The sequence below is a fragment of the Amphiura filiformis genome, unplaced genomic scaffold (genome assembly GCF_039555335.1).
Source record: "Amphiura filiformis unplaced genomic scaffold, Afil_fr2py scaffold_44, whole genome shotgun sequence".
Classification (NCBI taxonomy): domain Eukaryota; kingdom Metazoa; phylum Echinodermata; class Ophiuroidea; order Amphilepidida; family Amphiuridae; genus Amphiura; species Amphiura filiformis.
The window spans coordinates 485,418-557,506 of NW_027305508.1; the positions used below are offsets into that span (position 1 = coordinate 485,418).

At 37.3% G+C, this 72,089-nt stretch overlaps 1 protein-coding gene across 1 annotated transcript; it reads right to left on the minus strand.

The window, feature by feature from the left end:
- Window positions 1–1,340: 1,340 nt before the first annotated feature.
- Window positions 1,341–48,700, minus strand: LOC140144182 (N-alpha-acetyltransferase 60-like). The gene is made up of 6 exons (XM_072166007.1): window positions 48,570–48,700; window positions 45,304–45,626; window positions 42,533–42,662; window positions 40,599–40,695; window positions 21,685–21,919; window positions 1,341–4,857 (listed from the first exon to the last, which is right to left on the minus strand). The coding sequence occupies exons 2-6, from the start codon at window positions 45,492–45,494 to the stop codon at window positions 4,317–4,319; spliced, it is 1,194 nt and encodes a 397-aa protein (XP_072022108.1). The 5' UTR covers window positions 45,495–45,626; window positions 48,570–48,700; the 3' UTR covers window positions 1,341–4,316.
- Between the last annotated feature and the right edge of the window lie 23,389 nt (window positions 48,701–72,089).

The following is a 72,089-nucleotide window of genomic DNA, read 5'->3' on the forward strand; positions in this document are numbered from 1 at the left end:
GCATGCTCGCAACTCGGGGTAGACATACATGCGTATAACACAGTCCAGAAGATTGCATGCATGTGCCTTATACTATGTACACACTTAGTATGCTACATGGATACAACAGGTACGTATGAGCTTGGCCAAGTATTTACCTATAGGTTGATGACCATATATTTTGCCCTTTTGGAATGTGACATTCTATTTTTAATTACTTGGCTTATTACACTATTGAAAATGGGTAAAAACAATGTTCCACTCCTGACTACATTGTAAGTGATAAAATTTTCACCAATGAACTGGGTTCTTCATTCCAAAGCAACAAGAAATAATCCATATCATAAGGTTAAATTCAATCATTCATTGCTAGGACTACATGTACAAATTAAACCACTATTTTCAAACATTCCTGTGTCCAGTGCCACTTCAGTAGATTCTGATCAGTAACAACAATGTAATCTATAATTTATATGTTGCATAATTTTTGACATAATGATATATGATACAGACCGTTATCTCAAGAACAGTTAATATGGTAACAAAATATCAAAAAAAATTCTTCTTCAAATTTCATTGCAAATTCTGCCAATTGTTGAGTATTCCTCCACCAATTAACATAATGTGAAAGGCAGCTATACCCAGCCAGAGTATTGTGTAAGTACAGGAACATCATACATGCACAGATGTACAATAGCTGCCACCTGTATAATAATTATCATTTCTTTTTAATAATATCATACAAATAAGTGTCATTCATAACCCTTCATAAGATGCCATTCCAGGGCCTAGATTTCGTCTTGGTTTGCAAGAATCAAAATCCATCATAGTCACTGCACTTACTGTATGATACAACGAGAGAAGTTGATTCTCGCAACCGAATCTTATGAGAATCATTACGAGAATCGGTTCTGTGATTTTTGTCGAAATCTAGGCCCTGCATCCAATAAGATTGTTTGATTGATGATTAACACACATGCTAGCGTGGTCATAGTGAGACACCATGACATCTGCATAGGCAACTTGTTTCAAATTACGCACATCGATAACTGGCCTGGTGTTTCTTCCCTCAGTGGTGCGCAGTTACTATTGTCTAAATTGCATCTTGATGATGGGATGTTGGTCAGTTGGAACACAACAGAGGAAATCAACAGCTTACAATATATGTTGGCTTGCGCTTCAAGAATGTTTTTGCATGAATCAACTATATGTGACACAATCTGGTCCATGGAGGCCAAAGCAGGCATTTTTGACAATTGATTTACTATAATGTTTACCTTATACAAACATAAAGCTATAATATACCAAAAACACCAAAAGTCTAGCATTCTTGGTTCTAAGTTATGAAGATTTGTGATGTCTATTTTCTTATATATTTCATTAAACTCCATATTTTTTCCTTTATCTCAATTTCAAATTTGCCTCCTTTGGCCTCCATGGACCAGATTGTGTCACGTATTATACCCTATTTCACATATTCTGTTTATGCAGGCACAGCATAGAGTAAATATACCGTACAGGTCGAGTTTTGAGTACATTATTATCATATTAGTCTCATTCCCACCGGCTTGTACCCCTTTGTCATTAAGCATCCAATGATGAAGGAGCACAAGCTGACAGGGACCGAGACTATATGTACTGGTGTTTATAGTGAGGAGTTTGCAGACAATTTGTGGCGCATATAATTTATACGCCAAAATACTGTACATCTGCTTCCACTATAAACATGCTTATAAAGACATGATGGCACAGTCTGTGATACATCTTACTGAATTACTGATTACATATTACTGAAATCTAGCCCTAGGAAAAGACCTACTGCAAAATCACTTATTAACTACCAACCAAATTCATCTGTCAACTACAACCACGTTAAAAGTCAAAACCAGCAATATTAGTTCCTTGGGAACTCAACTAGTCACAAGTGCTGGTTTCATACTTTCCTGCCGCTTGCCACTTTGCCGCTCTGACAACGATTTTGCTTCGCTGCACAGTCGCACTGAATTCAAGTCAACTTGGAGCGGTGCCGCTCTGACGTACATGTATGAGAACAAAATATGATTTTGGAGTGGTGCAGAGTGGCAACATTGACTTTCAGAGTCACACCGCTGCCTCTCAGCGGCATGCCGCTCCATTAGCAGAAAAGTACAAGCGGCATGATGAAGCGTCATGCTGCTCAGCGGCAAGCGGCAGAAAGTATGAAACCAGCATAACGCTACAGCAAAACTTGTTCTATGACAATGTGCCTCATTATATAACATTGTGTACACCTTCGCAATACAAATGTGGATTGTAAACTCAAGTGTAAGATTCTTTGTTCTTGTTCCTTCAAAATACTCCTCTCACAATAAGTTTATCAATGAGTTTATAAGACAGGGTTAGTATTTCATGACACAGTGATTGAATCTTTATTCTTGCAAATGAGTTTGCAGGAATCATTTGATTCTTGAAAATTACTTACTGTGTATACTCTGAACATGGGATCAACAGAATTATTTTTACAAGATTCTGACTCAAATTTAACCCTGTCAATAAATTGCAAGTTTGCTACCATTCTACACATGCTATCAGAAAATTTTGGCCCTTTGTTGCCACTTAAACATTTACATAGCATAAACACAGAAGTGGGCTTCTGATTGGCTGCTTGAATCATGTAATAAAAAGCTACGAACATGGACACTTAGCTCATTCGCTCACCAACCATGATTCTTTTTATGTGGTAAATTGGGCACTCATGTCAGCTAGTGGCAAACGTTTCTGGTAGCAATAATTTATTATAGTCGTACCACATTTGATACTGACCTACACCAGCGTTAAATTTTAACAGAAAATGGCTAGTTGAAATCCATACACCCCTAAATGGAAGACCTATAATAATCTTCCACACTGGGAGTGTGAATTTTGTATGGGGTTATGAGTGACTCCATTTGAAATCTACACCCTCTGTGTGGGAGATAGAGGTCATGTCTTCCATAGGGGGTGTAATGATTTCAACTGGAATAGCCAACTGTATCAGCAACCCTACACCTGCTGCAAAACTCAAAATTCAATATGGTATATAACAAATTCAAGATGGTTTTAGGAGATCTGAAAGTATAAGGTATCTTTGCTCACATACATGAAGATTGGTCTTTGGACCTTGCAACTGGTCATTTAGAGACGTACCTCAGATGTAGTGTTCATAAGCTCATCTACGACCCTTCATAATATTTTTTATACACTCATTACCAATCTCTGAATTCATCATCACTTGCTTTGAAGACTGTGCTTGGTTTAGGCACTTCCAATACACTGCACTCTGTCCTGTTTTCTTCATGCAGCATCAATGGATTACTTCTTGTTTATATACAAATCTGATTCCACGCATTCCTACACCTCAATGGCAGCCGTTGAAAGGGCCATCTCCCCTGTAATGCGAAATGATGCAGGCTTTGCGGGAATTTTAAACTGTATTCCATCACATGTGTGACAAAAGGATGCTGAAAGTTTACAATGCAATAAAATATAAAATTGATTTTGGAAGTAGCATTTTTCCACCCAATTGGGCAGTTACAACACCAGTTTGGTGCAGATGGCCCTCAGTAATGGCGAAAATAAATTCCGATCATCACTTGGCTTGTCGGATTAGTGTACACCCACAAGTATCACTCATCACACTAAGCTGGCTTTTCCTAAATCACCAGCAGTGATCAGCTCACTGACATATCATCATGATCACAGCATAGTGACGAATCACACATTACTATAAACCATTCCTTTTGTATTATAATAACTAGAGGGCGACATTATAATTTTTTTGTCATTGTCTCTGCCCATGCTCGGTGCATCGCATTCATGTAGGATGCTTCACGAGTTAAATAGGGACCGTTTATAGTAATCTGATAATCATCACTATGCAAAAACCATGATGTTATGTATCTGGCACAAACACAATCAACTGCAATCACCTTCCACTTCCATCATATAAGCATACACATAATTTCCTGAACTGGCTGGCACATCAAATGGCGGAATCCACTGTGAGGAAACATTCCACATCTGGAAATCTTCTTCTGAGATGATGCTACAATTACTTATTGTAGATTACTGCACTTTTTACCGATGCACTGGCATAGCTTCAAACAATAACATGGCACAACTTGCATTCATGAGCTGTTACATCTTCACTTCCTTACTCAATGTAATCTGTAACTGAGGAATATAAAAGTTGTCGCATATATTTTGAGTTGTGTAAAAAAAACTTCACCACTGAATCACAGGAATCAAATTTGTGCTCAATCGACAATATCAAGTTGTCAACGAACAACAAATTTCTACCTCAGTAAATGGCACTTATTTTATAATGTATGGTCGTCCTCTTGCTCTGATATTGTTGGTATACAGCCCCCATCTTTATAGGACGTTGTCCCATTACTATAGATAGTTGTCCCATTACTTGGTTCTCTACTATTATCACCGTTGCCATTTTCGCTTCCTTGATGGCCGCGGAAACGAGCCAACAAATTCAGGTTCATACTAGGCATACTTGGCAACCAGTTTCTAGGACGACCTGTGCAATACACTTCCGACACTGTGTCCCATGATTCGGCATCGTCCCTACATGGTATTGCAACTGAGTTTGACGATGCCCCGATATCGTCGTGTTCGTGTTCGTCGTCTCTCTGCTCGGGATCTTCCTCATCACCCGAGCCTTCACTTGAACTTTGGCCCCTAATGCGTGATAGGATGTTCATATTGACATTGACATTGGGGAGGCTGACACTGGGTAGCCAGTTACGGCGTCCGGCAAATAAGTTCCTGGTGTGTCTTGCCATTGCTTGGGGTAATGTACATGGCTGTATTCTGGAAATGTAAGAGCCCATGTGCTTCATATAATCTGTGGACATAGCTGTTAAGGTAAATAACAAGATGAAGTATTGAATAGATTCTTAAATTGTAATATGCAATAAAGTTTTTAAGCAAAAATGGAACCAATTTTGCACACTAAAAACCCTCTTCCTTGCCCCTGGTAATAGACTACTCGGATTAAATTAGTATGATAATTTGATACTATGCTGAAATGAATGAATGCATGAACAAACAGATAAATGGATGGACAAACAAATAAATAACAAATACAACACACATCACATGCACACCTGGGCAAATTAAGTTCAAATCAAACTTTGTGTCTTCAATTTTCAGGAAATCATTCCAATATAGAATGAACACTTGATTTAACAAGATCTCTCAGGCTATTCAAATAAATGGAAGGGGAAAACCCTTCATTAAGATTTCTGTGAATCCTATAAATAAAGTCTCAAATTGAATTTCTTTGTAAAATACTAGCCATACAGCACCTGCGTTTATTCAGAAAATAATTTAACAATTTTGACCAATCTTGTCTTTCGCTTTTTGAAACATATCATAAAAAATTAAATTCTTGTCCCCTCCCACTTCAATTTCTGGGATTTATCAGATTTTTCAAAAATTTTAAGAATTGAGAATTCTTTAGGTACTTTTACACAGCTGAATGAATTTATCAGAGAAAAAGGATCACTTCCAAATCTTTTTGTGGTACTCAAGGGGTTTATCCCTCAGAATCTCACATTTGAAAACAAAAAGAAAAGCACTATTGGAAAAGACCAAAGACTACTAACAATGTTAATTTTACATTGAAGAAAAAAAAACACCCTGCGATCCTCCCATCATCAAGTCATGAAAATCCTCTGGACAAGAATAGAAAATGAATTATTATATATTGAACAGAAAATAAAACTGCTTTCAATTTACAGTGTTTTACAGATCAAACTGGACTGCAGTCCCTGATTCAAGTAAACTATATGCCTTGTTACATGTACTAGCATGTTTGCATTTAGCTCTTTCAATTTCCCCTTTTTTTAACAAGGAGAGCCAGTGTTGCTAAATAAAAGCATCTTACAGTCTTACGGTCAATTTGCCATAACAGCCTCACTAAAAATGGGTGGCGAGGATGTGCGGCCACTTTGACTCCTATGTTTTTAACTCCCTCTTACCCAATGACCCTTTTTTTGTTTTACTGAACTCCCTCTCACCCAATAACCGCTTTTTTGGTTTTTTGTCACCTAAAATCCCCTCTTTTCAAGAATTTGAGACAAAATGAAATTTCTCATTGAATGACCCTTTTTTCATTATTTTTGTTTACTTTTTTGTTCAAATTTTGATGACATTTTTCAACAAAAAAATTTCAAATGTTGATGAATTTTGTATCAACTTTTATATTTTGACCCAAGATTTTTCCCAGTCTCATGGAAAGGTTTGTCTCACCAAAAGACCCCCTTTTAGGGCCTTCTCACCAAAAGACCCCCTTTTTATTGTTTAGACTCTCACCAAAAGACCCCTAGTTTTGGACTGCTGTCCTCACATCCCTCCACTTCCAAAGTCGTGCCCCCCCAAAAAAAAATTAAATTCCCAATTAAATTGGACAAAGAAGCATAAAGTTTTGAATTTATTGTGTCATGCCACATCAGTTGTCTTTTGCTACATGCTACATGTATTTTCCTTTGTCAGGGCTTATATTACCCCAAATATTTATATTAAAATCATAATTCTGCAATAGAAAAGAGCAATTTATTAGCTTGATCTTAAGGCCAGAGTAATGGAAGACACATTCGTCCACGACCGAATTTGAGATTTTTTGATATTTATCAACACTAAGATGTATTCTTTCACTTGAAACTGATAAAATACAACTTGCTTATATTTATTCGTATTTTTGCTTGATTTATTTCACTCTTTTCAACTCTAAAAAGTCACATGGTTCAAGACAGCTTAGTAAATTGGCGGGAAATAATGAGTCAGAAATGCGTGAATGCGAAATATTGTGATTCACACATGATTCGCTCGCGTGACGCCAACGCAACTCTGCGCCGTATGTCCAACGTAGTCAAGGCGCATTCGGTATGTTGTTAACGCCAGCAAATGTGGTGTAAACAAAACAAAAAATTGCAGTCAAAATGCCACTTAGATTTTTTAATTATTTTGAATTTTGGCGCACTGAAAGCAGAGATTATAGATTCATTGGTGCAAAAAGATGCATATTTAGACCATGCACCAGATACAGCTTTTACAAGTGTGAAAGTCTTACCGCTTTAAAATTTAAGGACGCTTTTGTGCATAATTTTGACATTTTTTTACTAAAACGGCGATTTCTCAGAGTTCACTTTTGACAATATTGCGCGATTTTTGTGACAAGATAACTCGAAAAATATGCAAGCAAAGGGTAAACTTTTTGCACTATCCTTTAGAGTACATCAAAGTCTAGGGAAGGTTTTTTCATTTTTTTTAAATATTTGTTTTAAACAAAAATATACACCATTATGTGCAATTTTTAGCTTAATAGAGTGACAAAATGGCTTTTTTCACATGTTTTTTTCAATATTTCAAAAAAGAGACGAATTTCAAAAAATAAAAAACCTTCCCTAAGTTCATGTCTCTTCTTCATGAAAAGCTAACTGATTTTTTTTTACTCGAACGGATTTTTTTCTAAGTTGTCACAAAAAAATGAGGTAAAAGTGAATTTTTGTGATTTTTTCAAAAACTTGAGATTTTTGAACAAATCTGACGTCACCATGGGATTCCTTGACTCATTTCCTTTCCAAAAATGTATAGTTTTATATACTTTGGACATACAATTCAGAAAATAATGAAGCTTGAAAAGGTCCACGTTCTCTCCCATTACTCTGCCCTTAAGGGCTGGGGTATGAAACGTTTGGACAGTATTTATTGTGGGACATTAGAGCACATCAGACATATCGATTGCATTCTGAATACGAAGAATGTCATTCTGATATCAAATAATTTTGATTTTTTGAAATTGCAATTTAATACACATTTTATGGCAAATCATTAAAATTGATATTTTTGATATTTAACAGTACTTGAAGTAAACTTTATAAATCTGATGATTTATACTTAAAGTGTATGTTGGTGGGATGAAAAGTCGACGATCAATTGAAATTTTGACCTTTCGTATTGAAGATATGGATTTTTTTCCCAAAACACCCAAAAAATTAGGTCTTTTTGGGAAAAAATCCATATCTTCAATATGAAAGGTCAAAATTTTCAATTGACCGTCGGCTTTTCCTCCTGCTACATACACTTTAAGAATATGTCATTAGATTTATATAATTTACTTGAGGACTGTTATATATCAAAATTTGAAAAATATCAAATTTTTATAATTTGTCATAACATTTGTATTATATTGTGATTTTCAAAAAATGAAAATTATTTGATATCAGAAAGACATGCTTCGTATTCAGAATGCAATTCGATAGGTCTGAGATGCTCTCATGTCCCACAAAAAATACTGTCGAAACGCAATAAACGCTCATTTTAGATCCCTTAAATAATGCAAAATTCTTTGCTCAAAATCACCCAATTGGGCACATCAGTGTTGACATTGGCAACACTGTTGTGTAATGCAGTGTCAACACAGGCACGAAGCCAGCACACCATAATACAGGTTATATCCCTGATTGCATGTGTGACTGAGTGAGTGTGTACGTGAACCGACTGCCCCTAAGTTCCTGTGGACAAGCAGGTCACATCTTCCATGCTCATCAGCATACAGGTTATTTCAAATTCTTAAAACAAACTGGACTTGCAACCAGGGTTAGCGGTGACCAGCTGAGTCCAGGGGTCCAAATTGGCAAATAAAGGGGTCCAGGCATCCAATTCTACACAGACGTACAAAATTAAGGGGTCCAAATCACAGGGACCTGCCAAATCAAGGAGTCCTGGACCCCAAGACCCTTTAAAACGCTACCCCTGCTTGCAACATTATCATGTGGTTGAGATCCACCACACTTTAATAGCTTTTGATGAACAAGCTGCCCTATTAAAAGCAATATTGTAGCATTGTCATAAAATTGTTAGTTGCACTATGTCCCTTTTTAATTTTGTGCCGAGCAAATGGGGTAAAACAAAAAAATTGCTATTTCATTGCAGCGCCTACATCGCCAATGCATCGGTCGTTCATGAGGTCGATGTAATAAATAAGCATTCCATAGATTCATGCATAAACGTCTAAATAAAGAATGGGCATCCATTTATACATCAATGATTTATACAAGACATTCAGCGATACACAAGTTCAACTAAATCGATCGTATGGATTTAACAACATGTTCCGTCTTATTAAAAATCTCAGGTTTTGTCACAAATAATTGGAGAGCCTTGACATTTGCAGAGTATGTTAAGGACCGTTCAATATGGATGCCGGGGTGGGAGTTGAGGTTGTAAGGCGGAAATCCAAATTTTAGGGTCTTGGGAAGAATCTGGTTTTTTTACTTAAATGAAGAAAACAGGGTAAACAAGGTAGGAATCTAAAATTTTGAGCAGACGCACGGGGGAATGCAGCATTTTTGTCAATTTTTTTTGTCAAAAATCCCACTCCCCAGGCGTAAACATTGAACAGTCCCTGAAAGTCCCATAAAGTACACATTGTCATGATTGTGTAAATATCAGAATTTTGAAAAAAAATTTTTTGAATTTTGAAAAAACTTGAAGGTATCCTCCTCAGGGAATGTTACTATCTTGCTTTAAGCGCTTACTTACAAATAGTCTGTGCTACAGACCGTGTACCTATATTACTCATAGGGAGATAAACAACTGGGAAACACACACTCTTGAAACCATAGTCGCCGCTTTCGCTATTCGTGGGGCTTTGCGGTTTGTGTCTCACGGCTTGTGTCCCCCTAAATCGCGAGTAGTCTTTGACAAAAGGGATAAGTTTTGCATTTCCAAACAAACCTTATTTGCTTTATTATTTGCTGCATTATTGTGGTAGAGATCTACTCTTTAATAGATTTTGATGAGACCTGGTGCCAAGTTTCTGACTATTCACATTAGTATGTTATCATGGTTATATGGATTGGATTCTTTCCAATGGGCAAAACAAACAGCTGCATTGTGATAACCCCTGTGTGCCACTAGAACACAATTTACATGTAATTTTCAAGTTTTTGCTCTGTTTACACTGGGTTGAAGTCGCCATGGAAATCACTTAATAGTCATAATACCGTCATTTCTGTTATCTATGTCAAACATCGGTTGAGTCCTAATTTATTCGTATGAATTTCACACTCAATCACTTTGCGCTACTAAGGGATGTATATGTATGATGATGTATTGCACAGTGATAATTTTTTCATAAAAGATGATATAGAGGTTGGGTTCGCACAGTTTCCAAAGCAACAGCGACTTTTAATATGATGCTGGGGTGGTTTTTTTCAGACTTGTTACCGAGATATGTCAGTTCGAAATACACACTATTTTTTCGTCCAAATAATCTTTGATCAACTTTTTTTTTTGCAGTTATCCGGTTAGAGCTCTACAAACTGGGGCATGCATATCATGAGCAAATTGGTAATATTTTTAAAATCAGCACCTTACCCGGGGTAGGACCGGCTATCAAAATGACCAGGGGTTGGTGAGAGCCACCATTGGTTTCTACAGTAAAATCCATGATTTTCATTTCACTCTTGTAAAATTATTCCAAGAGCTACTGAATTTTTACTTGCCTCTTCGTAGACTTTTTACTTGCCTCTTCGTACAATATTATTGTACATAGGCATTTAGGCATATTTCACTTTCACACAGCATGTTGTTCCATCAACCTAATACAACCAGGGTCTTAGCTAGCCACCCATCTGGCCGTCATTTTAGACGCCCAGTTTGCTCCTGGGACGGGCAAAATTAATGCCTTTGACAGATGCTATATTATAAATTGTATGTTTTGAGAAGCTAATTGACCTTTTTAGTAGACCCAATTTGTAGAACAAGGCCATATCAGCATACATTTGAACTCTTTGAACCCCCAATGGGCTATAGATGTCTGGTAAATGTTTTAAAGGTCAAATTAGGACAGGCAATTTTATTCAAATGAAGGGCAACCCTCAATTTCTAGCTAAGACCCTGTTTACAACTAACTGAACAGACAATAGCTCTGTGCAAAATATTCCATCTCCACAAAATACATTTAAATATTTTTTCTTTCTTTTTTTTCTTTTTCTTTTTTTTTCTTTTTTGGAATTGGCACTACCAATTCCAATTCATACATTTCAATGTTGGCACTGGTAATGGCATGAATTATTTTAGTTTTGCAAACTGATAAATTATGAATTATAAATAAATTTTCAAATAAAAGGTTCAGTCAGATGGTAGTGATTGGTAAATGATCGATGCACACAAGGCGCTAATTAGGTTGAAAACCATAGACTAAATATAGAATACAAAAAATGGAAAATGATGAAGCGGGAGAGAAACCCTACATTATTAGCCGTATTTCTTTGGAACTAATGGGAAGTATAACCCATGTCATTAGCTTGAAAGCAATATTATTATTCATTACTTTACTCATATCCATCTATAGGGATGTAAGTAGGTAACCATCCTGAACATCAACCCGACCCTTTGAACAGCCATGTGCTTGTCATGGCATTCAGCACTGAATTATTACCCAATTCCAGATTTGTTTCTAAATTCCACATTTTTCTTTTATTGCCCCTTTTCTGGAATACTCTAGTATAGGGCCTTTTGACTGTAGTGGTCCATAACCATGCTATATCATAAAACCTGGTTATATCCAGAGAACTGCTAAACCCAGACTGCTAATTCCCCAGAATGGAGCGGTTAGTTGGTTTTAGCGGTTCTCGGATATAGTGTGTTTAAAAGGCCCTATAGTAGGGCTAGACTTGCATCCACCCATAGATTCCCCAGCTGCAGCTAAGCATTTAAGTGGTTACAAGAAAGGTCAGATCAATGTGACACCTTATTGCATCCTCTGAACGTGCATACAAATCAAAATATATTTCGATTAGGAAATGATATCCTATAATCAGCTTTGATAGTAAGCCACTCTAATATTAAATCATACTTAAACAACAGAGAACAAACTGTTAATGTTAACTCAACTCTTTCTGACTTTAGGCCAATTGATATTGGTATTCCTCAGGGCTCAATTTTAGGTCCTTTACTGTTTATCATTTTTGTTAACTGTTTACCTAATGCTGTGTCTGAATGTAAAACTGTAATGTATGCTGATGATACCTCTTTAATGTGTAAAGCTAAATGAATCTGATCTTAAAATTCAAATGGAGTCATGTCTAAGTAGGGTAGCTGAATGGTTCAAAGTAAACAAACTCACTTTAAATGTTGAAAAGACTAAGTTTATGATCTTTGGTACAAACAAAATGCTTGAAAAGTTCAACAATGTACATTTATTATATAACAACAATGATATTGAAAGAGTAGATGAGTTTAAATATCTAGGTGTAAAATTTGATAGCAAGATGTCTTGGTCAGCTCACGTTGATAATGTTAGTAAAACTATTTCCAAAAGAACTGGTATAATAAAACGATAAAATATTTCCTTCCATATAAAACCACTGTAATGTTATCAAATGCTCTTGTTATTCCCCACTTTGATTATGGCAGCATGGTCTGGTCAAATTTTAGTGTAGAGTACCATAATAGGCTTCAGGTACTTCATAATAATTTAGCTAGAATAATTCTCTCAGCAGATATAAGGACACCAACTAATGATTTAATGAATACATTGCAGTGGGTTAAACTTGATCAAAGATGGCATAATACTCTATTAATGACTGTTTTCAAATGTTTAAAGAACGAATATCCATCATACTTATCTTCTCAATTTGATTTTGTTCATGATAACCATAATCATATAACTAGAAATCATACTTCTAATACATTGATTGTTCCAAAATTTAAATCAAATTCAGGTCAACGTACTTTTCACGTCAGGGCAGCCTATGCATGGAATTCTTTTGCCACCGACAGTAAGAGCGCAGATGGAAAATATGACTTTAGGCCAATTTCAGTCAAAAATTAAAGAAATTTAGGCCTGTCTTTATCTACATTTTGTTCATTTGCTTGCTTATTTTTTGTATAAATATAATTATTGTATTTCTGTATTTTGAATCATGGTATTTATAATTTTCTTGTATTTGATGATACCATTGTACTTATTTGTAATACTAGTATATTATGTATGCTATTTGTGTAAATATTGTGTATTGTAATATATTTTGTTGCTATAACATGTATACAATGAGGGCCTGCTTGAAAAGCAGTGCTTGTCACTGAAGCAGTATTACCCTCAATAAAGAAAGAATAAATAATAATAATAATAATAATAATGTAAGGCTCTGTCTATCTGTCGAGCTCTGCATATGAATCACGGTTTTACAAAGCAACTTTATTTCATGAGTCTTTAGTAGACTTGTTAAGGGGTGAAAATGGGGCGAACGCTGCATTTTTTAGTACAAAGGTCCCACTTGGCATGAATGTTCCTTGGGGCAAAAGGAAAAGATTCATCCAAAGAGACACTCTGTATCTATGCATAAAACCCCCTAATTAGCATAAATTATGCTAATTAGCACCCAAAATATGGTATTTTCTAACTTTTAGCCCATTTCACTTAAAAACATGTGTAAACAGTTGAATTTGGATTAATGTAGGATAAGGAATTAATTTTAGGGACAATTTTGGGAATATGTGTCCAAATGCATTCTGACCCCCAAATCCAAGATGGCCGCTGGCCGCCATCTTTAAAATATGCGTTTTTACAACTTTTGAACCAATTGAGCTATAGACTGTCCCACAGTCTCGGTCCGGCCTGGATAATGGAACGATACATAATTACATAATAGCCTACCAAAATATGCCATAGTCCTTCACCCCCGATTCTAAATACACAGCCCAAAACCAATTCCTCTCTCTACACAAATTAGCTCAAATTGATGCCACTACACTGATCACACCTCCTATATTGAACGCTAAAATTCAGTGACCGCTCCCCACGCCGAGACTGTTCCGAAGTGTTAGAGATTTCACTTCCAAATATTCGTTCAACGAAGCCCGGTGATTCTGATGTCAATTACGAAAGCCCTGCCCCAGTTTCAATTCAAATATGGTAGCACAAAGCTATGCCGCGGGATGTAACGCAAGATCGGATGGGACACTTGTCATTGCTTGTCAACAACTGAGAGGTATTGAGCTCAAGTGGCACGCATCTGATAGACCCATGGTACGCGCAATAATAAAAGGCAACCACTCGACTCAGACTTGGGCCTATTGTCCATAGGCCTATTGCGTATATTATCGCGTGCGGTTTGCAAATGTTTGCACATTATTTAGCTAGGGAAGCCTTTTCAAATATCCCCGCGCTGCCAAGCTGCGTTGATTGGTCGGATACAATATCTTTGTTTTAGTCGCTACACAAACGTTAATGTAGTGAAAACATGGACGTGGTATATAGAAAGATTGCGTGACTCCAAATCCGTAAAAGTGAACTCCCAGCATTTTGTGGGAACTGGAAGTCAAATTGCTTACAGACTGGGAGGGTACATGTATTGGGTTGATTTTTAATGCTATGTAATCTACATTACCAGTCGTTCTCCATGGACCCGAGGGAGGGTCTAATTGAGCTACAGACTTGTGTGGCATATCAATTTATACTAACATGGGGGTGGGAAACTCATTTCTGGTACTGTTTATAAGATAGGAAGTCATTTGAAAAGGGCACAGTGGTTTTTTTAAATGTAAATTCCAATGTACCAGTCTTTGACAATATTGTAGATGGATAATCATCCAACTTATGTTTGAATATATAGTTTGGTTCAGTGCGTCACCAAAATTTTGGTCGTTGGCAATTGTGGGGATTTTCTATATTTTGCTTTTTTTGAAGTCTAGGATTCACTTGTAATGAAAACCAATGTTTACCATTTTTAAATACCAATATGGCGCCATTTTGACAATCCAAAATGGCCGGTTAATCTGCACACACGCAGTCATGTTCAGTTCCTAAAAGTGGACCTTTGAACCTGAAATAGTCACTTTTTATTGGACTATGCAGTCATATTTCTTCTTAGCATGTCCAAGCGCAGGGTCAAATGCGCCCGAGCCAATAGCTGACGCAGTGACGAGCAGAATCGTTGAATTCAGCTAGGTCCTCATGTCCCGGCCTCATGTGTGCAATGTTGCCCCATCTGTGGACAGACCAACAGGTGTTCCATAGTCTGTGGAACCGTTCCACACTCACAGGTAGGGTTTTGTCCTTCTGGTAGGTATCCCCATTTCTGCAAAGCGACATTGCACCTTCCGACCCCTGATCTTAGTCTGTCGAGTCACCGCCACTCAGGCCATGTGGAATCAGCTCCATGTGGTAGCTGCTCACTGGGTTGTAGTCCCATAGCTGGTGAATTGGGAGATCTCTCTTTCCACAGGGTGAGTCTTTCCGCTTCCTTGGAGACTGTCCCAAGAGGATGAACTTTGCTTAGGAAGCTTCCTCTGGATCTAAGGCGTTTGGGTGCAGCAGTCTGGTTAAACATAGGGTGCTTCATATCAGTGGTCTGACGCTCACGCTCTTGCATGCTGGTCATTTGTCGGCGTACATCTGGAGGGGCTATAGCAGCTAAGGTGTAGATACTCTCGGTTGGTGTTGATCGGAGGCAGCCAGTGATAAGTCGACAGCATGAGTTGAGTGCTGGGTCCACCCACACTGGGCAGGCATATTCAGCACTAGAGTAGCATAAAGCCAAGGCTGTTGATCTGAGAGTGTCTGGTCGGGCTCCCCATCTGGATCCTGTGAGCTTGTTCAAAATTTCGTGAACAAACTTTGCTCCTTTTCTTCTCAATGTGGCTCTTGTATCTTGTATGGGAGTGTACGGTCGAGAGTGACTCCCAGATATACGGGTGTTTCACAGTGCTCTAGTGTGGTTCCAGACCAGGTCATCTTCAGTTGACGCTTAGCTTCACGGTTATGGAGGTGGAAAGCACACACCTGTGTCTTGGATGGGTTGGCACGGAGGTAGTTTTCCTCATAGTATGGCGTGAGCTCATCCAGTGACTTTGGAGAGTCTCTGTTCCACAACAGTGAAGTCGGTGTGTTGTGCACTGATGCCAAAATCATCTGCATATATGAAGCGTTGGGTGTCTTCACTTCTCGGTTGATCATTGGTGTATATATTGAACAGGAGAGGTGCGAGAACACTGCCTTGGGGTAGTCCGTTCCTGAGTATTCGCCACCGGCTCTTCTTGTCTCCAAGCTGAACAAAGAACATCCTGTTGTCAAGCATGCATTCGATGAGCTCCGTCAGGTGGATATCTTTGGTTAGCTCCAGGATTTTGCTGAGGAGACATCTATGATTGACGGTATCGCAAGCTGCTGAGAGGTCGACGAAAACAACTCCAGTTACGAATTCATCCTCAAATCCATCCTCAATGTGCTGGGTAAGGTTGAGAACTTGGCTTGTTGTTGATTTGCCAGGACGGAAACCTGCTTGTTCTGGGATGAGGTGCTCGTCTACCACAGGTGCCAGTCTGTTGAGCAGGAGGCGTTCAATAGCTTGTAGGTATGGCTGAGAAGCGATATTGGTCGATAACTCTTTGGGATGGATGGATCTTTCCCTGGCTTCAGCAGACCGATGATGTGAGACTTCTTCCGGATCTTAGGGAGTCTGTGGCTACGACGACAGGTGTTGTAGAGCTGTAAGAGCCATTTCTTTGCCTCTGGACCAAAGTCTACAAAAATGGCACGCAGTTTTTGAACGCATGCAGCATGCAAGCAGCACGCGTGCCGCACCGCATGCAGCACGCGTGCAGTTGGTAGCGTGCGGATGCGTATATTTGATAACATTCACTATAAAAATGTTGAATTTTGTTTTGATTTTTTGCAGTGCCAATTAACTGTTGATTCATGAATGGCATACCAACATCGGACCAATGTTGCAATGCCAAAAAAAAAAAAAGAAATGGCATTCCAACATTGGGCCAATGATGCAATGCCTACTATTGACTTGCGAAACAGGAATGACATTCCAACATCGGCCTAATGTTGCAATGCCAACTATCGAAACAGGAATGGCATTCCAACATTGGGCCAGTGTTTCAATGCCAACTATCAAAACAGGAATGGCATTCCAACATTGGCCCAAAGTTGAAATGCCAACTATCGAAACAAGAATTTGCTTGCCCTCCCTCTAGACCTGCCAAAAATGCTTGCCCCCCCCCTGTTGGCCTGCCAAAATTGCTTGCCCCCCCTCCCCTCTTGGTCTGCCAAAAATCTTGGTCTGAAGGTTAAATACTTAGAAAATTTTGGTCCAAGGCTAACTTATTTATTCATTGTAAACATTTAAATATTTTCACTTCTAGATCATTGCCAAATTGTGACTTGATGTCAGTTGTGTAAAGGTGAATTAGTCATTGAAAATCCTGCATGCATGCAGCATTTTACCTTTACTGCTTCTGGAAACCCTGTATGCGTGCAGCATTCTAACTTTGTGATCTGGAAATCCTGCATGCATGCAGCAATATGCGTGCTGCATGCAAGATGCGTGCAATTTGCATGCAGTCCTACAGTCCGCACACAAGTGTAGTCTGCACGTAATTTGCGTACAGATTGGTAGTCTGCACGCAGGTTCTGCAAGCAAATTGTGTGCGCGGTGGATATTTGTGTGCGGTGCCTGCATGCACTCAGCTGGTTCGCACACATGAACACGCTACCAGCAGGCCTTGCTTGCATGCTGCACACATCTGCACACATCTGCACGTGTGCTGCACACTGCCGCATGCGTGCTGCATGCTTCCGCACACATTTTTCATTGCTTGCATTTTCGTAAGGGGCTGCTCAGTTGCGATGTTGTCAAGGCCAATTGCTTTCCCTGGTTGGAGTTTGGCGAATCTTGCTTCCAGCTCCTGCATAGTAAAGGGCTTGGTGAAGCCTTGGTCTCCGCTGTATTTCTTGCGGTCTAATTTGGTCTTATGTTTCTTGCCTCTTTTTCCATTCAGGAGCAGTTGGTGGGCAACCTGGTTGGGTGTGACTTTGGGCTGCTGTGGGGCTTTTGTAGGGTCACCTTGAAGTTTGAGGATGGTGGACCATGCCTTCTTGCTGTTGCGGGTCATGTCTGCTGACTCTATGATGGTATGCCAGGTCTTATCACGCTCTTTGGAGATGGATTCCATAACTGTCGCACCCTTTGCTGTTGTTTCCTCGGCGAAAGGATCAGCTTCAAACATGGTTACATATTCTGGCCTGGTATGTATTCCACCCTGCAGCCTCTTGGTATATGTCTACGAGCAGTCTTGGAAACTAGTTGGGCAAAGGTGTCATAGTTATCTGGAGTTGGAGTAATTCTCTTCACCTTCTGGTCTAGCTCTTTTGTGAATCCGTTCCAGTCTGCTTTCTTGTAATTGAAGCGTCGCTGAAAAGGCACTATGTTTGGTGAGATTACGGTATTAACGGGGATACCAATTGGCCGGTGTTGTGTTTGGGGAACTGGATCCAATACAATCTTCTTACACATGTCCGAGATGTTGTTAGTGACAATAGCTAGATCAGGGTTGTATCCGCTCTTCCAACGGGCACTATGGAACGAAGGAGGAAGTTTGGAATCGTGAATAAGGCTCAGCTGGTGTTTGTCTATCCATTCCTCAACTGCAGCTCCATCGTTGTTGGTTTCTTTGTAACCCCATTGAGTGCTGTGGCTGTTGAAATCGCCGATGAAGATACATGGTTTGGTGTCAGTGTTAGAAGTGAAGAGAGGGAGCTTGAAGTCTTCTACTGGTGGCTTGTAGACTGATGTTATTGTTACATTACTGAGCTCAACATTGAGGACTTCATTGACGATGTGGTCTCTCAACGGCAAGGACCATACCAGGTATGGTTGGGCGGTGGTTAGTCGCTCCTCTATGGGTTCCCTGTAGGCACAGGACATCACAGTGGAGATTGTTGCACAATCCGCTGATGATATTTTGATTGACGGTAGAGAATCCTTCGACATTCAGTGATGTAACTGTCAAAGCAGGCCTTAGAAAAGGTCTGCTTGGACTTCCTTGGCGATTCTGGGCATGATGGAAAGCTTCTAGATGATAAGTTGCGCTTGGTGGTGGCAGGATTGGTTGGTTATCCAGGGGCGCGTGAACTATTTGTTCGGACGCTCCTACCATGACCCCAAAGTTATACTGATAGTTCAATCTGTTTAATAAACCAGTGTGTCATTTACCACGCATGTTTTGAAGGTACAAAATCAGGAATGATTGAGAGCAGTTTTTTTCTGACTCACCCTGTATAGCAAATAAATACACCTTTAAATTAGCTCCTTTAATCAAATCAATGCCGGAAATGAGCTCTACAGCCCCAAATTAGTATAAATTGATATATCACACAAGTTGGTAGCCAATATGATTCAAAAGTTGTAAAAACGTGTATTTTAAAGATGGCGGCCAGCAGCCATCTTGGATTTGGGGGTCAGAATGGACACATATTCCCAAAACAACCCCCAAAATTAATTCCTTATCCTAACTTAATCCAAATTCAACTGTTTTCACCTGCTTTTAAGTGAAATGGGCTAATAATTATAAAATACCATATTTTGGGTGCTAATTAGCATAATTTATGCTAATTAGAGGGTTTTATGCATAGAGACAGAGTGTCTCTTTGGATGAACCTTTTTCTCTTGCCTCAAGGAACATCCATGCCAAGTGGGACCTTTGTACTAAAAAATGCAGCGTTCAACCTCTTAACAAGTCTACTACTTGTCAATTTTGTGATATTTTAATGTTTTTCAAATTGCAAATTTATAATTATCTTTTCATTTTTTTGTATATATGTGACATGATCAAGGGGAATGAGTCACATGTCGGCCCTGGTCAAAAATGAGTTTTACATGTGTTTCTAAAGAGGACATTTAGAGCTTTTAGAAACTGAAAACCCAATTGATACGACTTTGCTTTCTGAAGTTACGCCAATTTATCAATAATTATTGCTGAAAACAATATAAAACAAAAGAATTTTAACATTTTCTTTGCCAATATCTCAAAATCAATATTAGCGACATCCGACTCATTTCCCTTGATCGTGTCACATATTATGTTGATGTGTAAATGTATTTTGCTTGTTTTTAATTAATATCAGGGATGCAAGCTGACCTGAAGAAAAAAGCCTGAAAAGTGTGTGCATCTGGGCCAAAAGCCTCCAAATTGGGCTGAAAATAAAGAAAAGTGTGGGAATTTGGACTTCATGAAAGCAGGAATTCCTGCAAAAGCAGGAAAACTTGCATCCCTGTAATTATGGAAATAAAGATGGATTGAGTTTTATATTTGTGTGTCGCCATAAAGGGAGGGGGCAATTTTTGACAAGCCAAAAAGGGGTGGGGCAATTTTTGGCAGACAATTTTCAAGGGTACCTACGTATTTATTGCATAAGCTGTAATTAGTGAAAATGAATGCCACAAAATAGTTGGCTTTATAAAATTTATAAAATAATCAAAATGATACGCAAAAAGCAAACAAAACTGATTAAATTAATGCAAATGTTTGCAAGGAAGTTGCTAAACAAACAGTGATACATGATTTCGTCCTAGTTCCAACACATCTCCGTAATTCCTACTACAGCGCATAGGGATTTGTATGTGTGTTGATATGAAGAGTTTCTCCTGCCTGCCTGCCTGGCATCAAGCATGTTAAATCAGTCAGTTGGGAAATGGTTGACACTTTCACGACCTGTTACAGGATATCCCATCTACCTTATGTGGACTTAATTTTCTACAGATTTGTATTCTGTTCTCAGTGCACAGTACAGAATGGAATATTAAAGGGCAATATTTGAAATGTATTGATTGTGGGGTCATCTAGCCTTCCCTTGAATATAATCCAATAACCCTAACCGTACCAAACATCAAAAAACCTCAATTCCAACAGCATATGCACGGGCGGGTATCCCATGTGATGCGATTGTATCATCATACGAACACAGTGATATGGTGACGGAAAGCTTGGCTGGGCAAGCTACATCCCTGTGGCAAGGTAGGCCCGTCTCTGGCACACGAGGGGTCGGTGCTTCAAAACCCCACCCGGTAAAGTTTTCTCTTCTTCTTTCTTTCTACTTTCCTTCCCCTCACCAAAAAGCAACTGGGGCGTTAGGGTTAAACTATTGTTACCCAAATTTAAAGGTAACTTGTTTGTTAATTTAATTTACAATTTTATTTCATTGTGTTACTGTTCACATGTGTTCAGTGTGTCTCATCTCAAGTTGAAAATGATGCCATGTTTGATTTCGCAGCGGCAGATTCGAATCGGAGCGTTTACGTGGTTGTGTCGCCATTGTACGGACAAATCGTCCTTCTACACCTGTGTATATGCTCCGCTGCATGGTTTAGGTAAACACGCTCGATTCAAATCTGCGACTGCGAAGTCTACCATACTCTTAACTTGAGATTGACACACTATTATACAGCTGGTGTATACCCATTACCCACATACACATGCTAAAATGTATGTGTGTGACAGAGTAGGCAAAGATATAGAACTTCGAAGGTGTGGGTAGGTGTGTGTGAGGGTGTTTATGAGTGGATAGGTGTGGGTGTACAATGTAGGGTGCATGAAGGAGTGAACATTTTCTAAAAAGTCTTGCACCATTTTCAACGCACAAAAAATATTTGACCCAAATCAGGTGATACAAACAAGTGTGGCAAGCAGGACAATCTGCTGTCAAAAAACCCGGCAAAAACGCTAGCACAGGCCTAAGAATGAACCTCCTGCTCCTCCCCCTGGTGTTACAGGTTAAAGGTAACAGTTGAACACTGTTTTCTGATCTTCATTCTCAAATAAATGCTTGAACCATTTTGTTTAAACAGTACATATTGCAAACACAAAGGATATATTAGAGTCCATGGCGGTTGGCCTCCATTCACATACAACACATAAGACAGCCCATCTTTGGGTTGCCCCTTGATGGCATAGTAGTACGGCAAGTACTCGTGGCGTCGGAAGTTGTGTTTCTCGTAGAATCTGATGGCGGTCGTGTTGGATGCAAGGACGTGGAGATAAACGGCTTTCACATTGGCACGTTCACTGGAGGTTAAGTAGGAGATAAGACTTTGCAGCAGAGATGTGGCTGAAATGAACAAAATGAACAAGTGATATACATTTTTAAGTCATTGTTACAACTTGGGGGGAAAAGTGAATTCAGGGGGCCAAATATCATGAAATTGACACTAAATTACAACAAACATTGTAAATTTTCATTTTTTTTTCTTATTGGGTGCAGTTGGGTACAAGATCTCTGACTGGGGAAGGCATTTTCCCCCTATAACCCACCCCTCCATGGCACCACAACTGCATTTTACATTCAGAGGCTTGTTCACTATTATTTAAGTTCCAGTTGACCTCGGTATTTCACATCACAACCTATTGCTATATTATACATGTGTCACTTGTGACTGACACTGACGCACCCCTCGGGGTATGTTGTGACGCACATATTGAGTAAATGACCGTACCCTGCGTCACTAATTGGTTGGTAAATGACCCAACCATGACGCACATCCCCCGGGGGTCCTAGGGTGGGTCATACAAGTGACATGTGTATTAAACCATTAGTTTTTTCTTTTGACACACCGTAACCTGTTATGCGAGAGTAAATTTGTATCCTTCACACACTCAAGTAAGACTTTCGCAGCCTTGCACTCTTTGTGAGTGGCACATCGTAGCTCCATCTAGTGCCCCAACCCATTTCTCCTGTCCATACACTACGGACCACAATGGCCTCATCCCAATGGCACAGTTCAATAACCTCAATTAAACAACCATAGTGCAAAATTTGACCTCAATTCTACATTGTACACAACCTACACTATGGACCACAAGAGCCTCATCCCAATGACATAGTCCAATAACCTCAATTAAACAATCATAGTGCAAAATTTGATCTCAAGTTGTAGAGTATGAGTTTTTTGTACTCAAATTTTCTTAGGTCATTCAATGAATGTACAAATGTATTAGGGTTAAAGAACTGTGCCCTGATAGATGAACATGTTGTGGATCCTAGTGCTATGACACCTTGCAACTCTTGCAGATGAGGCCTTCTTGCACTTAAAACCCCTTGATGTATAAATTACACATCATGGCCTACTTTTAAAAAGTCAAGAACCCTTCCAAATCACCCACACAGTAACGCCTACACACATAAAATGATCTTTTCTCAATCTTTACCCAGGCAAGCAGCACATAGACGGGCAGGCAATTTCTGGCAGGTTGAGAGGGGTGAAATGTTTTTTTGGCAAGCTGAAAGAGGGGCACACATTTTTGGCAGGCCAGGCCATTTTGAAATTTGCCCATCCCAGGGTGACAGATAATTATTGCACAGCCCCTTATATTATATTACATTATCACACCTGCAAGTTCTTGCAAGTTTATAAGATTTTGGTATAATTTGCATTGAAACCAAAGTTAAAATGCCAAAAAAAAATCAACTTCCTAGCTGTGTAAACTATATTGTACATGGCCTTTTGCCCTGAAGTTTTTATCTCAGACCAACAAAGGATGTACCAAATGTAAACACACCCTATGAACCACAATGGTCTCATCCCAAAGGCATATAGTTCAATAACCTCAATTTAACAATCAAAGTGTAAAATTTTACCTCAAGTTGCAGAGAATGAGTTTTTGTACCCAAAGATCATTCAAAAAATGTGCAAATGTTTTGGGGTTAAAGAACTGTGCTCTGATAGATGAGCATGTCATGGATCCTAGTGACATGTCATATCTAGTCACTGTCATATTCTGGCATTTTTGCAAGCATTTTCCATTCTGGCCAAGGTTGCATAAATTGCTGTGATTTTCCGCTCTCAAATTACTTTGGGCTTTGTTCATTTTCCCGATATTTTGTCTCTGAGGCAAACTTTTGTCGTGATTTAAAAATGCTGTTGCAATGGCAAAACACTCTAAAAAATGTCAAGCAATAAACTGGCTCATATTAAGCACCCACAACATTTTGATAAGGCTAAAAAAATATGTTTGGTTGCCCTCAGAGACCGACCCAAAAAATTAGAAATCTTGTGTTTTTTCAATCACTTTTTTAGAAGAAACCTTAAATTTGGACAGAATCAAGGACATTTTATAATTGTTATTCACTCATTTTATTTATTAAATGCATATATTCATGATTAAAAACAAGAAGTATTTCCATTTAAATTCAGTCCAAAATGCACAATTTTCAATCTGTAGAGAAAATGGAGAAAGAGCCCATGAAAAAAAAAAGGATTGACCTACCGACCCTCCAAATTGTTGTCTTGGAAGGGCAACCAAACAATTTTTTTTTTGGCCTAATACTAGTTGTACTGAACACATCACCAAACATGATGGACCATTCTTAAACACTTGAGAACGTTCCTGCAATCTCATTGGTTCTTACCCGTGTGATATGACACGATATCACACGGGTCAGCGCAGTATGCATCAACGCGACACGCGTACTTGCTATTTTAACCAATCGGAGGCGCATAGCAACAACGGGACTGATCGATTTTAAGCCCTAGGTAGTTCCTTATAAAATGTAGGATTTAATTTGATTAAAATTTGTAATACTTATGATATTTCTATTTGAATATTAAGGTGGTATTGGATGCATTTTGTAGAAATTAGAAAATGCTTTGAGCATGCTTTAAACAGATTAATTGAGTAGGGTAAAGTACACTGATCAATATGCCTTTTGTTTGGAGCAAATCGGACATACGGTTTCCATAATACATCAATTTATATTTTCTTTGTATCCTATTGTTTTTGTCAATAATCAATATAGTTAATGAGCTAAAAGGACTGTAAAGGCTCATTAATATGTAATTTTTGCCAATATTTTGCTAAAAATCAATGCATAAATGTTCATGGTACTTTTATTTTGCATACTTTTGCCCTGAAACTTGGTCAAAGTGTTTCTAATATGTTCTAATGTATTATATAGTGAAGCCGCCCCTCATTTGCATATTTGCATAATTAATGAGCTAATTTGCATAAATGCTAATTAATTATGCAAATTAGGGTGGCTAGCTCATTAATTATGCATAAATTATCTGGAAGTCATTAGGAACACTTTGACCAAGTTTGAAACCAATATTCTGTTAAATAAAATGTTATGAACATTTATGCATTGATTTTAGCAAAATATTGGCAAAATTACATATTAATGAGCACTTTCAAGTCATATTAGCTCATTAACTGTATTGATTATTGATAAAAACAATACAATACAAAGACATTTAAAATGTATGTATTATGAAAACCGTATGTCCGATTAGCTTCAAACAAAAGGCATATGGATCAGTGTTCTCTGCCCTACTCAATTAATATGTTTAAAACATAAATAGAGCACTTCCAAAATGGGTCCAGAACCACCTTAAGAATGAGAATAAAGGTACTGTTTTTAGTCAGCTGTCGTGATCTATCGTCTCATATAACACGGGCGACATCATTATTTTTGGCGAAAACAACTCAGTAAAATAATGATGTCGCCTGTTATATGAGACGATAGATGCACTCCTGGGGCTAAAACCAATACCTTTATTCTCTAAATCTAGGCAGCTTAGGGCAGGCCATATAAATAATGCTGCTTTTCTGGGAACTAATAAGCAAACCTGAGCATATATTCCCTGTGATTTTATTTAAAATTTAGTAGGTTTTTAAAAAACCTTTCTGGCTATTAAAAAAAAAAGACATACAAATACAACACCTTTTGTGACAGTAGCTATTGCATTCTATTTCTAAAAGTCATCTAAATATATTTTCTGCCACTTCTGCATATATATCAATTTCTAATACTAAGTATTAATGATCTAGAATCTAACCATGACAATCACGACAATTGATGTAAATAATGAATGCTCAATTACTCCAACACAAATATCAACTAAATACCACTTAAATGTCAGACTAGTAATTTACATCCCTCTCTTGTGGCATTTTTCTCCTCATAAAGTCAACTCTGCTAAGGAATAATATAATATGCGAGCAATTGAATCCCATTTGCCATTTGAACTATGTATTCAGCTGATAGTTGGCTATTCTGTCCACTTGCTCTTCCCAAATGATAATGCAATAAGTGATGTTCATGAAGGTGATATTTTGCTGGCGGTACATAATGTCTAAATTACGCAGAGCGTACATGCACGCATACAATATCCAGTGGCGTAGATTTCTTTTTGACATGGGGGGGGGGGGGGGTGGGGTTGGAAAAAAGTCTTGATGTATAGTGAATCCAGCACCTTTTTGTGACCAAATAAGCTTATGGTGCAAAATTTTTGCCATATTGAAGCCAAAATGATGAAATATGGTGCAAAAGTGGAATATATTTGTGCGAAATGTGAAACATTGGCACTTTTGGGGTTAAAATGGTCAAATATGAGGTTAATTTGGTCAGAAACCCACATACAGGCGTCAACATTGGGGGGATGATTGTATGGACCATCCCCCCAGGCAATATATTGGGGATGTGTCCTCTGAATTTGTCCACGCCCCTTAAAATCCTAATAGAAAAAAAAAAAACATTATGCAAAAATGCCAGATGCATCTTCCTTTTTAGCCTGAAAATCATGTTTTGGTCCAAAATAGGGTAACATTGCAAAATTTTGCACTGGCCCCTCAATTAGCAAAATTCACCTTCATTTGGAACTAAATAAAATATTATAGTCTGAAATTTGTGTGCAACTGTTCCAATAACATCGGAAAAATATGCTCGTCCCCCAAAAATTTTAACGCTTCTTCCACTACTGTTTACATACATACTGTATACCCTTCTGTAAATCCTGCATCAATACTAATTTCATGCGAATCAATAAGAGCATTAAAATGTCCAATATTTCCCTACATTGCTAGTGACAATATGTGACATGATCAAGGGGAATGAGTCGGATGCCACAAATATTGTTTTGAGATATTGGCAAAAACAGTGTTCAAATTCTTTTGTTTTATATTGTTTTCAGCTATTGATAAATGGCTCATAACTTGGTAACCAAATGTTCGATTTTGTTGGGGTTTGCATCAAAATGTAGCATTTGTAAACTGCCAGAAAATGATGTAAAAAACTTCTAACTGAAAAATGCCGACATGTCATTCCCCTTGATCATGTCACATATATACAGTATTGCAATGTAAACACACTTTACAAATGAGTCCCATTTTCTCCTTTTATTATCTCCCCTATAGCACCATCTGCACACTCCTCTTAGAAACGTGACTGAGTGAATTCAATGTATCTTGTAAATGTCATAGACCCAGAGTCTTTGGAAATGTCATCTTAAAAAGGGAAGAGGTTGCATTTCTTGTAACAGCCTCTGTGCTGATTATCTTCAAAATATTGCAAGATATAATTGAAATGATGTACCATGTAACACCGTACATGTTAATAGTGCTTGTTATATAGTACAGGTAGTCATAAAGAAGACTCTTTAGGGTTTAGTCACTGATAAAACAGTGCTAATATTTATTTAGTAATAAATGTTTTCAATGTAGGATAGCAATCTGAACACAATGCATAAAATGACATTACAGATGAACAGTTAGGCCTGATGTTTCTTGTTTTCATCAAAATCAAAAGCTTCGAGACTGAACATTTAATAAAACACAATTTCACACATATGTACACTTGAAAACGGTTGGACTTGAAAACAACACACTACCTTTAGGTGAACACTTTTGTGTAATATAAACTGTAATTTTCTTCTCATATGTGGTCTCGGTATTACTTACCCAGTATATTTGTGTATGGTTCAACTACCTAGGGCCCCACCCCAATACACAGACACTCTGATTGACTTTCTAATATCAACACTCACAACATGGATAGATATGTGACGTGATCTGGTTGATAGGGGGCCCCAAGGCAACACATTTGAAATTGAGATAAGGCAAAAATATGGCGTTAAAAACAATCAAATACATAAGAAAATAAACATTGATCACAGAATTTTAGAATCAAGTTCAATCAACAATGCTAGACCTTTGGTATTTTCCGTATATGATAGCCTAATGTTTGCATAAGGTAATAACTCAATTAAAAATTGTCTCCTTTGGCCCCCTTGGAGTAGATCGTGTTACACATACATGTAGGATCCTATGATGCAATTGAATTTGAAGGCAAAATCAATTCCCCCCTGTGTAAAATAGGGTCATAGATGTCTGCATTCTGCATGTTAATAGACAACACCTTTATTTTAAAGAAGGGGGAATGGGAACCTACATGTACTCAAAAAGTAGATACTTTCAACATCGCCGCCGCTGTAAAAGGTCAGCTTTCATTGGTGTTGGGAAAGTGCACTGTCCTTATCTGTACCTACACTTCGGCACTGTCATTATGCAATGGCAAATAGACATTATTCAAGATGCATGGCTACGAGGCTTATTCCCATCCATTTTGTGTTTGGGTGTCATAAAGTGTTATTAAACAAGGATGATAATTATCCCATGTCCTGTATACATCAACCTTTTGCCTGGGGGAGGGGCACTTGTATTCTGAAGTGGATATCAATTATCATTATCATGCTAAATGCATGAACTTTCAAAACAGACCCTTATACCATAATACCCTAAACTAAAGCCACGATTTGTCCGTGATACGGAAAAACAGAAAAATTCACAGAATTCAGGGTTTGCTCACAGAAATTTGAAAATGCCACAAAATAGTGAAAAACTGTGTAAAATGTCTAACTTTTGTGTTGATTTGCAAAAGAAAACAAAGAAAAGTGTTAATTTAGCAGTAATCAACCATTAAACAATCCATTCTAGCATTTATTATAAGCCTACGATGCAAGATTCTGGTCGATACAGCTAAGTACACACAAGACAATTGATCATTTTAATGGGGATGTTGAGGGGAGACTACAGTAAAAAGGTACATATAATTATATAAGACAAATTACACTTTTAAAAACATGCTTGTATTTACTTTTCAGTGCTTTATAATGTAAAACGGAAAATCACGGAATCGTCCAATTTGTAACACGGAATTTAAATTTTGTAACACGGAAAAATCGTGGCTTTACCCTAAACACATATTTTGGTTTCCTTTACTACCCTAAAACTGCAGAAAACCAATATATGTTTCAATGTTTGAGGTCCTTTCAAATCATGCTACAAGTGAAAAAGGGTAGTTTTTCACGGGCAAGCGATGTACGCACATATATATCGTTTAGGTGTCAAAATCAGAAAATAGGTTACGTTTTTAACAAGACCTCGAACATGAAATATCATAAAGTACATCATAGGGTGTCATAATATCAAATATCAGTAAAAACAGGATATGTTTGAAAATACCTTCAACATGAAACATCAAAAAATTGCAAAATAATTACTGTGTTTCTGCTGTTTTGGGGTAGTGAACACGACCAAAATAATAGGCTATTATGGAAACCGCCCCAGAAATTTTTTTCGCCCGCTTGGTTAAGGGTTGGGGTATGAACGTTTGGACCGTATTTATTTTGGGACAGTAGAGCACATCAGACATATCGAATTGCATTCTGAATATGAATATTGTCATTCTGATATCAAATACTTTTGATTTTTTGAAATTCGCAATTTCATACACATTTTATGGCAAATCATTAAAATTGATATTTTTGATATTTAACAGTACTTGAAGTAAACTTTATAAATCTGATGATTTATACTTAAAGTGTATGTAGGTGGGAAGAAAAGCCGACGATCAATTGAAAATTTTGACCTTTCGTATTGAAGATATGGATTTTTTTCCCAAAACATCCAAAAAAAATTAGGTCTTTTTGGAAAAAAATCCATATCTTCAATATGAAAGGTCAAAATTTTCAATTGACCGTCGGCTTTTCCTCCCTGCTACATACACTTTAAGAATATATCATTAGATTTATATAATTTACTTCGAGGACTGTTATATATCAAAATTTGAAAAATATCAAATTTTTATAATTTGTCATAAAATTTGTATTATATTGTGATTTTAAAAAATGAAAATTATTTGATATCAGAAAGACATGCTTCAGATTCAGAATGTAATTCGATAGGTCTGAGATGCTCTCATGTCCCACAAAAAATACTGTCGAAACGCAATAAACGCTCATTTTGGATCCCTTAAGTTCACACATTATAAGAGCATATTAATATCAATCTCAGAACACAAGTGCCCCCAGACATTACAATAAGAATCAGATGTAACACAAGATGACATAATATAGGACAATGTGATCTTAGTACAGCAAAGTATCGCTAGCTAACGACATTATCAATATCACGCCCGCAGTAACAAGTGAGATTAAGCCATCTCAATGAATGTACAGCATAGGAAGAGAGGCCTGGCCTCAACACTTGCCGGTCCAAGTAGATGGATTTAAATTACTGTAAAAGATGACATTTTCGTGCTACATTACTTTTGCGCATTTTGCGTTCCAAGCTGCTACCGCGAAAATAACAAATGCGCGAATATATTAGGTCAATGTAAGGAAACTTAGAATCATGAATTTAAAAACAAGGAAAACAGTTCAAAATTGGCACAAAAATATATAATTACAGTACTGTAAACACATGTTTGCACGTGTAAATTTTTTATCTTTCAATATTTGCATGTGTAATTTATCACGCTTTGTCAATTTTGAACTACTTCCATTTATTTTTAAATATTAGCAATTTTCAGTTTTCTTACCTGTCAATATATATGTAGACCAATACATTTATAATGGAACATATTCGCACATTTTTATTTTCACTGTAGCTGTGTTGCCTGTGAAATTAATGTTCCATGAAAATAACCACCTGTATTTCGATAATTTTATTTTAATAAAAAAAAATTGGACCCTAGATAATCATATTTTATGGTGTGTTTTTTATGTGTTCTGCTTATAATGTGGCCATTTTGGGGTCTGTTGTTCTCTTAAAATTGAGTGTTTCCTTATAAAAATATAATTTGATCAAAAAAACACATATGCTGAATAAGACAGTGCTTCGAGTATCACAACCACGATACACCATTATCCAACTCTATACTAACCACCCTACCTGCTATCGTGTTTCAAAATGCAAATATTTGATCAAAACATGAATTTCCCATTCACGCTATTTGTTTTCCGCCAACACTGAACACAGCGCACAATTTATAATTAAAAAATGTTGTAAGAATGTGATCAATAGTAATAAATGCAGTCTATTTTCAAGCATGCTTCAAGGCGTTTTACTTTTAGCGCAATATATTGCCCTGTAGAATAACGAACACAATTCTGACTGTATCATATTATTATGTGATTATACTACATGTGTTGTCTGAACAAGATATACAGGGCAGCCAACAAGAGGAGTGGGCAGAAGGGGGTGCGTTACCCACTGGGGGAGAAGCTGGTGATCAAGATGGGGGTAGATTTAAGTCAGGGGATATTTAAAACCAACTTTTACACATGTGTGGATGATAGTAAGATGAGAGCGCATATTTTAAGCGTTGAAGCATTGGGAAGAGCTTCACATTTTCAACAAAATGCTTCATAATTTTGAGATTATTCAGGCTGCATCAAAATGATTGTTATCGCTAATTTTCCTGACTTTATTTAATCATGTTGCTGTTGTATTTGAAATTAATGTTGTTTATTATGTTCAGATTCAGACTGCTTAAGGCCAAGAAAAAAATGGTTTGTCTCAAAGCTCACGAGAAATTTAAAAACAAATGCGAAATGTGATTTTTTTTTTTTTTTTTATGTCCGACTTTTTTCATGGTATTTTGAGAAAAAAGTCCGATTTTCGTCTATTTTTTCTGGAAAAAACTATAAAAAAATTTTTTTTTTGAAATAAAAAAAATTTCCGCATTTGTTTTTTGTCAAAATCGTGGGATTTTACAAACGCGCGCGCAAGCTTTGAGACGAACCTTCTTTTTTTTTTTTTTGGCCTTATAATGTCAGGTTTACACTGTTTGTCCAGCACACTTATTCTTGTGTGATTCTATGTGTTGTTTGAACAAGTTATACAGGGCCACGAACAAGCAGCTGGAGGTTTGGGGATTTGAAAGTCCGAAAAAAGGATTAGAGTTTCTAAAAAGCGTGGGAGTAAAATATAAAGTGTGTGGGTATAAAGCTACCAAATGAATAAATTATAAATTAAGTCTCACATTTTACATTTTGAATTAGGGATTCAATCATGTTTCACCGTTGTTCATCACCGTTTAACAACGATGCGGCCGCACGAGCGAAGTAAACAGCGTAGACGCGCCGGACGCGAGTTGTTAAACGGTGATGAACAACGGTGAAACATGATTGAATCCTTTCAACAACGAAAAGAAGCTAAATATCGTATAATTCACGATTATTTTACGACTAGGAATGTCAGTTAATCATTGCCACTCAGCCTTACAAAAACTTCGATGATTTCTCTTTTGATATCAGCAATAAAACTACAAAATAAAACGGCAATGTTTAGCCGCTACCTGAAAAATACTGAATTCAACTTGTAAGCTGGCATATACGCACAAAGGTTCCAGGCATGACGAATTTTACGCGCTATCGCGTAACGCGTAATTTCGCTCGCGTTCGCGTATACTCTACAGTAAAAGTGTGGGTTCATCACGGTTTAACAACGGTTGGCTCCTGTACAAGGGTATAGGAAGAGTTGTTGAATGTGGAATATGAGCGGAAATTAGTACCGTACATGTTTCTTATCCATCCTACTGCATGCTTGGTCACTCCCTCTCTGACCAAAATCAATAATTTCCTAACATTTGATTTTTAACACTAACAGCCAAGGATTTGGCATTCAAGTAACATTGATCTTGATTTTCTGGCAATGTGATGGGAAATTGTGCAACCAGTGATTTCCGCTCAGACTTCCTGTTCCATGCTATTGAACAAGTCAAACACTCAAAGTTGCTAACTTCAGGATATTTTAAATGTCAGTATCTATGCCCAGCGAAATATTGTATAGAACACTCGCTGTGAACCAATCACTGGAGGGTTGCATGCAATTTGAAAGGACACCTATCAGAATATCCTGATTTGAGGGCATGGTCCAGGCTTAGAAAAAATGTTTATTTGGCGGCAAGATATGCAACTTTCTAACACAGGCAGTCACTTTTCCAATTTGGGAAACCTGGACATAATTAGTTTCCAAACGTCAACATTTCCCTGGAAGGAACTTTATTCCACAACATTCGCTCCATGCATGGCTAGGCCGGCCTGTGTATACATGTATTTATGCTGGTAAAATATAAAGCACAAAAATGCTAATATATAAAAGTATTGTACATGTATGTATGTCCTAATATTACAGGCCAAAACTTTGCACTGCAAAATTACAGTTTTATCATTCTAAAGGGGCTGTGCAATAATTATGTGTACCCCAATGGTGGTGAATTCTCAAAGTGGTCTGCCAAAAATTGCTTGCCCCCCTCCCTTTGGCCATGCTAAATAATCTTTGCCCTCCCCCTTTGATGTGCCAAAAACCTTTGCCCGCTCCCCTTTGATGTACCAAAATATTTGTCCCCCCATACACACACTAAGATTTTGGGGAACCCAAATTTAAAACCTTAAATTGTCTTATCATATAATACATGCACAGCGAGCAGGAAATGTTGCAAATTTGAACATGTTCCTCTACACCTTTTTAGGTCGTAATATATTTGCCAAAAATCGCTTCCCTCCTCCTTTTGTCCTGCCAAAAATTGCTTGACCCCCCTTTCGACCTGCCAAAAAAATGCTTACCCCCATTTTGGCCGGTCAAAAAATCTTTGCCCCCTCCTATAATTCACCACCCCTTACAAATTCACAGAGAAAAAATTGGTGGACAATCAACCTTAGTGACAAAGTAATAATCTTGCTCAGAGAGCAAAAAGTACCAACAAAACAACGTTAACATGCATGGTAAGTGCATACATGTAACAACTGAAAATGTTACATCACAAACAAAGATTTACACTTCCACTTGCTGCACATGATTACCCATGCAGAACATTTATGAAAGCCACCTTTGATAGAGACCTTGCAATGCAATTTCCTAGTGAGTTCTCCCATTCATTTGCAAATGACATTTATTTTGATCAATTTGATAGGCTTCATCTAAATATATGTACATTGTAGGTTTTCACAAACATGTTTCTATTCAAGAAAACCAAAACCAACTCTAAAGCAGGCTTCTTCAAGTTTGTTAATAAATCAAAGACAGTAACACCATGGCTGCCGAAAGATTTTTAAAAAATCTGTAAATTTCCCAAATTGTCTGCCAAAATCCCCCCCCCCAAGTTCACACACAAAATAATCCTACCCGTCCTTTATTCTTTCATTGCAAATTGTTTAAAATAATGTGATGTGATGCATATTGCCTATATTGATTTTGAACAACATGCATTTTAAAGGTAAATAATGTAAAATGTACCCCAACACATTGTGTACATACCCTTAAGTTGCGTCAAGTTTTCCTGCAAAACTATTGCCCCCCCCCCCCCATTTGGGGCACCAAAATTGCCTACACTTATCATACCTGGACAGGATATCAAAATTGGCATTATCTGCAGAAGTCTCCCAAAGGAAAAGAAATTGTGCCAATTTGTTTTTTCACTGTTGGCTTTTTAGAGATTTTGTTTTAAATCCCATAAAAGTAGCAAAAAAGGAACCCTGTTCAATGGGCTTGAACAATCTAAAATTGAGAAATTCGGTCAAACTTGTTTTATGAAATTCAATTTGTCCAATTTCAAATTGCAGAAAATTTTCTTTCACAATATCTGATCATTTGGTTCTGTGATTTACTACCAAGGTCAAGGCTCCCGCTGGACGCGAATTCTTGCGTCCAGACGCATTTTTGCATTGCTGGACGCAATGTTCAACAAATTTCATCAACCCGTTGCGTCCAGTCGGACGCAACTTGATTCACCCCAAAAATTAGTGATTATAAGCTTACCAACTTCATCATCATAAAAATCGTGAAAATTACGTTAACTTGACTGATCACTCCTAATTCTCCTAATAAAGCTTAATTAATATTCATAACCAATGGACCAATCAGAAAATGAGTTATTGACCTTTCACATTTAACCACTCCCATTTTGCAACACTTCCGGGTCGAGGTCACCAGTCAATGAATGAAAACTCTTATGGCAGTGAGACGTGATAAGCTTTTGAAAATACAACTTTCTAAACAATCGTACGGTACATTGTCAGCAAGTTTGCATTCACGTAATTTGTTATTGACAATAATATTTACACAAATCTTTAAAATCTCATCAGGAATCTGAAAGGAAATAGTCAAATATTTGCATCAAACTGCGATGCAATACCGGGAATCGGGGGCTTTGTAAAATTGTATTCCCTGTTGCCCCGGGGGTGCCAGTTGAACCGTCAATGAAGTCATCACCGACCAAAATTTCATGGTAAAAGGGTATCTTTTTAAGCATAGGCCACGTCCAGCGGGACGCGAAAAGGGTCTCAATTTTGGTGTTTTCTGGAAAAAGGGTACCTTTTTTACAATAGATATGTCGGCGTTTTGGGTTCATGAAAAATCAAAGTCCAGCATTTGACGTCAGCCGCTGTTTTCGTTCCTGATTGTAAACAACTTCTTACTTCCGGGTCTATAAGTGTAATATATCAGTCTTGTGCCCGGTCTTGTACCATGATTAAAACTCGGTGATGTTTGTGCATGCTGCGAGCGGGCTGCGTGAGACGGGCGTAGAGACTACTTAATTTTGTACAAGGTACAGATACTGTGTAATCGAATGGATTACGACATACGCTTTGACTGCTGAACCAGATATGACAGGAACCATGCCTTTTGGAAATCGTGAAGTGACATTTGCCATCGCTGTTTGTCACCCGCGCAAAACCGAAGTTAAACGGGGAAAAAAGTGAGTGTGTATTTGTATGTACATTTTACAAATATTGATATACAATTTCTGTGTGTACTTTAGTCATTGAAAACTGTGATCATCCCAAGGGATCATACACCACAAATGACCAAGATGGATTATACATCATGCAAAAGTATTGTGAATTTAATATGGTTCATGTATTTATTGCCAAGAATAGGAAATAAAACTTTTCCACTACAACTAACCTGTGGTGTATGATCTTCCCAGGATGTACTTGTACTAATTGGATACCAATGAAATGATTGCAGCTTGTTTGTTGTGTATGACCACAATTTTGTGTTAAGGATGATATTCCAGGCTATTTCATATTATAACAAAAATTGTATGTAAAGGGATTGGAAATACACTAGGTAAATATTGCTTTCTACCTTCGTCAGTGAAAAGGGTCATTGGGACATGTAAGGTCAGTGATATGGGTACCTTTGTTTGCACCATGGCTGTGGTCAGTGATTTGGGTATCCTTTTTTCATAGCAGGTCAGTGGTAAGGGTTACCTTTCAGCCCTTGGGCATGTCAGTGTTTTGGGTGAAAAATAAAAGTGTCTGGTCAGTGATGACAACATGCAATGGTATATGAGTGGCACCCCCGGGCCTGTTGCCCAACACATTAACATACATGTACGGACGCACAAAAATTTTGTGGGACACACATTTCCCGACCAGGTTTTACAGTTGTGCGTCCGATCGGACGTAGAGTTTTTGAAGGCTAGCGGGAGCCTTGACCAAGGTAAGAAAATGCTGAAATTGACAATTCTGCAAAATTCTTCATTTTATAAATCAAGTAATAATGTGTTTGACTTATAACAATATTAATTAATGTGGTCACATACCTTGAAAATATGCTTGTGTTTACTGTGTTTTTGTTTGAGAATGGGTTCATTCCGGTTCAAAACAAAACAAAGTCCATCGGCCCATAGAACAGGGTTTTTTCCTTTGCCTACTTTGCTCACTAAATAGAGAAATCATCAACTAGATGAGAGCATCAACAAAACAGAGAAAGCACATTTCTCATTACAATTCTACTGAATTCAATTTTAACATCAAACCTGTATGTCTGTCTACCTCTCGCTGTGAGTCTCGCATCCACAGAGAAGATATGTAATTGAAAGGCATCCATAGCGTTACTTGGCAACACTATGTATTCAAGTCATAATTCATCTATAAAAGAAACCATATCTCTTAACCTGGTATTATTTCTATGGCCTGGCCTGCAAGTGATGTTTTTGTAAAAGACCGTCTAGTTATTAGGTTACAGGAGACAGCATAGGTATATGGGAAGTATTCATGCAACATGTAGAGGAGAAACAAACCCTCACCCTGCAAGATACAATGAAAGTTCTGATAAACTTTCTTATAATTATTTTACCTTTATAGGGTCACTAAGATATTTTCTGCACAAAATATTTTGCCTAATATGTAGGAAAGTATGCTCGGGCACAAAAATAATCAAAAAACAGATTGTTGACCCCTAGTCCCCTACCCCAAAAAAATCACTTTCCCCCCCCCCTGCCCCCACCCTGAAAAAATTCCTAGTACCATCACTGGTTAAAAATGCTCTTATCAAAAAACAATGAAATGAAATAATGAAATAATTCCCCTGTTCTGTAATAAGTTATAATAACAGCACTATCTGCAGAGCAGTGGATGGGTATATATGCCAATGTACAATTTACAAATGAACACTAAAGTAAGAAACGGAATTTCAGCTACATGATGCTAGTACATTTTGTACCTTCCGGTACCTACCTTGATTATATAATAACACTTATCAATTTGATCTCATGTAGCATTCTGTTCTAAGATGTTTATGAAAATTGCAGGTGCCAAGTACTAGTCAATTCTAAGAGCATGTATTTCCCACCATTTCACTTAGTGGCAAGTCAAGTTCATCATATTATTTTTTTGTGCTTTGCCCATATTTAACTGTTTAATTTGTTTTTAAATTTGTGATTCTAAGCTTCTAATACATCGCACATTGAACTGTACACAAAAGGAATGTATTTGTTTGTGCATTGTTATTTTCACGGTAGCTTCTTACAATGCATGTGAAAAGCGCAAAAATAAATGTAGCGCAAAATTTCCATTCTCCAGGATCTTATTTGATGAGAGCTTCATGGAGGGAAACTATATATACTACCGTATTCATTCCAATAAGCGCCTGTGCCCCAATAAGCACCCACCCAGGAAATTTCCAATTTGCTAAAGGGTACCATCAATGTTGAAGTGACAGATAGACGTCGATACGGTGAAATAGCTGGAGGAAGTCCTACAAGTCCTGTGTAAACTTGCAATACATTTTCTACATCAGAAAAACTACTAGAACATCTCAGGACCCTTTTATAACATACTGGTACGTAAATTTGTCTCTAATCAACACCCCTTACGAAAAATTAGGTAAACCAGGTAACAAATAAACGCCCACCCAAAATGACTTTGTTAAGTGCCCAGGGCACTTATTGGATTGAATACGGTATTTGAAATTTGATCTACCCTCACAAAATACTCATGAATTCACAACTACAGATTCATTACTTTGATGGTAAATGAGATGGTTTTACACTGATGAGAATGTGGAAATAAATAAGACACCATGTATTGGGCTATTCCAGTTGAAATCCATACCCCCTGTGGAAGACTTAACTTATATCTCCCACACAGGGAATGTGAATTTCAAATGGAGTTATCTGAATGGGGGATTCCATTTGAAATCTACACTCCCTGTGTGGGAGATTTCATGTCTTTCATAGGGGGTGTATGGATTTCACCTGTAACCACCCATTTGTAAGTTGACACCTGTGAAATAATACCATTAGAGAATGCATCTCAAATGTACGATTTAATGCACCGCATGAATGATGGACCCATATTTTCTTATCTAGTGTGGTTTTATTATGATAATGTTGAGTGTTCAGTGTCTTAGCTGCTAAAAATTGAGGTTTGCCTATCAAAATCCATATCATAAATTTTACATAACAAAACATTAAGGGCCCGTTCACAAACGCTTGTTAGGGGGTGCCTGATGCAAAACAATTTCATCGCAAAAATTCTTCGGGCCCCTCCTTTACAGACCTCAAAAATTTCAGGGCCCCCCCGTTTTTGACATAAAATTATGGGTCAACTCCATAGAAAAGCATATAAACTCAATTTTTCTAGGAAAAATTGAGGTCATTTTTTCAGGGCCCCCTTAGGTGGGTCAAAAATTTCAGCCCCCCTTTTTTTTTTGCATCAGGCCCCCTAACAAGTGTTTGTGAACGGTCCCGAACCAACCAGGCTTCAGCAACTTACTGGGACTTCATCAACTTCAAATAAATATTGTTTTGCATGGCCACTCACTTGAAGAATTATGATCTGCATTTAAATACATGTAGTTTACAGGCTCATCTCCTTCCCCACATGACCATAACATTTTGATATCCAAAAAGCTTATGTTTTCTCATTATCCAGTAAAATTTTTTGCCGAGATATGTTTCATTTTAAGATGGTGGCATTGTGTACACATTTTTTGCTTTAAACCTGCTGGAGAAGGTCCACAACTCAAAATATGGCAACAGATTGGGTTTTTTTATGGTTGGCTTCAATGTGAGATAGAATTTAACATGATATGATAAAATCTGACCACCTTCAAGTTCACCATAGCTTTTACTTATAAAATTCTGTCTTCCAAAGCTATTATTTAGCCTGACAAGTGGATACTATGGGTGATTAGCTATTATACTATTATTATCAAGTTAGGCACTGGTTTTCTTCCTGAAGCAGCTAGAAGCAATAACAAGTAAAAAAACAAACAGCAAAGTTGAAATGCTTTAGCATTCAGATTAAAGATAAAAATACAACAACTGATCACACCTTGAAAAACACTTCAATCCTAAGTCTATTTGTATTTTTAAGTAAAATGGTATTGAATTGAATCTATTTATGGCCATTTGTATTTCTTTATAATTCGGTATGCTGTCAGCATGGACCCAAGTGTCCCCAAGTTTTCCTAAATGGCTGACAATGCTTTAGACAGAGTGGTAATAGAGCACCTGGTTTCTCCCCCTTTCTTTCTATGGCCTGTATAGATATAGCATCATACTATTTACCCACAAGTAGTGCTACATGTAGTTGCTATCTGAGTGACATGTCACAATGATTTCACTACTAGTCGGAGACATTATCTTTAGAAATATATTGTAAACAACATTCCATCCCACATCCCACACATAAACATGATGACAATATCCAAAGGAGGTTATACATGTATAGAGTCCAATAAATGCAACAGATTCATAATAGTTGGATTAAACCAATTTGACATCTCAAGTAACCTTTGAACTCAGAATTTGACCTTCAAAACAAACAATGTGACAGGTTCACCATGGTTGGCTTCAAAAGTTTACAAATGTACTTCCACTGGACGTACAGTTATGACACCAACTGACACAAAAACATCAATTTTAAAAATACATGATCCATTGTACAGGAACTTACAGTGGTCATACAGTATTATGAGACATGCTTTAACCCACCAAAACATCAATAAGTGATACAGGACATCAGGAATTTATTTTATTATTTATTACATCTTCTTTAGCCTGGGCCCGGGCCTGGGGATACCCAATCAGTAGTAACACTGTTTTCCATGGGTGCCCTGGGGAATTTACTGTGGTTGTACAGTAATCAGACCAACTTATACCAAGACTTATACCAATTTATATTACCAAGACATTCATTGCATGCGACTGGGGAGCAGGGGACTACAAAGTTTCTCCAGGACCAACAATCCATAGCTAGCGAGGCAATAACATATGGTTGTAAATCATTGCTGGTATCCCCCAACAGATTCTGTATCTAGTCAGATATCTTGCCATTTGTCGCCTTGGCTAGACTACTAGAATACTATACATGTAGGCCTACATGATACAGGACATACAGGGTGAGACAAAATAAACAAACACCACATTTACTCACCTATTCCTTTTCTTCTGTGTTCTTGCACTACACCTAAACTGAGGATGTAAGCAACTTGAGTTGAACTTGGGAATGTGGCAGATAAGATGTTAAAATCCTGCAATGGAAATACAAATGAGGTATCAAGTCAATTTTGTGATCAAGCAAAATGAGTCATTTGTTGAGAAATGAGCAATATCATTTAAAATTCAGTACCGGTACCGATAGTCTGTAATAAATGCTCCGCCCCGAAAAACTACAAACATTTCCATGCCATATTGTGAATAAGCTTAAAACTCTCATCAGTCATGTCAGTCTTTTGAAGTGATAATCGCTAAATGTACATTGTATATCTTGCAAAACTCCGATGTTTTTCTCTCCATTAAGATGATACATTACGTGAACAATGCAAATTATATGTGAACAACTAATATTGTACTGTATAATAAACATTTAAATTCATAACTGTACTCTTTTGGCGTACAAATGTTGTTTTTGTCATGAAACTGATTCTCATCTCGATCGATGTGTTCAGTGAAACACTATAGCCTACTCTTCTTTGGTGCATGATCAATGACATCACTCATTAATATACAATCGATGTAAAGAAACTACCACACATGGACAATTGCATATCAAGTGTACGAGTTTTGGCAGGGGTTTTGGATGATATTGTATACATTGCCCTGGAAGCACGTAAATATGAATGAAATGGAATTTTATCTTGCGATATGGTTTGCGGGTTTGGCGAATTTTCTTGGATACTACAACTATTTTATCATTCAATACAAATAAAGTGTAAGTTGAAACAAGTCCAACGCTTTTTGTTTTAATCACACGCTTTATATCACGCTTTTACCCACAAAGTTACACCCCACGCTTTTATCGATTGTCTGATTTTCGAAGTGGCAGTGGCACGCTTTAAAAAGCGTGCCGTGCACACTACATGTATGGCCCCTCCTCTCAAAAGGCAGTCCCTGCTACATAAATCGAAATAGTTCTCTCCCTAAACAAACACCAGACTGTAAACAATTCAAAGAGTCCCAACATAATTTCATATTAAAATCTGTAAATTTACCAATATTAGTACAAAGATCTGGGATGTTTTACAGGGCGGAATTTGGTGTAACCTTTGATGTGGTACAGATTTTACTTTAATCTGAACTAAAAAGTAAAGCTCAAGGAATTCCCTCTCTACCACTTTAATCACATACATGCAATGTTATTCTAACTTTAATTCAGAAATGTAATTGCACCAGTGTCATTGCAGAGGTATCATCATGTCAGTCAGAGTGATTTGAAAAGCAGCATTTGCCAATATGCTGCAATTATCCTAACATGTGCAACAGTGGCGAAAGAAAAAATCGTAGCAGTGACATTAAATTGACAGCACTGAGCACAGCAGCTTGGATCTTTCATATGTCCCAAAGTCTTTATCACATGACCAAATACAAAACAAATCACACATTTCAGGGCACTAGGAAAAGATCCCGGTTATTGCATTGACAGGTGAAGCACTAAGGACCGCCGATATATCGATACCGTCAATATATCAATAATATTAATAATCAATAAATCGATTATCCACCAAAATTAATATCGCCGATATCACTTTCTGAAGAAAATCAACACATCGAAGTTGCCGAAAATGAAAAAAGTATTTAAAAAAATTGGGCGTATGCAGAGTATTCGCCACCGCTATTACACAAGAACAGACATATTTTGAAATGTCAAAATCTCTGGAATCAATAACTGTTGTTTTACTTTACAGCAGTTGGAAGTTTATATTCCATTTTCTACTTTTTTTTAAGCTTTTAGTTACTTGAATTTTCAGATCACATAAATTGGGAGAATATTATCGATATTGAGTGACCGATATATCGATTTTTAAAAGCCTGACATCGACGGTCCTTATGAAGCACAGGGCAAATACATCAGAACTCTTGCAATCTTACCTCCCTATGACATCGTATTCTTGTTTTCACTTCGGCTACTATTAATCCTACGATTTTGTTTTCTACAACTGCTGCTAAAGAATAGAAGCGAGAGTCACTGGTGATGTCCTTGTACCAGGAGTCTGGGTACCTGCAAGTAGAGATCATACATAATTGATTAATTTTAATACACAACAGTGACAGACATGGTTGTCATGGTTAAGAGCCAGTCTTCATTATGTACCCAAATAAGGGGGGGTTGTGATATGGCTCAAAATATGCTAAGGTGTCATATTATAGCCATATATTTTGACATCTTTTTTTAAAAATAATAATTATAGAAATGGAATATTTGCTAGTTTAGTGGCAAGTTTAGGTAGTAAAGACATAGCATACACAATTTAAGTAAAATCCTTTCACTCTAAATAATAAAAATTTAAAAAAATAGCTGTAAAAATGCCTATTTTTACACTTTTATTTGTAACATGCCAAGAGACGCCTTTTTTCAACAGCTTTTAATTTTTTTTATGGATCCTTATAGAAATTCATGTGACCTGTTTCCCAAAATGGTGCAGTAAACCAATCAAAAAAACAGAAAGAGGCATTATGAATTATAAGTTAACAGATCAAAAAAGGATTTAAAAGTTTGCCTTATGTATGTTACTATTGTCTGTCAAACTTTTGATTGATTTTGAAGTCCCTCAGTTTTTTATAAACAAAGACTTGAAGCATAAACTAAAGGGTAAATCTATTGTAAATAACTTCATTTCTCCATATTATAATCAATTTGTAATTAAGTGGCTGCCATCTTTTTTGAACATATAACAATTTTAAAATTTTTCTTGAAATGTCTGTCAAATAGTAACATACGCAAGACGGTGCTGTAATTCCTGCTAAACTAGGGTGATACAGCTAATTATGCTACATGACATAGCATTTAGCTCCACCTAGCTTTGTGGCACTATCACTTTGTGAGGAGAAGCTTTTTGATGACACAATCCATTGTTAAGTGTTGTCTGTCAAACATTTGTATGCATAAGTAACATACATAAAGATTTGTATGTGTCTGTCAAAAGTAACATACATAATACGTTTAAAAAATTAAAAATCACTTGATGTTCACATTATGATGATAGTTTAGAGTTTATAAAAGTGTTTTAAAACATGTGATTTATAAACTGCATGTGATCTTCATTCAATTTCCCATCTTGAACTACTGTTTTTGCCAAATTATTATTCTGTATGTTACATTTGACAGACATCTTGCGTATGTTATGGCTTGACAGACACACATATTTTATTTATAACAATTTATCCTCCTTATTGTAATATTTGGACACATTTTTTTCCACAATCAGTTGCTGTAGGTCCTACACCTAAATAACCACAAAATACCTTACATGTAATACTTTATAAATTTTTATTTGATTGCAGAAAATCATCAAAATTGTGTCTGTCAAATATAACGTACGCAAGGGCTAGAAAATTAAATTTGTGAAGTAAATGGTCTATAACTTATCTTTCTTTTAGTGGATTGTGATCGATATATGTGCACTATAATTTAAACCTGGTTGGAGACCAAAAGAAAAGAGCTGGAAAAATAATTGTGTGTTACACTTTTATGACACCTTAGCTTATTTTGAGCCATATAAAAAAATATATATTTTCTGTAAAAAATCATTTTGGTACATATTAACACCAACAACTCACAGGTACAATTTGAGCGTGCACAGCGCCCTCATTCAGCTGAAAAAAATTCTTGAAATTTCAACCTCTCTGATGAGCCCAGTTTATAAATGGCAAACTTTGGAGGGGCATAACATCTTGCGCCATCATCACCCCAACCAAGGGTGAAATTAAGTGGGAGACGGGAGCCGTTTGGCCCCAGAAACTCTGAAATGGCCCCTGGTTCCATCTCAATTGTAGTCCCCTGGATAGTAAACCAAAAATAAACCAAAAATATCAAATTCAAAGCAACTAGTGCTTATTTAACTCATCCAGCACATCTTAATTTTTATTGGCCCCTTGGTAATTGGAAATGGCCCCTGGTTCCTCCCAATCTTGGTAAACCAGGGGCTACTTTTTTGCCAAAGTGGCCCCTGCTTCAAGCTCTCTTATTTTCACCCTTGATCCCAACCTGCATTTTGAAGTACCAAATGGTTACATCACAAAAACCAAGAAAAAAAGTTGGGATTTTGATGGCGCATAAAAATACCAAATCCTATGTTTTGATGAAAAGCGCCCTTGTGCAAACTTCAGAGCATCATAACGGGCTGCGCCATCGAGATCCCAAGTCCGAACAAGTTTGAAATTAAAGACCTCTATGGTAAGTTTCATTTTCTAGCAAAAACTTTTTGGAATTTTGATGGCGCACAGAGTTAATAGGTCAAAGGTCAAAATTCCCTATATTCGAGCATTTTTACGTGCCTGTATTTCTGCATTAGGGAAAGTTAGGATTAGGGTTAGGGTGAGTTTGGATTAGGGTTAGGGTTAGGGTTAGGGTTAGGGTTATACTTGTGCACATACCAGAATTATTCCCACTTTCTAGATAGTTAAATTGAAATTTGAGCTATACCAGTTGAAATCCATACACCATATGCATGGTGGTGGCCTTTTTCTTCCACACAGTGAGGGAGTATGACTTTAAAATATGTATGTAGTTACCTGGCTGGGTGACTCCATTTGAAATCTACACCCCACTGTATGGGAGATTAATTAAGGTCTTCCATACAGACTGTATGAATTTCAAAGTAACTGAAATAGCCTATATAAATTGTAATTAATGCACTTACTCAACAGGAAACCACTCAGCGCATAACTTCTTAACTTCTGCCACATCTCTGGGACACAAGAATCTTAAAATGGGTCCGTTACTTGGTGGAAGTGGCGCATCCTCGTATGTCTCTGTAACTCCTGCATCATTAGCACTCCCTTCTTCCAGGGCACTCATAGGCCCTCCGATGGGAACCACACATGAAGTCATGCATGCAATTGAAAGGAGCGCTTACAGCAGCACCCAGTGCCCCCAGGAGATTGTAACATGGAGACAGTCAAGAGTTCAAACTGATGAATTCTAACAAGATAACCATTTTTAGGTTTGCTGAAATGATGAGATCTGAAGAAAAAAAGAAAAAACAAGACATCTTTAAAATAAATTTATACGAGTGGATATTCATATGTACATAGTGGTAGATAAAATGATAAGAGTTTAATTTTTAAAACACTACACTATTTTTCGCTCACCTGGAAAGTTTTCACTAGTTCGACTAGCGTCTTCAGCAGATGGTGATGCTGTGATGATATCTTGTCTACAGTTGGGATATCTCTCACCGATGACATCATAATATGATTGACAGGATGATGTATATGTCATCTAGATGTTACGATGTAGCGCCACCACACTGGGCATCAGCAAGTTACCCCAGATAGGATACTATGACGTCATCCTGTCAATCATATCATACAATGTATGACGTCATCAGTGAGAGATATCCCGACTCTGACTCCGTCTGTGGACAAGATATCATCACAGAATCACCATATCTGCTGAAGACGGTCGCTAGTGAAAACGTTCCAGGTGAGCGAAAAATAGTGTAGCTTACTATGACCAGGTGGTGGCGGATGCGATATCGCCATTTTTGACGTCGCCATGGCATTGGATTTTAACACATAATCATGAATCATGATATCTTCACTTTACAACATTATTCTAAATTTGTGTCAAAGCAAAATTATCTAACTCTAAAACCGTTGGGGTACAACAAAGTACCCCACTGTAAGTATGTTGTTTTTCAATTTATAACTGCTAACCGTATATTTTGAATGGGACTGTCACCGCCTGTCAGCCTTGTATTTTCGCCATCCTCGTACGTCACATGTCGCGTGACCTACATGCCTATAGTACCGCCCAATGGTGAAAATAAGAGAGCTTGAACCAAGGGCCACTTTGTCACAAAAGTGGCCCCTGGTTCACCAAGATTTGGAGGAACCAGGGGCCATTTCCAATTACCAAGGGGCCAATAAAAATAAAGATGTGCTGGATGAGTTAAATAAGCACTAGTTGCTTTGAATTTGATACTCTTTGTTCACCATCCAGGGGGCCAGTTTTGTGAGAAAAGTGTCCCCTGGTCAAGTACAATTGAGATGGAACCAGGGGACATTTCAGAGTTTCTGGGGGCCAAACGGCTCCAGTCCCCCACGTAATTTCACCCTTGGTACCGCCTGCCTATGACTTTCAACATCACAGTATTACGCCCTCGTCAAAGTTTACTGCAAAATATTATAGTTACTGGAACTACTTCACGGGTACGGGTAGCAACATTGGTTTAGATGTGTTGCAGCAGCTCACCGTTACCGACGAAACCACATTGAGATTGAGATTGAGAACACAAGGTCAAGGAGCGTGTTGGGACAGTTCTACTAGGGATGCCAAACACAGCATTCAATTGGTTGGACTATGCTTGCACACAGGCATCTATGGGACTTTTGTCCATAATTTCACCATAAGAGAGATATTAATGTGTGGACCGGTTCCCAGTACACTATTTCAAAACCCAACTTATTATCAGTTGAGGGGACCATAATGAACAACTTCCCACATGAGCTCTTTCAAAATTGTTCATACTTGATGAGTTTCGGACTTACAAAATAATGCTATTTTTGCCCAAATTCCCATTGAAATGTACACAAATTAAAGAATTTTGATAACAATCGGACCCTAAAAACAGTGAATTTCAATTAAATGTGTGGCCCGGTTCCCAATATATTTTTATAAAATATCCAAGTTCCAGCTGTTGCTACAGGCATGTATGAGCTGAATTAAAAATGCAATTTCATAATAAGAGTTTCAGGGTCTAAAATTTATGAATTTGCTCTTTTTTACGCAAAAATATCATATTTTGTCCAAATTTTGACCAATGTCCGCAAATTTAAATCATGAATATCTCCGCAACCCTGAAAAAAAAAAAAAAAAAGAAGTGTTTTTGGAAAGCATTTGGCAAGATCTTTGCAAATACATGAGTCAAAATAATGATTAATTTTTTTAATTTAAAATTTGGTTGACAATGAATCTATTTTAATGATGATAAATATTTAAAAAATAGCTCTTTCATGTAGCGGTTCCGTTGTCCCCCTGGCCTAATACGTAGATCGGAGTGTTATCGTCAGAGCACCTTAGACTCGCTGAGTCTCATGGACGCCGTTCCTATGTCCATCAGACTCGTATTTCCCATTTTGGATGTCAATGGGAAATACACACTTAACGATTTGCGCCGGTTAGAAACTTGAAAAAAAATCTTTAAAATTTTATCAATGTATATAAAAGTGGTACCAACCTTATTGTGCTTGCTAATTTAAGACTCGGTTGAAACAAAATTAAGGATCGAATGCATTTTAGTGTCCAAAAAGGCAAAATTATCGTCAAAGTTCTGCGAAATCGGCACCCTTGCATGAAGGGTTCAGAATTGAATCGAAGCGAAAATATCCGATCTTTGCGATCAAAAACACAAAATTACAACTTTAAACATACTATTGGCAAAAGACATTATTACCAAACAATATAGAATAGAAAATTTGACATCATTTTCTCAAAATATTGAAGAAATTTGCTCACTAGACATCGAAAAAGTACGCAATCCAATTCCCGTTCAAACGCGCGAGAAACTGAAAGTGCATAATCCCGACTAGAGCACCTCGGACTAGATAAATACAATATTATATTTATACACATCTAGTTATTGGGCATGAGTCTGGCCGGGCATGAGTGAGTGCTAAATTATGTTAAAAAATCATGACAATGTTGAAACTTGGCCAAAATTATTTAAAAAACATACAATCATGAACCTACAAGCTACACTAGATAATTACCCCTGCACCCATTGTACAGATATTGAGTGCATATCAAAATGCATAATATGTGCTTACAAATTACAATTTACAATGAATGAGTGATTGTGTTGTGAGTGCATTAATACGTGTGTGCATGATGTGTGTGTTGTTGACGTTGGTTTGCTTGAAACATAAATATACAATCTATTATTTACGCCATTTATCGACTCACCGTCACTGGATGTCACACACACATAAGAAGAGAATTTAATAGAATTATTTTCCTTGTGTTTCGTTTCAGACAAATACTGTGATTCATACAGGAAATAACAATTCGCTTGCAGTAAACTCTCCAGAATTCAGGAATATGTAAAGGAATTATGACGATATCGTTGCTAGGATTTTACGCATGCTTCACGTGTAAAAGCTCGTCTGCAGATAAAAGTAATGAAGTTTACGTTCATTGTAGCCCAATATTTCAGACTGCGAAAGAGACTCACCGTTAAAGCGACCCGTACGTAAGGTCGGGTCGAAAGTGGTGTGATCAAAAAAATAACAACAATCAGGTAATGTAATAGCGCCCCCTAAAATTAATTTGAGCTTATGAAACCAGGTCAAGGTCATGCAATTTAAACTTTTTAGGGGGCCAGATTAGCTTGGATGAGCCCAAGCAAGGAGTCTTTGATAAAAAAAATTAAATGACAAGGCAAGACAAAGGGGTGCTACAGTCTCTGCTACAGCTATGCTACATCCACTGGGCTGTATCCTACAATTCAAAAGGGTGGGGGGAGTGCAACTTGACTTATTTATTAGAACCTTTTTTGTTCCGGTTTAAGACTTCAAGCTTTATGGTTCTGCAAAAACATTTTCTTGGCTTAAGAAAGAACCTGTTTTTGTTCTAAAAAAGAACCCGTCGGTTCTCCATTCTCTGTAGAGTGACCAAAAAGTTCTTCAGCCAACTATGGTTCTTTGTAGAACCTGCACGCTTGAAGCTGGGTCTAGGAAAAAATGATTCTTTAGCCAAGACTGATTTCTTGAATTAATTAAAGTCCCTTTGCCTATTTAAATCTTTAAGGTTCTTCATAGAAATTTTAAAGGTTCTTTAAAAGGCAAGACATTTGGGCAAGTCAAATGGGTGCTACATGCTCTGCTACAGCTATGCTACATCCACTGGGCTGTATCCTACAATTCAAAAGGGGGGGGAGTGCAACTTGACTTATCTATTAGAACCTTTTTTGTTCCGGTTTAAGTCTTCAAGCTTTATGGTTCTGCAAAAACATTTTCTTGGCTTAAGAAAGAACCTGTTTTTGTTCTAAAAAAAGAACCCGTCGGTTCTCCATTCTCTGTAGAGCGAAAAAGTTCTTTCTTTGTAGAACCTGCACGCTTGAAGCTGGGTCTAGAAAAAATGATTCTTTAGCCAAGGCTGATTTCTTGAATTAATTAATTAAAGTCCCTTTGCCTATTTAAATCTTTAAGGTTCTTCATAGAAATTTTAAAGGTTCTTTATAGAACCTTAGCATTGCATTATGGTGCTATATGGACAAAAAAGGTTCCAATTAAGTTGCACCTTTTTTCTAAGAGTAAAGAGTGAATAGGCCTAATTATGTTCATAGGGGGAAGAATTTTTACGCCAGCCAAAAGAGGGAAGCAATTGATGGCAGGGCGACGTGGGCGATTTTTGGCACGGGCCGGTAGCCTCGGGCCTACCTAATATAAGGAGAAATATGCAACAGGATTGATAATAAACGTACTATTAGCGGGTATTAGTGAATTTCCATCACCTAGCACCATACAATATTTAGTAGCCTATATTTCATGATCCTAGCATTCTCTTTTTATGAAATGTTTCAGTATAAAATATCCACGAAAAAAGCTTATATTCCGAAAATTTTCAGTTGATTCCGATTTTGCGTTTGTGAGATGAGTTTGTGAAAATCGTTTTTGATTCACGCAAAGTTTGCAAGTAGGCCTACCCCGGTACTTTACTGATGACACAATCCATATAAGCTTACTCGTGGACAAAATTAATTTTTACCCTTTGCCTTAAAACTATAGCGCCATTTGGTCATTTTTTAGCCCAAAAAAATGTGAAAGATGATATTTCAGAATTATGGTACATAAAATTGAAAAGACTTTTCAATTTGGCCCAATGAGAAATCGACCTCTGAAATTGGGTAAGTTGTTTTTTGGACCACACTCAGTGGCGATGGCGGCACCAGGAATTTTTTCGGAGGGAGAGCAAAGTGAATTTCAGGGGAAAATCGAAAAATTTTGCGCAAAATTGCCGCAAAAGTAGAAATTTACGTAATGTTGGTGCTTTTGCCACGATCTGCGGGTTGAGAGGAAAAAAGTAATAGGCCTATTAACAATTAATATTAAAAACAATTAAAAAAGGAAGCGGAAGAGGAAATTAGAATAAGTTGTAGTGTGCATCTTTCTTTAAGGGGACTCGATCTTTTGTGCTATTTATGCATAAAACGGCTAATCTATCTTTACAAAACGCGTCTTTTTTTAGTAAACAAAAGGCTAAAAATGGCATTATGAGATTTATCTTTTATCATTACACTCATCCGCTCAACTTCCACGGTGGCCGAGCGGTACCGGTAAAGCGCTAGACGCGTAATCGATGGAAGTTTAGAATCTCTGGTTCGAGTCCCAACGAAGCCTGTGGAAACTTTTTTTTCTTCAAAATTCATGATCGCATTCCGAAATGAGTCACTTGTCGGTAAATCATGTATCGTATCCTTAACCCGATTTTAGGTCACAATAATGTTCTAATTTGCCCCATTTTAAAAGGGCATTTCGTGATCCACAGCATCATCCCCCTACTTTTCTCAAAAAAAGTTGAGACTTTTATATCATTGGATACCTCTGGCTACATAATGTTTATGTACAAAATATTTCTTGCAGAATTAAAATTCGTTTAGCAAAGATATCGTGAAATTTGAATTTCGTTCTGCTATACAGAACGAAATTACAACACATTGTCTATGGAGCAGTGTAATACACATAATCATGCATAACTCACAAGCACAAAATCGGAATCAACTGAAATTTTGGGAATAATCTTTTTTCGTGGATAGCCTATCTACTGAAAAATGTCATAAAAAGAGGCTGCTAGGATCACGAAATACTCCTTTAAGCATTAAAATTTCAAAATGTTCGCACGTGCATCTGCTACTATAGGCCTACTGATAGCAAGTAGTTCATCAATGCCACATCTACTGCTGATATCGGATAGTTTTTCAATGTCACATCTAGGCCCTACTGCTGATAGCAAGTAGTTCATCAATGCCCCATCTACTGCTGCGAGCAAGTAATTCATCACTGCTGACGAGTAGCAAGTAGTTCATTAATACCCCATCTACTGCTGATAGCAAGTATTTCATCAATGCCCTATTTACTGCATGCTGATAGCCAGTAGTTCATCAATACCCCATCTACTGCTGAGAGCAAGTAATTCATCACTGCTCCATCTATCTACTGCTGAGTAGCAAGTAGTTCATCAATACCCCATCTACTGCTGATAGCAAGTGTTTCATCAATGCCACATAGTACTGCTGATAGCCAGTAGTTCATCAATACCCCATCTACTGCGGAGAGCAAGTAATTCATCACTGCTCCATCTATCTACTGCTGAGTAGCAAGTAGTTCATCAATACACCATTTACTGCTGATAGCAAGTAATTCATCACTGCTTCGTCCATCTACTGCTGAGAGTAAGTAGTTCATCAATGCCACATCTACTGCTGATAGCAAGTAGTTCATCAATGCCACACGTACTGCTTTGAGCAAGTAGTTCATCAATACCCCCATCTACTGCTGATAGCAAGTAGTTCATCAATGCCTTATTTACTGCTGATAGCAAGTAATTCAGCACTGCCTCATCCATCTACTGCTGAGAGTAAGTAGTTCATCAATGCCACATCTAATGCTGATAGCAAGTAGTTCATCAATTCCCCATCTACTGCTGATAGCAAGTAGTTCATCAATGCCCCATCTACTGCTGATAGCAAGTAGTTCATCAATGCCCCATCTACTGCTGATAGCAAGTAGTTCATCAATGCCACGTCTACTGCTGATAGCAAGTAGTTCATCAATGCCATATCTACTACTGATTGCAAGTAGTTTATCAGTGCCCTGTTTACAGCTGATAGCCAGCAGTTCATCAATGCCACATCTACTGCTGATAGCAAGTAGTTCATCAATGCCACATCTACTGCTGATAGCAAGTAGTCCATCAATGCCACATCTACTGCTGATAGCAAGTAGTTCATCAATGCCCCATCTACTGCTGAGAGCAAAAATAGTTCATCAATGCCCTAAAACCTACTGCTGATAGCAAGTAGTTCATCAATGCCATATCTACTACTGATAGCAAGTAGTTCATCAACATGATCAATGCCACATCTACTGCTGATAGCAAGTGGTTTATCAATGCCCTGTTTACTTATGATAGCCAGTAATTCATCAATACCATATCTGCAGCTGATAGCCAGTAGTTCATCAATGCCACATCTACTGCTGAGAGCAAGTAGTTCATCAATGCCACATCTACTGCTAATAGCAAGTAGTTCATCAATGCCATATCTACTGCTGATAGCAAGTAGTCCATCAATGCGACATCTACTGCTGATATCGGATAGATTTTCAATGCCACATCTACTGCTGATATCGGATAGTTCATCAATGCCCCATCTACTGCTGAGAGCAAGTGGTTCATCAATAGGCCTACCACATCTACTGCTGATATCGGATAGTTCATCAATGCCCCATCTACTGCTGAGAGCAAGTGGTTCATCAATAGGCCTACCACATCTACTGCTGATATCGGATAGTTCATCAATGCCCCATCTACTGCTGAGAGCTAGTGGTTCATCAATAGGCCTACCACATCTACTGCTGATATCGGATAGTTCTTCAATGCCACATCTACTGATGATATCGGATAGTTCATCAATGCTACATCTACTGCTGATAACAAGTAGTTCATCAATGCCCCATCTACTGCTGATAGCAAGTATTTCATCAATGCCGTATTTACTGCTGATAACAAGTAGTTCATCAATGCCACATCTACTGCAGATAGCAAGTAGTTCGTCAATGCCACATCTACTGCTGATAGCAAGTAATTCATCAATACCATATCTGCAGCTGATAGCAAGTAATTCATCAATGCCACATCTACTGCTGATAGCAAGTAGTTCATCAATACCACATCTACCGCTGATATCGGATAGTTCTTCAATGCCACATCTACTGCTGATATCGGATAGTTCATCAATGCCACATCTACTGCTGATAGCAAGTAGTTCATCAATGCCACATGTACTGCTGATAGCAAGTAGTTCATCAATGCCACATCTACTGTTGATAGCAAGTAATTCATCAATACCATATCTGCAGCTGATAGCCAGTAGTTCATCAATGCTACATCTACTGCTGATAGCAAGTAATTCATCAATGCCCCATCTACTGCTGAGAGCAAAAATAGTTCATCAATGCCCTAAAACCTACTGCTGATAGCAAGTAGTTCATCAATGCCATATCTACTACTGATATCTGATAGTTCTTCTATGCCACATCTACTGATGATATCGGATAGTACATCAATACCACATCTACTGCTGATAGCGAGTAGTTCATCAATGTCACATCTACTGCTGATATCGGATAGTTCGTCAATGCCACATATATTGCTGATACCGGATAGTTCTTCAATGCCACATCTACTGCTGATAGTGATAGCAAGTAGTTCATCAATGCCACATCTACTGCTGATAGCGAGTAGTTCTTCAATGCCACATCTACTGCTGACAGCAAGTAGTTCATCAATGCCCCATCTACTGCTAATAGCAAGGATTTCATCAATGCCCTATTTACTGCTGATAGCGAGTAGTTCATCGATGCTACATCTACTGCTGATAGCAAGTACTTCATCAATGCCACATCTACTGCTGATAACAAGTAATTCATCACTGCCCCATCCATCTACTGCCGATAGCAATTAGATCATCAATGCCCTATTTACTGCTGATAGCAAGTAGTTCATCAATGCCACATCTACTGCTGATAGCAAGTAGTTCATCAATGCCACATCTACTACTGATAGCAAGTAGTTCATCAACATGATCAATGCCACATCTACTGCTGATAGCAAGTAGTTTATCAATGCCCTGTTTACTTATGATAGCCAGTAATTCATCAATACTTTATCTGCAGCTGATAGCCAGTAGTTCATCAATGCCACATCTACTGCTGAGAGCAAGTAGTTCATCAATGCCACATCTACTGCTGATAGCAAGTAGTTCATCAATGCCATATCTACTGCTGATAGCAAGTAGTCCATCAATGCGACATCTACTGCTGATATCGGATAGATTTTCAATGCCACATCTACTGCTGATATCGGATAGTTCATCAATGCCCCATCTACTGCTGAGAGCAAGTGGTTCATCAATAGGCCTACCACATCTACTGCTGATATCGGATAGTTCATCAATGCCCCATCTACTGCTGAGAGCAAGTGGTTCATCAATATTCCTACCACATCTACTGCTGATATCGGATAGTTCATCAATGCCCCATCTACTGCTGAGAGCTAGTGGTTCATCAATACGCCTACCACATCTACTGCTGATATCGGATAGTTCTTCAATGCCACATCTACTGATGATATCGGATAGTTCATCAATGCTACATCTACTGCTGATAACAAGTAGTTCATCAATGCCCCATCTACTGCTGATAGCAAGTATTTCATCAATGCCGTATTTACTGCTGATAACAAGTAGTTCATCAATGCCACATCTACTGCAGATAGCAAGTAGTTCGTCAATGCCACATCTACTGCTGATAGCAAGTAATTCATCAATACCATATCTGCAGCTGATAGCAAGTAATTCATCAATGCCACATCTACTGCTGATAGCAAGTAGTTCATCAATACCACATCTACCGCTGATATCGGATAGTTCTTCAATGCCACATCTACTGCTGATATCGGATAGTTCATCAATGCCACATCTACTGCTGATAGCAAGTAGTTCATCAATACCACATGTACTGCTGATAGCAAGTAGTTCATCAATGCCATATCTACTGTTGATAGCAAGTAATTCATCAATACCATATCTGCAGCTGATAGCCAGTAGTTCATCAATGCTACATCTACTGCTGATAGCAAGTAATTCATCAATGCCCCATCTACTGCTGAGAGCAAAAATAGTTCATCAATGCCCTAAAACCTACTGCTGATAGCAAGTAGTTCATCAATGCCATATCTACTACTGATATCTGATAGTTCTTCTATGCCACATCTACTGATGATATCGGATAGTACATCAATACCACATCTACTGCTGATAGCGAGTAGTTCATCAATGTCACATCTACTGCTGATATCGGATAGTTCGTCAATGCCACATATATTGCTGATACCGGATAGTTCTTCAATGCCACATCTACTGCTGATAGTGATAGCAAGTAGTTCATCAATGCCACATCTACTGCTGATAGCGAGTAGTTCTTCAATGCCACATCTACTGCTGACAGCAAGTATTTCATCAATGCCCCATCTACTGCTAATAGCAAGGATTTCATCAATGCCCTATTTACTGCTGATAGCGAGTAGTTCATCGATGCTACATCTACTGCTGATAGCAAGTACTTCATCAATGCCATATCTACTGCTGATAGCAAGTAATTCATCACTGCCCCATCCATCTACTGCCGATAGCAATTAGATCATCAATGCCCTATTTACTGCTGATAGCAAGTAGTTCATCAATGCCACATCTACTGCTGATAGCAAGTAGTTCATCAATGCCACATCTACTACTGATAGCAAGTAGTTCAACAATGATATATCTATTGCTGATAGCAAGCAGTTCATCAATGCCACATCTACTGCTGATAGCAAGTAGTTCATCAATGCCACATCTACTGCTGATAGCAAGTAGTTCATCAATGCCACATCTACACTAACTGCTGATAGCAAGTAGTTCATCAATGCCACATCTACTGCTTTAGGTATAACGAGTCGTTGCAAGTAATAATTTACGTAGACTTACCACTGCCTGGATTGGAATACCTAGTATAGGCTTACCACTGCATGGGATGCCTAGCATTATACTAACGTAGACTTACCACTATCTGGAATGCCTAGTATTAAACTAACGTAGACTTACCACTGCCTGGAATGCCTTGCATTATCCTAACGTAGACTTACCACTGCCTGGAATGCCTTGCATTAAACTAATGTAGACTTACCACTGCCTGGAATGCCAAGCATTAACCTAACGCAGACTTACCACTGCCTGGAATGCCTTGCATTAAACTAACGTAGACTTACCACTGCCTGGAATGCCTTGCATTAAACTAACGTAGACTTACCACTGCCTGGAATGCCTAGCATTAAACTAACGTAGACTTACCACTGCCTGGAATGCCTTGCATTAAACTAACGTAGACTTACCACTGCATGGAATGCCTTGCATTAAACTAACTTAGACTTACCACTGCCTGGAATGCCAAGCATTAACCTAACGTAGACTTACCACTGTCTGGAATGCCAAGCATTAACCTAACGCAGACTTACCACTGCCTGGAATGCCTAGCATTAAACTAACTTAGACTTACCACTGCCTGGAATGCCAAGCATTAACCTAACGTAGACTTACCACTGCCTGGAATACCTTGCATTAAACTAACGTAGACTTACCACTGCCTGGAATGCCTTGCATTAATCTAACGTAGACTTACCACTGCCTGGAATGCCTAGCATTAACCTAACGTAGACTTACCACTGCCTGGAATGCCTAGCATTAATCTAACGTAGACTTACCACTGCCTGGAATGCCTAGCATTAACCTAACGTAGACTTACCACTGCCTGGAATGCCAAGCATTAAACTAACGTAGGCTTACCACTACCTGGAATGCTAAGCATTAAACTAACGTAGACTTACCACTTCCTGGAATGCCAAGCATTAAACTAACGTAGACTTACCACTGTCTGGATTGCCAAGCATTAAACTAACACAGACTTACCACTGCCTGGAATGCCTAGCATTAAACTAACGTAGACTTACCACTGCCTGGAATGCCTTGAATTAAACTAACACAGACTTACTACTGTCTAACGTAGACTTACCACTGTCTGGAATGCCTAGCATTAAACTAACGTAGACTTACCACTGCCTGGAATGCCTCGCATTAAACTAACGTAGACTTAGCACTGCTTGGAATGCCTTGCATTAAAGTAACCTTTGACATCTTGACTTATAATGCAATATCGTATTTTGTAGATGTTGTAGGTAAGTTAAACTAAACTTAAATCATTGTGAGAATAGCCAATATGAGTATTATTTTACCATGACCAGTGGACTCTACCAAATTAATTTTTGTAACCTCCTCTTTGGGTCTATAACGCATTCAAGATGTTACTACAAATTCAAGCCATTGGCAATATTCAAGATTGCGTCGAAAATAGGGTCATATTTCAAAGACAGGGCGAGGAAGAGGAGACTGAAAATGGTAGAATTACACAATCCAGTTCAGATAGTTCCATTTTATTAATTTTTTTTCTGCATAAATTATCAGCTTCAATTTATACGTATTAAGTGTTACCGTAGATTTCCCACTGCCTGGAATGCTCAGAACTAAAGAAGATGGTCCAAAACCATCGGACTGCATCAGGCATCTGATTGATAGTGGTGTGACGTCAGAAGAAGAAAGAAGACTTAAAGCCACACACCGACATCGCCCGGTTAATAATTACATTATACAACCAGAGACACTGAAATGAATACACGGGATCGATACACGTAAATGTGCTATGCACGATTGATATTTAGACGATAAATCTTTGGATACCGGGGTGAAAAAAAAAATCTCCCGTAAATGATTTCGTATAAAGAAACCAGATGTGGTTCCTTGCACTTGAATATATATTTTGAACAGATATAATAGTCGTTAGTTTGCGCTTTGAGAGAGTAGCTTGCGTCTTGAGCTGAAAAAGTGACCAAAATTCAAGATTTTAAATAGCGCAGCGTAGACCCTCGTGGAGGTACCAGACTGTATGTGGCTATCACGAACATACAGGATCGACGAGTGTCAGACCGACTGACACAAACTGGCTGTGTAGGAGACTATCGTAGAGGCAGTCTATAAGCAGATGACAATGGGGAATGTATGCTCGCTGACCGTACAGAGGTCAGTCACAGGCTTATGTCATTAGCCTTAGTCGGATGTCCTTCAGTCCACTATGCATTTAAAAACTATTAAACAGGTAGGAACACAATGGCCATGCGTGGCTGTGGATTCAAACTACCATGGCATTTTCTGCCATGAAGATATCAGGGCGATGACACTGTGAGCCATGTTATAACATTTCCATAAAATAGATTAGTATTTCTTTTCCATAAAATGTTACCGTTTACTGTCAGATATGTCTCCTTTTAATTTTTGAGGCGAACATCTGAGGTCAAGCAAAGAAAATTGGAATTTCCTACCAGCGCCAATGCGTGTTACTCCGTCGGTCGTGCTATGGTACGATCCTTTGATGTGTGTGTCCCGCACGCGATGTACCTACCGGAGTACGTACTGTGTTATAAACATAGGGCCTGCACTTTGGCTCGACATTTGAAAGGGGTGTGAATTCATTTTTGATACGCCCCTATTATAATTAGGTAATACTCGCACTCATCCCTATATGTAATATCAGGAAAGTTGAAAAAGAAGGAGGAAGAACGGAATTATATCCTTGAGATAATCCCGTAGGTTATCCTGTCGCACCTATTCATAGTCCTTTATTCTCAAGTAGTTACACATCTACTTGAAAGTAGCCTTTGATGTGATGTGTGTTGCCGACTACGGTTGATTAATTTTCACTCCAGAATTGAAACCATATCCAATGTTTCTATAGATAATTCCTTGAAAGTATGACACGTGTGTGTTAAGTACCTGATGTTGCTCTGCAGGGATACCACACGTGGATACTATAAGAAAGAAATGTAGTTTTGTAAAGATTCCAAAAAAATCCGCCCATTTTGGAACATATATTAATTATTTAGGAGAGTGTTTTAGGATTTTGTTAGAAACGGGATGATTTTTTATCATCTATATTTTATTGTTTTAATGTATTTTCCTGTCATTTCCTGCAAACCTAATAAAGATATTTTGATAATTGAAAATAGTCTGTATCATAAATCGTAGAGGTTGAAAGCGTAACCAAGCGTGCAAAATTATTATTTGCCATGGAACTTCGGTCATATTTTATTTGAAATAAACTGGATGTTAGGATCTGCACTCTAGTAAGCAGCAACTTGTGTATCACACCCGTCATGGGTTCGAACCCTTTTGTTGTATTTTATTGTTAAACCTAAATAGCGTGATTGCTTTTGAATGAGCGGCAACACACATATTTTGTTTGAGGATAGCTGGATCTATCTCCTTTCTTTACATCTTCTCTGGTGTATCACAGGCATGTATTGAATGGCCAGTCATACCAGTCATACAGGAATTAATCAACTTGCAGTGACTGGTTCCTTTGTTACCACATGTCAGTCATCTATTGGTTTTTTGACCATCGTATCACAGTGATGGCCAATCACAGGCGAAGTAATCAAATAGCAGTGACTGTTGCCTTTGTTACCACATGTCAGTCATCTTGTGATTATTGGACCATGTAAACCTGCAAAAAACGAGCCAAAGTGCAGGCCCTATGCATCGCATACGCGTTCGACTAAAATTTCCATCGTAATAATCAACCGTCTTGTTCAGACGATTTATTCAAAATCTCGGATCTTGACAAAACTATATTATGTCACCAGCTATAAAGTCTTGCTTTTTGCAGGGTATCTTAGTTTACTGAAATACATTACAATCGTGTAAAAATATTGAGGGCGTTCTCCATCAGCAAATGTTCGAATATGGCTTTAACCACTACCTTGACTGTATTGTCTAGCATAAACTAATGTAGACTTACCACTGAGAGGAATGCCCAGTATATAACTAGACTTCAACAAGTTGCCACCCTTTTCCACAAAATCGAAGCACATAAACGTTGAAAAAAGGTGCATCTGGCCGGATTCAAACCGGCGACCTTCGTAATACTAGCACGACGCTCTACTCTCTAAATTCCTAAGATTTAAAAATAAGTCTAAGAGACTTGTTAGAAGGACAAAACCTTTCAGAGACTTAAAATTCAAATCTTTATTAGAGTAAAATTTAAATCCATTAGATTTGAATTTTAAGTCTTTTCAAGGTTTTGTCCTTCTAATAAGTCCCTGGAATTTAGAGAGTAGCCAACTGAGCCACAGAGGCATGCTGGAGCCGAGTGGAAGACATCAGAACTGCATATTTATAACAAATAAGCTCAAATACATATATAAAATTTACTTAGTTCTTTGGGTTGATATATTGAACAAATTTTAATCTTTCCCCAGAGTAGCCAGCGAACATTTATAAACGTTAAAAAAACAGTGCATCTGGTCTGATTCGAGCCGGTGACCTCGTAGTATGACCCTCCAGCCAACTGAGCCACAGAGGCACGCTGGAGCAGAGCGTACGATATTAACATAATCTTAGGTTCGAATGACTATTAACTAGTATATTAACCATCATACCTATGTGACTTGTTTATTACTATATATTTTACTTCAAATCCTGGTGTTTAACTTAGGTGTGAAATTTAGTCGTCTATTGTAAGATTTTCGATTTTTACAAGCCTGAACTTTGCCCATGAGCTTTTTTTCTAAAGTAGGCCTACATCATATCGGTCTATACATTTTTAATTTTTAATTGATTTTTATTTGACCGTGAAAATTGATTTCAAAACAAAAGATGTATGTCTCAATTGTGTTAATTTCAACATTTATCGATCGACTTTTAGGATGATTATGCATAACAATAGAGAATGGTCAGTAGCGTTCAAATTGTTATGGAATTTAACAGAAAACCTTAAAGGGCAGGTCTATTGCAAAAACAACATCATATCATTGGCAAGCTAATATTATGAGGACAATGAAAATGACTCCTTTTTTGATAAAATAAGACGTTTGAAATTGATATTCCGCAAAAACCAACTTAAGCAATGAGTTCCTTCGAACGAGAAAGATTTGACCTAGCAATTTTTTTTGTGTGAAATGACTGTGTCTGCTTTGCGAGAAGGGATTATAAACATTCTCAATGCACAGAACGTATACTGTTGTTGTTCACAGAAAAAAAAACACTCTAAATTAAGTATTACAAATTTAATGGTTTTTAAACATATGGATAAAATCAGACGCTTCTTTTTTTTTTATTATTAGTAAATTGTGATATTACAATTCATATGTATATCAATATCATGAGAAATATTAGGACTAAAAATAAATAAATAAATAATTTGAGCTTAGAATTTCACCGTGATCAATCTGAGACTAGCATATAAACCGTGTTAAGTTCACAAACTCATGTATCTGATTTCCCTGTGCGATATTGCAATATTTATTATAGTTTCAGTTGGGCTTTGTTTCCGAAATGAGAATAATAGTCTGCATATTGTTATGCAGCATTGTTATAGTAAATAATAGTACAACTCATTGTTGCTAATGTCAAACTTGTCACACAAGTAAATGAGAGCATGATTCGTTATGAACACGGCAGAGTGCCGAATACGCAAAATTGCTGTTCTGAGTAAACGGCGTTTGAAAATCTTGGTACCATTCCATTGGTCATCCTAAAAATTTAGAACATTCGTGAGCACTCATTTGAAATGTATATTATAGAAGTGAATGTACACGAATTATTGGCAATGCTTGCATGTTCTGAAATAATCGATATATCCCTCAAAGCGCGTTTTAACAGCTATTCGGCTTTATGCTGTATCAAAATGTCTCTACTGCGCAGAAAAGGTCGAATACGCATTCAACTATACGTGTAAACCATAGCACGCATTCTTGATTTGGGGATTTTGTGTAGAAATTATTGGCTGTCCTAAGGCTATCTAGACTTAACTTGCTATATAAGTTATAAATAGTCATCCCTGTAATATTTAGAAAAAACTCGAGGATTTTAAAGCAAAAATAACAATATTGGCCTATATTTTGCGTATGAGTTTGCGGGATTTTCCAATTTCACGGGCGCGCACTCACATTATTAAACCACAGCAATATCATGTGGGGAATGTGTGTACTTATTTTGGTATCACTGGATAGAAGATACCTACAGCTATACGTTGGTATCAAATATATTAGTATTGGACATGTAATATAGAAAATCGGGGGTTCCCGCTATAAAATACTATAGATCTACATGATTTGTACAGCTAAGTATACGATTCGTTTCTCTGCCGAATTCATTTATCGCACTTAGGCGCGATTCGTCCAAATCAAAATTTCAATAACTACGTCGGTGAGTAAGATTTACCATTAATTTTAGGTGGAAATAAAAGATAACCTGAAACATAATCATAAGCATACAAAAAACTCAATTTGCTCAAAATTCTCGATTCGTCACTCTGCCGAATTCATAACGATATAGTGTCCGCTTCATTTACTTACGTCATAGCCCGCTGCCTTGAAAATTAATTTCGCTTCAAACGGGGAAGAACACGTACAAGCCCGAACCTTACCTACACAATTTCTCTTTTTTTTCAGGAGAAATACGCATAAAAAATTGCAACGAATGTCAACTTGTAATTATTTTCTTCGAATAGAGATAAACTTGTTTTTGCAATAGACCTGACCTTAAGAGCTTTCAAGACCAGTGTTGGCGTTGGTGAGTGGCAAAATTGATTTATGAAATCGATCTTAAAAATACTAAAAGGTGAATACCTGCAGACAAGGAGCAATTTTGTAAATTTATAAAAAAATATGATTAGTTTTTAACGGTTGATTGGCTTGATCAGCAATATAATATAATATAAAATTGCTACCATTAGCTTTTAAATCACACGACATTCATTACTAAAATATCTCTTAATACTGGACTGTTTTAAAAAGCTTTTAAATCACACAATACAATTAGTTTTTAACGATTGATTGCCAAATCAATTGCATTCAACAATATTAATATAATATTGCTACCATTAACTTTTAAATCACACAATATTCATTAATAAAAATTTGTACTGGACAGTTTTAAAAAGCTTTTAAATCGCACAATCTCTTTTAAACGTTTTGCCCTCTCAGGACTGGAACCACTTATCAACGTGCCCTCTCAGGACTGGGTAAAGCTTGATTCTTTCTATTAGTTTTCTAATCTCCAGTTTTTCAGTCAAATTTATATAATATGTATGCATAAACGTGACAACCCAACGAGATCAATCTTTTCTTGTGGTTTTTCTAATTGGAATTTTTACTTGGCAAAGTTGTGAACATTTGCTTTGAGATCTGTTCATCTGTGACGAATTTGACTGATTATCTATTTAATTACCTATAAAGGTTATCACCAATACTATAGTACTGTGAGCACTTGGAATTGGAATCTTCTGTGAAATTCTCGCAAATCAATATTTTAAAGGTAGGATTGAATGTTAGCTGACAATGGCGTCGGAAGCATTAAAAATTAAGAGGGACAGCCATATTTTGTGCCGGGTTTACTGGGATGTGCGTAAACCAGGAGCATGGTTGACTTAGAATGCTCCAGGAGCATGTCTAACAAACATGCTCCTGGAGCATGTTTCTAATTAAAACATGCCCCTAGAGCATGTACTTGAATTGAAAATATTTATAAGTAGTCAAACATGCTCCTGGAGCATGTACTTAAATTGAAAAATAGTCAAACATGCTCCTTTAGCATATGGTGCAGGACCATATAGAGCAGGACCATATGATCATGGATCATATTATCGGGCCAAAATCGTACAAAAGCAAAACGAACCGCTCGTCGTTAAATGACGTGACAAAGCGTAAGTTGACACAAAATTTTTAGCAATGGAAAGTGAAAACACAGATTATAGAAGGAACTGTGGTGAAAATTGGTGATATTGTAACAAAAGTGCAATAAATTTTCTGAAAAACTCTGCTACTGGAGATGGAACAATCCTCTATAAAACTTATTCCCGATCCTATGTTTTTGTTAAAGCTAAAAACACAAAATGAGTCAATTTCACTATTATAGTTTTATCTAACATAACATATCTGTAAAACAAACCCTGAGAAAATGAATTGAAAGTAGGAGGTGTAACTCAGAATTGTGTTGCTTTCAACATGTATGGGTTGAGTCCAGGACCCGCGTGCATTAAAAAACTCGGTCGAGTTTTCCAAAGTTTTTTTTAAAAAGACACACAAATAACGGATAGTTAATGAGATGAAGATGAAGTAAGTGAAATTTAGCAACACGAGGAGGTTTATTAGCGCGAAATCTACTTGTACTTCAAATCTATTGAAATCCACCATTGTTATCCTATTAATTTCTAATCCAGTACGACGGCAACTTCGTGACCTTTTTTGTTAGACAGACAATTATTACGGGTTGGTGAGCACGGGTTACGTAACACAATCTTGAAAATTTAGCCGGCAAACGCGTTTGAGCATAATTGCTCCAGACACACGGATCGTTTTCTACTTGAATTACGTACATGTACCATTATCACGGATAAGATAGTGAACGTTCGTGGAAAGCAATAAATAACGTGTAAAAGTTGAATTATATGGGAAATAACGAAGCTTATAATCATAATCACATAAACGTTCATATCATCAAGCAAGAAAAACCGCGGGCGTCAAAAACGGGTGTCATGTTACATAATAACTAAAGTTAGCTTGCCTGGAAAATTCATGAAATTTGGTAGCTGTATATGCCAAGTCGTATATTAAAGATGTTACTATTGTCACGCGGTGTGTTACACGGCGAATTGTTTTCCCTACAAAGAAACTTTCGTTTTTAATTGTCCATTGTTGGTTATCTACCTTGGAAAAATGCTCCCAACGTTTAAACAATATTAAAGTCAGCATTAAGGGATCTAAAATGAGCGTTTATTGCGTTTCGACAGTATTTTTGTGGGACATGAGAGCATCTCAGACCTATCGAATTGCATTCTGAATACGAAGCATGTCTTTCTGATATCAAATAATTTTCATTTTTGAAAATCACAATATAGGGCCTAATACAAATTTTATGACAAATTATAAAAATTTGATATTTTTCAAATTTTTGATATATAACAGTCCTCGAAGTAAATTATATAAATCTAATGATATATTCTTAAAGTGTATGTAGCAGGAGGAAAAGCCGACGGTCAATTGAAAATTTTGACCTTTCATATTTTTCCCAAAAAGACCTATTTTTTTTTTGTGTTTTGGGGAAAAAAATCCATATCTTCAATACGACAAAATTTTCAATTGATCGTCGGCTTTTCATCCCAGCTACATACACTTTAAGTATAAATCATCAGATTTATAAAGTTTACTTCAAGTACTGTTAAATATCAAAAATATCAATTTTTAATGATTTGCCATAAAATGTGTAATAAATTGCGAATTTCGAAAAATCAAAATTATTTGATATCAGAAGGACATTCTTCGTATTCAGAATGTAATTCGATATGTCTTATGTGCTCTAATGTCCCACAATAAATACCGTCCAAACGTTCATACCCCAGCCCTTAATATTGGTATCACATTATTTGGATAATGTAAATTAATTCCAAAAATAGTATACACGAGTGAGCCACTGAGTGAGAATAAGATGAACACGTATTGAATTAATATTTCAAAATAATTATGAATAACGGGCCCAGGCCCGTAGCTAAGGGGGGTGCGGGGGTGCGATGCACCCACCTAAAAGTGCTAAAAAGGTTCACTTTTTGTCATAAAGTGGGCCAATAATGAGGTTTTTGTAGGAGACTTAAGGGGTTAGGTCCAAAAAAGGTCCACTTTTTGAGGTCCCGCACCCCCTCAAATTTATCCTGGCTACGGGCCTGAACGAGCCTACTCCTCCACACCCCCGCCACACATAACAAGACAAGAGAGAGGAAAAAAAGGATTCCAAAACGCTACGGCGCGGTAGGGGTTCGAACCTTCAACTTCTCGCACTAAAAACAAAAGTATACCCACTACACCACCTGTTACAAAATACTGGGGCTTTTTTTTTTTGCAACCTTGTTTCTCATTCAGTGTCTCACTCAATAACAATCCTATTAAAACTTTAGTAAAATGAGGTGATATTACTTTTTATATTGACTTTAATATTTTGTAAGACAAGGCAGTGTTTTGCATTAATAAATAAACATCACTAGACAATTATTAATCGATATATGGACAGGGCCGGCTGCTAATTGTAGCTAATTTTTCTGGTGACAATGGTCACCAACGGTCACGCATGATTACGACACGAGGCCTCTTTAAAAGCAACTTTTCAACCTACGACTCGATTGTCACAGCAATCATTTTCGCTGAAACTTTAAAGAGGGGTGACCCTATTGGTTTAGTATATGGATTGTCTTCAAACTTACATACAATTTCAAATATCGTCCTCTTTATGCATCTATGTGAGAAAACGAGAATATTTGTAGCGAAATGTGAATAATTAGCATCAGCAAGCAATCATTGGTTCGCGTGAATTGCATTGTGGTCTGGCATCCATATGAGCCAACAAGTTTGCACCGCAGGGCTACAAAGATTCGCTAACACATTAAAACACAACAAGACACATTACAACGCCTATACGGAAAAAAACTTACTTTCGAACATTAATTCATTCGCTCTACGAAATGCTTTTCTGAAAACACTGCCAACTATGAAAACCAACAAGTAAAGATGACTTTGTATATATCTTTAGAAACTATCATAAATGGGACCAAGTTTTAAAAAGGGTGAAAAGCACACCGGAAAAATTGTTTAAACTTTGGCCCTTTTAACGTTTTGTTGGTTGTAACAATAGACATGACATAGCTTGATGACTTGCATTCTGAGTTTTACGTTTTGCATGTTGTTATTTACAGATAGCTGATCTCACAGAGACATTGGGTAAGCTTGAACCGATACAAGTTGAACTACAGACAGAGATGGATTGGTCCTTAATTCGCGTTCTTTGCTGTTTATTCTTTCTTTCCTTTCCACCAGGCACTTATTCCTGTGGTGCTAGTGTCAGTGACACTTATTCCTCATTTTGGGATCAAAGTCTATTTGATTCATCATTTGTTTCATTTGATATAGACGGTGGTTTAAACCCTAAACAAAATTCATGTTCAAAGAAAATATTTGTACCGAATAATAGTACAAAGAGATTTCTGGCCAATACCGAAGCAGAATGTAGCATAACGATTTACTCATTAACTCGGTCTTGGTTTACAATCGATGTACAGAACGTGGAGGCAAATTATAACTACTCCATGGTTTTTGTTGAAAAGATCGACGAGGATAGTGCAAGCTCAGCAATAAGGGAAAATAATTCCATTTCTTTTCCGTTTAGCACATGCACAACCACTCTTGTAGGAAAATCCTTAGTTTTTCATTTTGCAATGATGTATATCGATTTCACCATACATGCTAGTGATGTAATTGATATTGAGCAACTCAATAATTGTAGTCTTATTGAATATCAGCAAATCAAACGGTTTCACCCACAACAGAATTTGCTTCAGTATTTAACCTTAGAGAACCAAAATACAGATGCAACCATAAGAATATTAACATACGAGTATGAAATCGCATGTCCAGATGAGTGCATTTGTTCACTTGGTCACAAAATCTGGCTGACAGATTGTCTGGAAGAAAATCAAACCATGTTAAATCAAATAAGAGTGTTACTAATTTGTGATCCAAACATCGCGGGTCTTTCATTTGCGAATCGCAAAATAACAACCATCGACCCAGAAGCATTTTGGTGTTTTAAGTCATTGCAGAAATTGGTACTGAATGGCAATGAAATTAATGTTTTACCACGATTTGTTTTCAGTGGTCTGAATAAATTAAGGTACTTAGATTTAGGCAGCAACAAACTGACCACATTACCTGACCATATCTTTGATAACCAGGTTAAACTGAATTATTTGATACTGAATAACAATAACATATCATCATTACCCAACGGAATTTTCAACTTAACTATGAATATTAGATTATTGATTCTGAGTCACAACAGTCTTGCTACCTTACTGCCTGGTGTGTTTCGTCTCTTAACAAAATTAACAGATCTTCATCTTGATTCTAACAAGATTGGTACTTTGCCGATTGATATATTTGACAGTCTAAACAGATTAGAATATCTTAACTTGTTTGGAAATTATTTGACGCAGGTGCCGATATTAAACAGTTTTGCTGATCTGCCATCAGGGCTTCACAGTTCCATAGTTAATTTAGAGTTTATACAATTGGGTAAAAACCTGATCGATTTCTTACAAGACGATGTATTTCCAGGACTACAAACTCTGATACACCTTGATTTATCGCATAATATACTTTTGTTACTCCCAGTTGGAGTTTTTAATTCTACCAATTCGCTACAATATCTGAATATGGGCCACAATAACTTGGTTGCCTTATCATCACGTGTTTTTAGAAATATCCCACAACTGTGGGAACTATATTTAAATTCAATAATATAACGGACTTACCAGCTGATATTTTTGACCGTCTTGAAAGTTTACATTACCTGGACCTGGATGACAATCAATTAACAACATTACCAGATTTTAATGCACTTTCAGAATTAGAAAGATTTACTGCATCTGGAAATAACCTATTTTCAATAAGCAGTGAGGTTTTTAACTCAGCGGCAGAAACTCTTCAAAATATGATTTTTACCAAAAACGCTCTAGTTAGTTTACTTCCGTCTGTTTTTAGTCAACTCACAGAACTAATACAACTTATGTTAGGTTACAATCATATCACAATGCTGTCCGCTAATATTTTCGATAGCCTCGTACATTTACGTATTCTAGACTTAAGTTACAATTTATTGGTTGAATTACCAGAATTTATCTTCTCTTCAAACTCACAACTATTATATTTATTAATAACGGACAATAATTTGATAAAATATCCAAATATTTCAGCTTTAACAATCCTTAGATATTTCTACGCAAATGGAAATAGACTGACTTCCTTTGAAACCGATTCCTTAGTGTCGTATTCTCTGCAAACGGTGCATATCGCGGACAATATGTTGCCTGTTTTACCAGCTAATCTTTTGCACCAGAAATACGATCTTCTGCGTCTGCATGTGGAATATAATAGACTTTCAACGCTACATGACGATGCATTTCGTGATCTTATAGCGTTACGCGAATTAACCATGCATAATAATATGTTAACTGAATTACCACTTGGAATATTTGATACTTTGTCAAACCTTATAAAACTTGATTTCAGTTTCAATCAATTGGGGGTATTACAAAATACAAGTTTTGAAACTTTGACACGTTTAGACGTTTTACTTCTTCATAATAACAAGTTACAAATGTTACCTCAAGATATATTTGTATCAAATACAGAATTGAGAATTCTTAATTTATCGCACAATAAACTCTCCTTACTCCCTGATGGAATTGTCGATACACTTGTTAAAATACAATATTTGAAAATAGAACATAATTTATTGAAAGATTTTCAAGATGGTTTCTCGACTCCGTCGAAGGGTTAAAGGTTTTATTGTTATCATTCAACAATATTTCATACCTTTATGAAAACATGTATAACCGGACAAGGAAATTACGTATTCTGCGTGTTTGTTGCAGTAACATAAGTAGTTTACCAATGGAAATCTTTACACCATTAGTTTCTTTAGAATCTTTGTCATTGGCAAACAATGCTTTAATACGCATACCGCTTCTTTATTCGTGCATCAATTTGGTACAGTTGGAACTTGATAATAACATTGTACTTGAATCAACTTTCGACAGTTTTGGAAGTTTTGAAGTCTTAAGGATGTTGACTCTACAAAGTAATGATATCCAATTACTTCCAAGTGGTGCATTTCATGGATTCGTTAATCTCAAACTTCTTTATTTAAATTCAAATAACATTTCTAGCATTGAGGTAGGTGTTTTTAGGCAATTAGATAGTCTTTATATTCTTAACATTTCTGATAATTATATATCGGATCTTGCTTATGGCACCTTTGATGGATTGGATAATCTTGTTTCATTGGAATTACAACATAACCAGCTCACCAAGTTTGTTGCAAACACAATTTTAGATCACATTCCTTACATAAATTTCTTAAATATGTCACAAAATTTCATTCAAGATGTAAGTTCTAATGGGACCAAGGCATTGCTACACAACCTCACATGTGATTTAAGGGGCAACTCACTCAAGGCTTTAACGAGTAAGTCGTTTGTTGGTTTCGATAACATTGCGTTTTTAGTTGATGAATACGCACCGTGTTGTTTTATGAATTTGAATCTCTCGTGTGTTCCGGGAACTGGCCGGCCTTCGTACATGACATGTAAACGAATGCTACCTAATATAATGTTAAGAATGACGATGTGGATCGTTGGTTTATTTGCAGTTCTATTTAATATCTGTGTCATCGGACAAAGACTTATAACAAAAAGTAGGCAACAGGGTTCAAAGAAAGGTTCAAAATACCTGATATTAAACCTTGCCATATCGGATCTTTTAATGGGTATTGACATGGTTATGTTAACCTCTGTAGATATTTATTACTCCGACTACTTTCCCAGTTTTTCAGTAACGTGGATTAACGGATCTCTGTGCAAGGTAGCTGCTGTTTTATCTACACTCTCAAGTGAAGCGTCGGTGCTTTTGGTTTTACTCATAGGGGTCGATAGATATCTTGGAGTCAGATACCCATTAGGTATTAACAATGGTTTAGGTATTTCCAGAATGAAGTGTTTTGTATCTATTTGTTGGTTGATTTCATTGATAATTTCTGTTGGTTCGATTGTATTAGAAATATACATTCCTGGAGGTTACGATATTTCTGAAGTTTGTGTCGGATTGCCAATTGTAAAAAGAGGGCATGTTGAATCCACGTCAGCAGTCAAGCATGTGTTCAAGTTTCATTATGTAACGAATTATAAATATTACATTTACAGCACTGTCTCTAAAGATGACGAATGGCTCCTTGTGAGTAGTTCTTTTACTACAAACATCATTTACAAAGTTTCTGAGATTTCCGGATATGACTTGGCTAGTTACTTGTCAATTGTCGTGTTCATTGGATTAAATCTGGTATGCTTTGTGGCAATAGTTATATTTTATATCCGGATATTTCAAATTGCACGTGATTCTTCATCTAAAGTCCAAAGCACAGCACAAAATCACGAGATGCGTATGGCTGTTAAAATGTCTGCTGTTGTTGTGACGGATTTCGTCTGTTGGGTGCCTTTAGCATTCGTTTGTTTGTTGGTGCAGTGTGGTGCCTTTACGATCGGACCAGAAATGTATGCTTGGACAGTAGGTCTAATTCTACCTATTAATTCGGCTCTAAATCCATTTCTTTATACTTTAGCAACAATAATATCCGATCGATTTGGTTAAAATTATTATTTGAAGAAAAAGACTTTTAGGTCATTTAAACATGTTAAATGGCTGTACCTTTCACATTTAATTAGTCATAATCGCTATTTGGAGCCAATCTGAGAAAAGAAGTTGTGCTAATGTCATTAGGCAGTATTACTCTTGATTACACTGCGGTCATGATTTGTCTATACTATCACGACTAACAACATGGAAAAGTTGTATAATTACCGTATGGTACCACCACGACGACCAATGCAGCATTTTATGTATGGGAAGCTACCACGACAACCGCCAACATTTTGCGATAGATGCTAACGCAGACGATATAGCAGC

Excerpts from the sequence above, each read along its gene's own strand:
- LOC140144182 (XM_072166007.1), bottom strand. The coding sequence starts at position 45,494 with ATGACTTCATGTGTGGTTCCCATCGGAGGGCCTATGAGTGCCCTGGAA. Across the intron at positions 42,663-45,303 it reads GCTGAGTGGTTTCCTGTTGA|GTACCCAGACTCCTGGTACA; the intron begins GTAAGTGCATTA and ends CTCTACTTGCAG. Across the intron at positions 40,696-42,532 it reads GAATACGATGTCATAGGGAG|GATTTTAACATCTTATCTGC; the intron begins GTAAGATTGCAA and ends TTTCCATTGCAG.